This window comes from Pteronotus mesoamericanus, unplaced genomic scaffold (genome assembly GCF_021234165.1).
Source record: "Pteronotus mesoamericanus isolate MK-2021 breed Mesoamerican mustached bat unplaced genomic scaffold, CSHL_Meso_final scaffold_36, whole genome shotgun sequence".
Classification (NCBI taxonomy): Eukaryota; Metazoa; Chordata; class Mammalia; order Chiroptera; family Mormoopidae; genus Pteronotus; species Pteronotus mesoamericanus.
This window is the reverse complement of record NW_026555313.1, coordinates 552,954-618,578: the sequence shown is the minus strand read 5'-3', so window position 1 is coordinate 618,578 and position 65,625 is coordinate 552,954. Positions and strand designations below refer to the sequence as shown.

Sequence of the window (65,625 nt, the reverse complement as noted above, 5' to 3'; positions counted from 1 at the left end):
ACTGCTGGAAGGTAGAATAGGGTAATGGAGGGATAAATGGTGATGAAATGAACCTTGACTCGGGGTGGTAAACACACAATGCAATATACAGATGATGTGCTGTGGAACAGTACACCTTAAGCCAATCTAATTTTATTAACCAATGTCATCCAAATAAAATCAACAACAAACACATGTAAAACGTAAATAGAAAAACAAAAGATAAGTGTTGGTGAGGATGTGATGAAATTGGATCCCTTGCACACTCTTTATAGGAGTTCAAAATGATGCACTGCTATGAAAAACATTATGGAGGTTCCTCAAAAAATTAAAAATAGAGTGATCATATGATCCAACAGTCCCACTTTGTGGATACTTATCCAAAAGAGTTGACATCAGGATCTTGAAGAGATATCTGCGCTCCCGCGATCATCACAGCCCAATTCACGGTAACCAAGATATGGAAACAATCTAAATAGTCAACAAGCGGTGAATAGATAAAGAAAATGTGATATAACATACAATGGAATACTATTCAGTCTTTTTTTTAAAGGAAATTCTGTAATATGAGACATCATGGAAGAACCTTGAGGAAATTATGCTAATTAAAATAAGCCAGTCAAGGCATAAGAACAGACACGTAAATCAATGAAAGACAGTAGAGAGCCCAGAAATAAATCCATGTCTCTATGGTCAATTAATATTCAACAAAGGGGGCAGAAGCATAAAATGGAATAAAAATAGCCTTTTCAACAAATGGTGTTGGCAGAGCTGGACAGCTACATGCAAAAAATTGAAATTCGACTGCCAGCTTACACCATACACAGAAATACACTCAAGATGGATAAAAGACTTAAATATAAGGTGTGATACCATAAAAGTCCCAGAGGGAACATAGGCAGGAAACTCTCAGATTTCCCACACAGCAATATTTTCACCAATATGTCCCCTAGAGCAAGGGACATAAAGGAAAGAATAAACAAATGGGACTTCATCAAAATAGGAAGCTTCTACACGGCTAAAGAAAACATCAGCAAAATGAAAAGGGAACCAATCATATGGGAAAATATATTTGCCAATGATACCTTGGACAGGGGTTGTATCTCCAAAATATATGAAGACCTCACATGACTCCACTCCAGGAAGACACAAAATCCAATTAAAAAATGGGCAAAGGACCTGAATAAACACTTCTCCAAGGAGGACATAAACAGGGCCCATAGACATATGAAAAGATGCTCAGCATCACTAGCCATCAGAGAAATGCAAATTAAAACCACACTGAGATACCACTTCACACCTATCAGACTGGCCATCATAAACAAATCAACAAACAACAAATGCTGGTGAGGCTGTGGAGAAAAGGGAACCCTACTACACTGTTGGTGGGAATGCAGACTGGTGCAGCCACTGTAGAAAACAGTTGGGAATTTTCTCAAAAAGCTAAAAATGGAAATGCCTTTTGACCCAGCAATTTCACTGTTGGGATTATACCCTAAGAATCCCAGAACACCAATTCAAAAGAACCTATGCACCCCAATGTTCATAGCAGCACAATTTACAATTGCCAGTGCTAGAAGCAACCTAAGTGCCCATCAGTAAATGAGTGGATCAAGAAACTATGGTACATTTACATAATGGAATACTATGCAGCAGAAAAAAAGAAAGAGCTATTGCCCTTCGTGGTGGCATGGATGGAACTGGAGAGCATTATGCTAAGTGAAGTAATCCAGGGGGCGAAAGACAAATACCATATGATCTCACCTGTAAGTGGAACCTAATCAACAAAACAAAAAAGCAAGGAAAATATAATGAGCAACATTGGAAAAAAAAAGAAACTGATAGTAACAAGAGGGAAGGGGAGGAGGTAACAGGGAAAAGAAAGGGAAAGGTCAAATCAAGGAACATCTATAAAGGACCCATGGACAAAGCCAAAGTGGGGAAGGATAGAGGGTGGGGGGTGGGGAAAGTGGTGGCAGGGAAATGGAGACAAACGTATTTGAACAATAAAAATTTTTTTTTAAATAATAAGCCAGTCACAAACAAACACTGCATGATACCATTAACATGAGTTATCTATAATTGCCATATTTATAGAATCGAAGAGTGGAGTGGTGGTTGCTGGGACCAGTGAGGAGAGGGGAAGTGGTGAGTTACTAATCAATAGGCATAAAGTTTCAATTAAGCAAAATAAATAAGCTCTAGAGATTTGTTGTACAATATGGAACCTGTAGTCAAAATAATATATTGTACACTTAAAATTTTGTTGAGGGTAGATCTCATGTTAAATGTTCTTACTGAAATGCAATGCAATGCAGTGAAATGAAATGAAAATTTCTGCTTCATATTGAAATGGCAGATCCTTTGGGGCGATGTCCTGCTGGCAGGCAGTAAAGCTCTTGAGAGCAGCGATGGTCGGGACAACAGGACAACTCTGCACCTCCAATATCTGGCTCAGTGGTTGAAAGAGCAGATGCTCAGTCATGTTTATTAAACAAAACCAAACAGGGAGAGTAAACTGCTGGCTCGTGGCAGTATCTCTGCTATGTGTCAAGTTGATGACAGTGTAAGGGCGAGTGTTCCAGGCTATCTATAAAGGAGGGCAGGACTCCCGTGTGGCACGCCTGGGGAGGGCTGTGTGTGAGACACAAATCCTATAAAATGCAAACATGAAGGTCCTTATTTTTACCTAATGTCTAGTTCCTCGAAGCATCCCAGGTCCTTAGGACGGTTTTCATACTTTTTGGCCTCTCTCTCATATTCTTACATCTCTAATATTTCTTTTCTTTTGCTGTATTTTTTTTTGGTTTGTTTTCCTATACTTTTTTATTATACTGTATAATTTTTATTGGGTGTAGTTTTTAAAATACAAAAATTGCCGAGAAATAGCAAATACCTTAAACCCTTGTATCATAAGGGTCCTGGCAGGAAATATATGGCAAAGGAAAGAGCCCGGTGTGGAAAATCACCAGAGATAGTGCTGTGCCCCAAGGGTTCTGGGAACCTGAGCATCTTAAAGGAGCAAGGTCTGAAGCTGTTACCAGAACCTGACAGGAGAGGGCTTCCTGAAAGGAGCCTGCATTTCCACAGAGAGGGAGGAAACTCGAGAAATAAATACTCAGAGACCCTCCCTTCCCTCCTTCCCATCTAGGCCCTGTTTCCAGTCGGCTGAACCCAGTGCAGCCAGAGGGCTGCTCAGCTGGGCAGAGCGGCCCGCTGGCCTCCGGGGGCACCGCCAGGTGGACAAGGGCGGACGAAGGTGAATAGCAGGTCTGAAGGGCGACAAAGAATGAGCTGCATAACCATCCATCTGGAATTAACAAATGGTAACATCTTGATATTTTGGTTTCTCACTTAAAAATAAGTAAATAGAACTCTTTGCAGAGAGAAGTCGCCTTTGTTCACCACCACTCCATTCCCCTCCCTCATCAGAGATCATTCATTTCATGTATTTGGGGTATGTCCTTTGTGTCCATGTTTTGGTTTGGTTTTGACTCTTATTCCATATGTATAAATAAACACTGGGTAGCATTATTTTGGCTTTTTAAGATTTTTATATAAGTGTTTTCATGCTGTGGCTTGCTTTTTTCATTCAATGGTGTGTCTTGGAGATATTTGCATGTTAGTATTTATCAATATATTTCATTCATTTTAACTGCTGAATAGTATTTCACTCTATTTATATACTCTCTTGCTGATGTATATTTACACTGTTTCCAATATTCACTATTCAATGAGCAACCTTGCACACTAGCTCATAGGTTCTGACATCGTCAACTTTACTAGAAATTGCCAAATTACTCTCCAAAATGGTTGTACTAACTTATATTCTTACCAGTAACGTATCAGAGTTCCTCACTCTCGGTATTTCAGATTTTAATTCTTGCCAACATAAGGGCGTGAAATGGTATCCTGTAGCAGGAATTTTCCTGATCCCTAGTGAAGGTTACCATCTTTTGCAGACATTTGTTGCCCGTTTACATTTCCTTTTCTGTGAATTGTCTATCTATATCCTCTGCCTATATTTTATTGAATAGTTTCTCTTTTCCTTGATGATTTGTAAGTCTTTATGTTAAATTTTTGCATAAAATGTGATTTGTAATCTAATACTCTTCTAAATAGTTCAGGATGAAGTTTTATAAATATCTGAATCAATAACCTAACAAGTATAATTATCTTAAAAAAAAAGTCAGCCATCCCTGACCAGCATGGCTCACTTCATTGAGTAGTGTCCTGCAAAGCAAAGGGTCACGGGTTCAATTCCTGGTCAGGGCACTTCTTTAGGTTGCTGGTTTGGTCACTGGTTGGGGCATGTTTGAGGGCCAACGTTTCTCTCACACATTGATGTTCCTTTCCTTCTCTCTTCCCCGTCTCTAAAAATAAATAAGTAAAATCTTTTTAAAAAAATTTTTTAAAAAAGGCCAACCAAGGGCAAGGTGGTATTTGCTCCCATAAGGAATTTTTTCCCAAAGTACTGGAGCCAACAGTACTGGAGTACTATTCCCAAAGTAATAGGTAAATCTATAAAATACAAAGTCAACCTCTACATTAAATTAGGACTTGACTTGACCACAGGGTTGCTGTTGCCTTACCTCCTGTCTCCAGGTACATTGCCTCATAAGATGAAATTTTTGCTGTGTTTCCAGGAACAGTTTTTTCGTTTGTTTGTTTATTTATTCTATTATTAGTTGTCCCAATTTCTTTTCCCTTTGCCTCTATTCAGCCCACCCCTCACTCCATCAGTCAATCCCCACTCCGTTGTCCAAGTCCATGGGTCATTCATGCATGTTCTTTGACTAATCCCTTCCTTTTTGTTCTACCATCCCCCCCACCCTCCGCCCCTCTGGAAGCTGTCAGTCTGTTCCATGTTTCTATGTCTCTGGTCCTATTTTTCTGTTAGTTTATTTTGTTCATTAGATTCCAGTTATAAGTGAAATTATATTGTGTTTGTATTTCACCAATGGGCTTATTTCACTTAGCATAATGCTCTCCAGTTCCATCCTTGCTGTCATGGAGGGTAGCAGTTCCTTTTTTCTACTGCATAGTATTCCATTGTATAAATGTACCACAGTTTTTTGATCCACTCAGCCACTGATAGGCACTTAGGTTGTTTCCAGCAGTTGGCTATTGTAAATAGTGCTGTTATGAACATAGAGGTTCATAGGCTCTTTTGAATTAGTGATTCAGGATTCTTAGGGTATATTCCCAGCAGTGGAATCACTGGTTCATAAGGAAGTTCCATTTTTAATTTTTTGAGGAAACTCCATACTGTTTTCCACCAATATGCAGTGGCTGTACCAGTCTACATTCCCACCAACAGTGTAGAAGGGTTCCCTTTTCTCCACATCCTTGCCAGCACTTGTTTGTTGATTTATTGATGATAGCCATTCTGACAGGTGTGAGGTGATATCTCATTGTGGTTTTAATTTACACCTCTCTCTGTTGGCTAATGGTGTTGAGGATTTTTTCGTATGTCTATGGGCCCTGTTTATGTCCTCCTTGGTGAAGTGTGTATTCAGGTTCTTTGCCCATTTTTTAATTGGACTGTTTGTTTTCCTGATGTTGAGGCATATGAGTTCTTTATGTATTTTGGAGATCAAACCCTTGTCTGATGTGTTATTGGGAAATGTTCTCTTATACTGTCGGTTCCCTTTTCATTTTTTGTGATATTTTCTTTAGCCGTGCAGAAACTTTTAAATTTGATGTAGTCCTATTTGTTTATTTTTTCCTTTATTTCCCTTGCTCTAGGAGATACATTGGCAAAAATATTGCTACAGGAGATATCTGAAATTTTACTGCTTATGTTTTCTACTAGGACTTATGGTATCATGACTTCTATGTCTTTTATCCATTTTGGGTCTATTCTGGTGTATGGTATAAGTTGGTGGTCTAGTTTCATTTTTTTGCATGTACCAGTTCTCCCAACACCATTTACTAAAGAGGTTCTTTTTACCCAACTGTATGCTCTTGCCACATTTGTCAAATTTATTGACCATAGAGAGATGGGTTTATTTCTGGGCTCTGTATTCTGTTCCATTGGTCTATGTATCTGTTCTTATGCCAGTACTGGGCTGATTTGATTACAGTGGCCTTAGAGTATAGTTTCATATCAGGTATTGTGATATGAAACTTTGCACTTCTTTCTCAGGATTGCTGAGGATTACTTCTTATATCTATGTGGGATGGAGTGGGCTCATGACACAGATTACCTTACTAGTGCTTGACCAGAAATTTTCATAATGGTTGATTAAAATTATGTTTCTGGGAGAGGTTGTAACTACACTTAGATCAAGTATTAAATCTAGGTTTGGTATCATGGGATTTTAACATGGTGATGCCATTATGGGCCTGTAGTTTTTTTCCTTTAACAAGGGCAGTAACTGCAATATCTTCATCTCTGAGTTCATGGGGCCCAGGACATGCCTGGCACTGTGAACCAAACAGAATTTTGCTTGAAGGGATGAAGAAAGGCCTTGTATTAATGAAGTTATCTGATTTGGATTTTGAATGATAAAGAGAAATTATCTATGTCAAACTCTCCTATGGAATTTTTCATGGTGATGGAAAATGTTCTATACATGTACTTTCCTACACAGTAGCCATTACCACATGCGGCCTTTGAGTACTTGAAAATGTCTGACCAAGGAACCAAATTTTTTTATTTCATTTAGTTTTAATTAATTTAAATTTAAATTTCAAAGGACACCTGTGGCTAGAGGCTGCCATATTGGATAGCACAACCCTAAACATTTAATGATCTGCCCCACTGTAAACACTACGCACCCAATGCAAGGTAAGATTTTAATAGTTTCCTAGATACTCAGAAACATATTTATGCTTCCAGTTTCTCTGACCTTTATCCAAGCTAACACAATGTAATATGGAATAAAATGAATGCTACCATGCTTCTCTCTATGTGCTACATGCTGTTGTGTTGGTTCCAACTCCTGGCTTTTCTATGAATATAGAGAGTGAGGTCCACAATATCCTGTCATTAACAATACTGATCAGATTCTATAGACCCATGCCTATGGCTTCACTCTACAGAGGAGATAAACAGTCTGGTCCCACTCATTGTAAAGCAACCGGGGATAGAAGGGCTTAAAGATAATGCTGGTGGACCTCTCAGTATCACCCAATTTATTTAAGAGAAGCCCATCCATCTAACTATCCTTCCATGTATGGATCCAAATCATACATATTGAGAGCCTACCATGTGCTCTCACTGAGATGATAAAAATATTCAGAACAGCCAGAGATATAAATGTTTAAGTGAGCAGTGAGGACACAGAGAGGGGAGATCCTAAATGCCTGAGATGGGTAGAGAAATCTTGATGACAGAACTGAGGCTGAGTCTTAAAATTTAAAAGAGAATGAGTTGAGTCAGTTTCCTAATCTAATCTGAACCACCACCACACCAAAAATAAAAACAAACAAATTTAAAAAAACCCTGAAGCTTTGTTAAATAATAAATTCTCAGGCTTCTTCCCTAGAAATTTCTAGTATAGAGCTTAGAGTTTTGCACTTTTATTTAGCAAACACCCCAGGCAAATCTAGGAAACAGACAGGTGTTAGGAGGTTGGGGCCAGTAATTCCCATATGTGATAGTAACAAAATCAGGACTTGATGATGTTCCTGATATCTGACATGTATCAATATATCACATCTGCCATAGAATGGATGGCAGGAGTTTGAAAAATATACACTTTTTTTGACATCAAAACTAATTAGAGAGTGAGAAAATAAAGAAAAATAAAAGAATGAAAGAGAAAATGAAAATGAAACCCACCCATAGTTCCACCATCCAGACCTAATCATTGTCTGATTTTTAAAGATTTTTAAATTTTTTTATTTTAGAGAGAGGAAGAGACAGCAACACACACACACACACACACACACACACACACACACACACATACAGACATCGATTTGTTGTTCCACTTATTTATGCCTTCATTGGTTGCTTCTTGTGTGTGTCCTGCCTGAGGATTTAACTGGCAACCTTGGCATAACAGGATGATGCTCTAACCAACTGAGCTACCTGGCCAGGGGACTCATTGTCTGACATTTTTGATATTTTGCTATCTTTTTCTTTGTACACACACACAAACACACACTTGGAATAATACTGTATACCTATTCTGCTTTTTAAATACAGCTTTTAAATTTTAGAATAATTTTAGGTTTAAAGAAAACTTGGGTCCAGCCAGTGTGGCTCAGTTGGTTGGGCATCAGTCTGCAAAATGAAAACTTGCTGGTTTGATTCCTGGTCAGGGCACATACGTAGGTTGCAGTTTGGTCCCCAGTTGAGGTGCATACGGAAGGCAACCAACTGATGTTTCTCACATCATGCTTCACTGCCTCTCTTTCTCTCTCCCATCCCCTCTCTCTAAGATCAAAAATAAAAATTAAAAATTAAAAAAAATTTTTTTAAGTTGGGAAGATGGTACAAAGAGTTACCATATACCCCACTCTAAGTTTCCCCTAATACTAATATCTTACATTAGTTTGGCACATATGTCACAATTAATGTACCAATACGGATATGGTATTGTTAACAAAAATCCATACTTTATCTATATTTCCTTAGTTATTTTTTAATATATATTTTATTGATTATGCTATTACAGTTGTCTCAATTTTTCCCCTTTGCCCCCCTCTTCTTGGTACGCCCCATTTCCTCCAGCAATTGCCCCCTTAGTTCATGTTGATGGGTCATGCATATAAGTTCTTTGTCCATTACCTATACTGTTCACAACATCCCCCTCTCTATTTTGTACCTTAACAATTTGTAATTAATCCCTGCACCTTTTTCTCCATTCTCCCTCTTCCTCCTCCCAAATGATAATCCTCCAAATGATCTCTGTATCTATGATTCTGTTTCTGTTCTGCTTTTTTGCTTAGTCTGTTTTTAGATTCAATTGATAGTTGTGAATTTATTGCCATTTTAATGTTCATAGTTTTGATTTTCTTCTTTTTCTTATATAATTTCCTTTAGCATTTCATATAATAATGGCTTGGTGATAATGAACTCCTTTAGCTTTGCCTTGTCTGGGAAGCACTTAGTCTGCCCTTCAATTCTAAATGATAGCTTTGCTGGATAGAGTAATCTAGGTTATAGGTCCTTGCTTTTCCTTGCTTTGAATACTTCTTGCCAGTCCCTTCTAGCCTGCAAAGTTTCTTTTGAGAAATCAGCTGACAGTCTTATGGGAACTCTCTGCTTTTGTTTTACTGCTATTAAGATTCTTTATTTTTAACCTTGGCATTTTGATTTTGATGTGTCTTAATGTGACCCTTTTTGGGTACATCTTGTTTGGGAGTCTCTGTGCTTCTTGGACATGTGTGTCTCTTCCCTTCACCAAATTAGAGAAGTTTTCTTTTATCATTTTTTCAAATAAGTTTTCAATTTCATGCTCTTTCTTTTCTCCTTTTGGCACCCTTATGATTTAAATGTTGGTACATTTGAAATTGTCTCAGAGGCTCCTTAGCTTATCCTCATTTTTTTTGGATTATTTTTTTTCCTGCTGTTCTGACTGAATGTTTTTTCTTCCTTATGCTCCAAATCATTCATTTGATTCTCAGCTTCATCCACTCTACTGTTGGTTCCCTATAAATTTTTCTTTTTTTCACTTAGTGCAACCTTCATTTCTGCCTGGGTATTTTTTATGCTGTTGAAGTACCCAATGACTTCCTTGAGAATCCTAATAACTTGTGTTTTGAACTCTGCATCTGATAGGTTGCTTATCTCTAGTTCACTTAGTTCTTTTTCTGGGGTTTTGTTCTGTTCTTTCCTTTGAGCCATATTTCTTTGTATCCTCACTTTGGCAACCTCTCTGTGTTTACTTCTGTGTATTAGGCAGAGCTGCTTTCATGGTCTTCGTAGCATGGCCTATTGTAGAAAAGTGCACTGGTAAGTTGGATGGGGCAGAACCTTAGGTAATTACCAAGGTAGGGCAACCCGTTCGCCACTCTGTGGTTCTGTGGGGGGAGAGCTCAAGGAGGGACAATGCCGCTGCCTGGCCTCTGGAGTTTTGTCTGGGAGGAAGCTGTTGCCCAGCACTCACCCCGATGCCAGACACTTTATTTCTCTCCATATGCCACTGGCGTCCTTCCAGCTATTGCTGTGGTGCTGAAGCCCAGAAGGAGTGAGTCTGTATAAGTCCTAAGTCTATTGCAGGCCCTTGAAGAGGAAACTCCTGAGAATCCCGCAGTTTTGTCTGCTGCCCCAACCCCCACTGGTTTTTCCAGCCTGAAGTCATGGAGACTTATCTTCCTCGTGCTGCAACCCTGGGCTGGGTAGTCTGGTGTGGGGCTGAGATCCCTCACTCACGAGGGATCCCTCCCAATTTTTATCTACAACATGTGGGTGTGGCACTGCCCATCCCACATCTCTGTATCTCCACACCTCTCTGCGTCTCTGCCCCTCCTACCCGTCTGGGTGAATGTGGCTTCTTTAATTCCTTGGTTGTCAGACTTCCATACAGCTCAATTTTCTGAAAATTCTGGGTGATATTTGTTTTATAGTCTAGTTGTAATTTTTGCCGTGGTTGTGCAAGAAGGTGAGCCATGTTTACCTACACCTCCATCTTGACCGGAAGTCTTCTCCCTAGTTATTCCTTAATGTTCTTCTGTTCCAGGATCAGATCCATACTGCATTTAGCTATCATGTTTCCTTGGGCTTTTCTTGGCTGTGACAGTTTTTCAACTTCTCTTGTTTTTGATGACTTTGATGGTTTTGAAGAGTGTGGTCTGATATTTTGTAGAATGATCTTCAGTTGGTATTTATCTGATGTTTTTCTCATTTTTAGGCTGAACTTTAAACATGCACATATCCTCAATCCAGAATTAATAGTTGTTATAATTTGCATAATATTTAATTTATTTTAAAAAATGAATAGAATTGAAATTAGAATCCCTTTGTTCAACATCCCTATGTACAGTCTCACAACACTCCCTGCCTCATAGATGCAATTGTCCTATTTATGTAATATTTCATTTCTGTTTTCTTCCTTTTATATGTGTGTGCATGCATGTCTATGCAACCAGGAAAATATATGATATTGTGTATATTTTAAAATTTTCCATGAATGGGATTACACACACATCATTTGGTAACTTGATTTCTTCCATTCAACATTGTTTTTGAGAACCATTCACAGAGATCTACACAGACCTAGCTAACTCATTTAACTGCTATATTCTACAGTACGCCTATAAGTATTCTGTAGTATTGTTACCAAATGTGGACCTGTTGTAGGGGGAGCCACAGATGCTGCTACCGGAACAATGCCCCCTCTACCCTGGGGTCGCTGTGGTCTAGGTTTTTTGCCCGCTGCTCTTCAAAATTACGACTCTCAATGGTGGAGTTTGGTGAAAAGGAAAGGAACTATTCAAAAGTTACACAGGTTTTGAATAATGGCTAAATGTTGCCATTAAATCTCAAAATACCTTTAAAACACCCACCAGCACACACCATCCTGCCTACCCCCTTTTGCCCAGTCAGGCCAGTCAGGGGTGCCGTCCTTCAGAAGAAAAAGAAGAAAAGCCTGGAGCTCAGCTAGACAGGCCTCTCGCTGTTCCCAGAACCATCCTCTGTGTTGCCTCAATCTCCAGTCCTTAATTCAGAACCACGTGGCACCTTCTCATGGCCCACTAGCAAGAGTCCTTTCTCCCCTTTCCTTCCTGCATGGTCTTCACATTGTTCCCTTGCAGCGAGAAGCAAACCATCTCTAGACTCTCACACATGCCCATAACCACTATAACTGTGGGAGCTGCTGCCTAGTTACATCCTGGGTTTAAGTAATACAAACCCTCCTGGTTAGCCTTGTTGATATGAAAAATTACCATTTTTGCATATGAGGTTTGAAGCTAACCTGCTCTTACCGACTTGCAAAATGATTCTCAAAAGCCTTGCTCCAGGTATCCCATCCCCCATGGCGGCCCACCTTGGTGTGTGTGGGAGAGAATATCCTATATTTTTCTTGAACACCCCAAGCTCTGGACCCCATTATAGATCCCCCTTTTGGGGGAGCCCTGGCTGTGCCCTGTTATAGCATGACTATAGTATATTTTATCCATTCCCTTATTGTACACACATACAAGAGACTCTCTAAAGTATATATGTCAAGGTAGACTTGCTGGGTTGTGGGTCTGGGCCTTCTACTATGGCTGCACTAGTTCACACTTCAGCATTATTTCCTCACATTCTCAGTCTTAGGAGACTTTTTAATTTTTTCTGAACTTATGAAAGTGAAATTAAATCTCATTGGTATTTTATTTTGAATTTCACTGATTACCGGTGAACTTGATCATCATCTCATGTACTCATTAGTCATTTGGTTCTCCCTACTGTGAATTGATTGTTCATTTTTTGGCCCACTTCTCTGCTGGGTAATTTAGATTTTTTCTTTTTCTTTTATTAAAATCAGTAGAGATTTTTTTTTTCTTTGCACTTGTCATGCCGTGCATTCAAAGGGAGTGCTTTCCGGCAGCTCGGGCTCCTTTCCTTTGGTTCTCACACTGTGCATCTCTGGGGGGAGCAGGCTGGCGCCTCAGCTGAACCCAAGCCTCTTTTTCTTTGGCTTCCTTCTTTTTCTGACCATTCTTCTTCACACATTTCAGGAAGCTATCTCAGCTCTTAGAGCGCTTAATATGCTCGATACGTACATTATTTTCTTGGAGAGAATCTTGCCCTTAACTTGTTTGTCACAACAGTGCCCACCACATGCTGGGTAACACTGGGGTCTCTTCCAGTTTTGCCCTGGGAACATTTGTGGGGCATTTCCTTTTGAACAGTGCCCATTCCCTTAATGTTTACATTATCACCTTTCACATAGATTCTCGTGTGTGGCTATATATGTAACATTTATATGTTACAAATATATTGTTCTAATCTGCTGTTTGTTATGTAGCATTATTATCTAATTTGTCACTCAGAAGCTTATGTTTTGTCACAGTTATCAGTCTTTTCCTGTATAATTTATGCTTTTTTGTGTATTGCTTAAGAAGGTTTTCCTTATCTGAATATCATGAACATATTCCCTGTATTTCTTTTTGGTTATTACAATTTTTGTTCTTAATAATGATGAAATTTTTGTGTTTTTCACTTGTTCTGTGGGAAGCCCAACTGTTACCAAACAATGGACCCGTTGTGAGGGGAGCCCCAGACACTATTACCAGAACAACGGCCCCCCCTCCCCGGGGTCCCTCTGTTCTAGGTTTGTTTGCCCGCCACCCTTGAAATCATGGCTCTCAATGGCAGAGCCTGTTGAAAAGGAAAGGAACTACTTATTCAGAAGATTTACAGGTTTTGATTAATGGCTAAATGTCACCCTTAAATTTCAAAGTCCCTTTAAAACTCCCACGAACACACACACAGTCCTGCCTTCCCCACTTTGCCCAGTCAGGCCAGTCAGGGGGTCCATCCTTCAGAAGAAAAAGAACAGAAGTCCGGAGCTCAGCTAGGCAGGCCTCTCGTTGTCCCCAGAACCATCTGCTGTGTTGCCGGGATCTCCAGTTCTCAATTCAGAACCACATGGCACCTTCTCATGGCCCACTAACAAGAGTCCTTTCTCCCCTCTCCTTCCCACACAGTCTTCTCATTGCCCCCTTGCGGCATGGTGCAAGCCATCTCCAATCTCTCATGCATGCGTGCTGTAACGGGGTGGGCCTGGGGGACCGGACCGCCTCCATGCCTGCTACATCTTGCTTTCCTGCTTCCTCAGACTGCGTGGTCAAAAGCCTCTAGCATGGGGGCAGCACCTAGGTCCCAACCCAGGCGGGAATCCTCCCCAGCAGCCCCGCATCCGACTCCTCCCGCAGGCCCTGCAACCACGGGAGCTGCTCTTCCAGTTACACCCTGGGTTAGACTTCTACAAACTTTCCTGGTTAGCCTTGCTGATATCCAAAATAACCATGTTTGCATATGATGAATGAAGCTATTCGGTTGTTATTGACATGCAAAGTAATTCTCAATGGCCCTGCTCCTCGTCTTCCATCCCTCGTGGCCACTGCCCTGGGGGGTGGCGTGGGGATGATAATATCCTGTTTTTCTTAGACACCCCAATTTCTGGTCCCATTACAAATCCCCTTAGGGGGACCTAGCCGTACCCTATTATACAATTACCTAATACCTTTTATTGAGTAGTTAATTCTTTCCTCTCTGATCAACAAAGCCAGCTCCATCAAATGTGTCCATATAGGCAGTGACCTATTTTTGGAATTTCTATCTGTTCAACTGATCTTTTCTCAATGGCTTGATCTATGTATCTCTATTGCTTTATTGGCTAGAAGTTTTAATACAATATTGATAATAGCCATATTATTATTCTATTATATGTAGCATTTTATAATACAAAGTATAGATTACATAGACACAATATATTGATATTGTTATATATTACATATTATACTATTATAAATAGTATTAATAATGTAGTGGAAATCTTTGTCTTTTCCTTGACTTTAATGGGAAAACTAAGCTTTTATGATATATGATAAATTTATTATGACATAGATTTTTGTTAGATGCCTTTTATCAAGTCGAGGATGTTTAAGTTTCCTTCTACTTATACTTTGGTACCAATTGTCTCTTTAAATCACAAATGAGTGTTATGTTTTCTTGAATGTTTGGCCTGCACTTATTGCAGTGATCATGTGGGCTGTGCCTTTAAATCTGCTAATGTGCTGACTGATGTTGATAGATTTTTCTTAAGGTAAAATTCCTGTGCATTCCTGGGATAAACATGCTTGGTCTTCTTTTTAAAACGTATTTTTCTATCCTGCTAAACTGGATTTGTTAATATTGTACTTGGATTTTTTACATCTATGTTTATAAGACAGGTTGGCATATAGTTTCCTTTTTATACTGACTGGGTTTGGCATCAAATTATATTGTCTCATAAAATAAATTGAATGTCTTTGTCTGTTTGTCTACTCTTTGGAACAGTTTGTATAAGATAGGAATTGTCTGTTCCTTGACTATGGAAAAATTCAGTTGTAAATCTTTCTGGCTCTGCTTCCTTCTTAGGGAGGGCACTTTGACTACTGAGCAATCTCTTATTTTGTTATGACCATATTAGAATGAGGTGACACTTACACAGTGCAGGCCCCTGTTGCAGTCTAAGCATTTCACCAACTAATACTCATCTAATCAACACAACAACAGTCTTATGACCAGGGTGTAATTATTATTTCCATTTCACATATGAGGAAACTGAGGCAAAGAAGGGTTATGTGGCTTGCTCAAGTTCACACAGTAGTGGCAGAGCCAAAACCAAACCCAAGCAGTCTGGCTGCAGAATCTCTGTTCTTAACCACTACACTAGAAGGAAATTTTTCTATTCCTTTTGGAGTAAATTGTGTTATTTTATACATTCCTAGAAAGTTGTACCTTTCCTTCAAATTTTCAAAGTTATTGCCGTAGAGTGTTAAAATATTCACTTGGTATTTTGAAACCTCTACTCTTTTTTTAATTCCTAACGTGCATTGTTTTAGTTCCATTTTCTCTTTTTTCTTCATGAAAGTATTGCTAAAACTTTGTCCTACTAGTTTTTCCTCCCAAAGAACCCGATTTTAATTAAGAGATGTCTAGATTTGCTTAAAATAATACAGTAGGGAGTGAGGATAAGAGTGGCTGGGAGTGTGCACGGCACCAGATAGGCCGCACCTCGGGGGCCGGTGAAGCCTGGGGCGCGAGGGCTTGTGGCGCTCTTCTCTACTGCTAGCCGTGTTTGGAAATTTTCATACTAAAAAGTAAACAAAGATAAATAAAATAATCAGATTCTTTTTCATAATGTTTCTTTAGTTAAAAAAAATCCATGCTACTTTTTAACTAATACATGCTTTTACCTTTAATTTCTAATTCTTTTGGGGGGTTTTCTCTGTTCTTCAGTTTCTTTCAGTGAAGTGCTTCCTTAACTAATTTCCAGTCTTGTTTTCTACTATGCACATTTAAGCTGCAAATTTCCCTATAAACGTTCATTTAATTTTATCCTACGTCTTTTATTATGTAGTGCTTTTTTCTAATTTAAAAAATTTTCCAATATGATTTTCTTTAAGCCACAAACTTAGAACTGTGTTCATAAATGTATCAATATAGCAATTACCTGGAATTTGTACAGACTTCCATTGTGCCTATTATTAAATCATATTTGCTATTTTTTCAAATAATGTATATAATTTCTAATCATTTTGTCTTTTTGATTAGTTTTTGAGAGACACATGTTAAAGTCACCTCATTTAGTTGTGGGTTAAAGAAATATTCTATAATTCTTTCTGTTTTATTCTTGTATTTCAAAGTTATCCTGATCCATCCTACTCATTTATGATTATTATATCTTCTTGGACTTTTTATTTTGCTTCTTTTATAAATATGTAATAACCCTATTTTCAGCTCTAAATTCTGTTTTGATATCGATATTGTTATTCCAGCTTTATGTTTGATATCAATTCAAAGTATATCTTTTCCTACTTTTTTACTTTAAAACTTTTTATGTTGCTCATTTCAGATGTGCCTTTTATGCAGTCTCACAGTATTCAGTAATAAGTGAAATATTTTTTTCTCTAGCTATATTTTTGAGTGTATATGTTCCATCTTATCTGGTTTTTTCAGTTACCATGTTCTCTTTTCTTTATCTTCTCTTGTCTTTTCTTTTCCTTTATTAAATTGATGGTATACTTTATCCTCTTTTCTTTCTTTCCACTAAGCCAGAGTGATGGATGGAATTTTTATTTTTTTAGAAAATACCCAGATGTGCTTTAACCTTACCTCTTAGTGAAATGTCAAGTTGATATCTCTAACCTCCTTCCTAATGAGAATAGGACTTGAGCACACCCTTGCCCTCATTAAATGCTCTCTCTCATGCTCCCTCCTGCTGTGTTACTGTTTACACCAAGAAGCTCTCAGCACCTCAGGGAGAGCTGATTGGTGCATAGTCTTTAAGAGTCTCCATTCCACCTCCCAGATAAAAGCAAAACCAAAACCTCCTCCATAAAACAACAAGCAGTAGATTACTTATATCTAGAAAAAACAGACACATCACAAAGTCAGGAAATCAAGACAGATCAACTTAAAAAGCAGAAACAAAAAAGAAGGGTCTCACAAATAATGGGAAGACGAAGAAGTACCCCCGACTCGAAGGGAAAGGAGGAATCCCCAGAAAGAGAATTAAATGAAATAGAGGCATGTAAACTATCAGATACTGAGTTCCAAACAACAGTTCTAAGGAAGCTCAATAAGCTCAGTGAGCTCAGAGAGAATTACAAAAAACTACAGGGAAACTACAAGGAACTTACTGCAGACTATATCAGCATGAAAAAGGACATAGAAACTATCAATAAGAGACAAGAGGAAATGAATACAGTTTCCGAATTGAAGAACACAGTAGAAGGAATCAAAAGCACGCTAGATGAAGCCAAGGGTTGAATCAGTGAGATGGAGGACAAGGTAGAAAAAAGCTCCCAGAAAGAGCAAGAAAATGATAAAGGACTCAAAATGAGTGAAGAGGCATTTAAGGAAATGCAGGACAATCTGAAACATAATAATATCTGTATAGTAAGGATACTAGAAGGAGAATAGGATGAGAGGAAGGGATAGAGAACCTGTTTGAAAAAGTAATGATGGAAAACTTCCTTAACTGGAGGAGAGAAAAAGTCACACAAGTCAGGAAGCACAGAGGGTCTCACTCAAGAGGAATCCAAAGAGGCCCACTCCAAGACATATCATAATTAGAATGGTAAATATCAAAGACAAACAGAGAATCCTAAAGGCAGCAAAGGAGAAAGAGGTAGTAATTTATAAGGGAGCCCCAATATGGCTAGCAGCTGACTTCTCAGCAGAAACACTGCAAGCCAGAAGGGAATGGCAAGAAATATTCCAAGTCATAAAAAGCAAAGGCCTGCAATGAAGACTGGTCTACACAGCAAGGCTCTCAATTAAAGTGCAAGGTGAAATAAGGAGGTTCCCTGACAAAAGAAGGGTAAAAGAATACACCTCCATCGAACCAGCATGCAAAGGGACTGCTTTAAGATGAAGAAAAGGAGTCTGTGAAGACCCAATTCCTTTCACAGTTGCCAATACTTGATATTACCAATATTTTTAATACTTCTTAATCTGATTGTGACAATGATGTGTTAATTGTTCCTTTATTATTTGTTGAAACTAAACCTGTTTTTGTATATTTCTTGCCTATTTCTTTTATTTTTTAAAAAAGCTTTAAATGACTTTTTGGTATTCTTTACCCATTTTTTGATTAAATGTTTGTAGAATTCTTTCCCTAAAAAAAACCCCCCAAAAACCCCTCAACCCTTTTTTAGATGTGTTGCAAATACTTTCCTATTCTATTACTTGTCCTTTAACTTTTTCAATATGTATATTACTGTGCAGTCTTAAATGTTTAATACAGTCATATTGTCAATATTTTACTTTATAGCTTCTGGGTTTGAATATTTTACTTCAGGGTAAGAAAAATATTAGTCTGTATTTTCTCCTAAAACTCCTTAGATTCTACATACTGATTTTTAACTCATCTGAATATTTCTTGTATAATGTGTGAAATAGGTCTCTATATTTGTTTTATTTCAAGTAATAGTGGTCCATGCACCTTATTTGTTGAATAAGCCTTATTTTACCCATTGATTTGAAATATCAACTTAATCATATATTACATTGTTAAATATATACATTTGTCTCTAGAATGTTCATTGTATTTCATTGATCTACTTGATTATTTCTGTGCTGGTGTCATGTTGGTTTAATTGCTGAGACTTCATAATTTTAATTTTTTAATATTTTATAATTAACTTTGACATTTAAAAAAATTAATAAAGTCAATCTGCACTTAAGAAAGAAAAAGAGAAAGAAGGAAAGAAAAAAAGAAAGAGATAGATAGATAGATAGATAGATAGATAGATAGATAGATAGAACTCCTACCTTTTGCGACAACATGGATGGAACTGGAGAATATTAAGCTAAATGAAATAAGCCAGTAGAAGAAAGACAAATAGCATATGATCTCACCTACAAGTGGATTCTATTCAACAAAATAAAGTAACAAACAAAATAAACCACAGGCATGGAAACATGGAGCAGACAGAAATTGACCAGAGGGGATGGAGAGAGGACAATGGTGGAAAGAAGGGGAAGGGACTAGACAAAGAACATGTATGAATGACCCATGGACATGGACAACTGAGTGGGAATTCACTGTGGGAGCGAGGGTTGGAGGAGGGATGAGTGGAGGGGGTAAAGGGGGAAAAGTTGAGACAACTGTAACAGAATAAACGTGATTTACAGATTTTTTTAAAAAATTAAGCTTTCCCTTAAGCAGGATTGTGGAAGAATTCAGAACCTAGCACAGTGCCTAGCACATTACATGCACCCATGAATATTTGTTGACTAAATTATGGCATTTGATTCTTTTCCTTTTGTGAGGTGTAATAATACGTCACTCTTTATTAAAGCCAGATACTTTAGACTTGGTATTTCTAATCCTACAACAACCCTACCATGTGGACATAGTTAGGTGTCTTTATAGGTGAATTGGCTCAGAGAAGTTAAGTAACTTGCCCAAGGTCATGCATAGCTAGGTAGTAAGTGGTTTTTCTGGGATTCAAACCCAGTCCTCCTGTAGACCAGAAGTTCTCAACTCAGGCTAACCATCAGAACCACCTAGCTTCATCTTAGAACTGAATCACTAATCCTGGACCCAGCATCTGGTTTTTTTGTTTGGTTTTTTTTAAGCTTTTAAATGTCTCCTCCAACCCCTTCTCATACTACAGATTGGGTAACTGCGTCTGAGAGAGAGAATCCCACAGCTGAACCAGGGCTCAAATGAAGAGTTTCCTAATCAAGTAATGCCCTCTGGGAGTTTACTTGACTTGGACTCTTCTTCCACTTTCTGTGGCACGACACCCGCAAAGGGGAAGGGCTCTGCTCACAGGCAGTCCTTGTCTGCCCCCTAGTGGGCTAAAGTGAAAAGGAGTACTACTTTGGGCAAAACTTAATAGTTACAGGGTAAAACACTCTCTAGGCTCACTACTGTATTGATCAATCCAAATGCTTCATGTAAATTTATTTAAGCAGGGTCTTAAGTGGTGGTGCTTCGCAGCATCCTCACACTTGGAAGAAGAAAACAATATCATAAAAACAGAAACAGCACCTCTCTGAATTGGTGCAGTGCCTGGCCTCCACTTGCCGTGAGGTCCTCCCTCGCCTAAGAACTCAGGGAGAAAATTCGAAAATCTTACTGTACCTTTTATTAACGCAAGAGAGTCTTGTGGTTCATCTCACAGGTTTTAGAGTCAAACACACCCAAGTACAAATTCTAACTCCACACTTTACGAATCTTAAGAACTTTGATGAGCCACATGGCATCTTTAATCCTCAGTTTCATCTGTAAATTGTCATTCTAGTGCCTTACTCATACACTTGTGAAGATTAAATATGAATGTAAAGGGCTTGGCACTGTGCCTGATGTGTATTAACTCCCCTCCACCTCATGCCCACAAATGATTATCATTATTACTAAAATGGACCACGTTACGAGGCCTGGAAAAAACTCTTAAATGAGAAATGAATGTTTTCACTGCCATCTTATATTATCTCTGCACTGGGGTCTGCTTCTCCTCACCCCTGAGAGAGAACCGCTGGCTCTCCACACTCCCTTTCACTATAGCCTTCCATGTAATCTCTCCCTGTGAAGTGAATCTAGAACTCTGATTTCCTTCATCAAAATAGATTTGCATGTCACCATATTCTCATTCTTGGAGAATCTCATGTGAAAAGGATAAGGAAATGAGAAGAAGCCAGCAAAGGAGACTGAGGATGTGCGACTTATGCAGCGGGAAAGAAACCAGGAGAGCGTGTTATCCTAAAGGCCACAGAGTATCTCAAGTTGAAGGAAACAGTCACTTGGGCCAAATGCTGTAAGAGGCTGGGCAAGACAAGGTCCTAGAAGTGACAATCAAATTCCATAAAGTGGAAGTTCACTGGTGACCTTGACAAAATCAATCTTGATGTGGTGGCTGTGAAACTCTGAGTGAAGCAAGGCATTTGATACATCAAGCACAGACTGCTCTTCAGAGAAAGTCTATAAAGAGAAGTGAAGACCTGGGGGAAAAAATAGTTTCTTTATTAAATGGAAGAAATAAGAACATATTTAGCATGCTGATGGGAATGATCCAGTGTGAGGGGGAGGATGATGATCTGCAAGGGAGAGGGAAGAGGTGCTGGACCAGGATCCTTCAGGGGCGGGGGACCGGGAGGGAGCCTTTAGGATAACACATGTGGAGAACCTTCCACAGAGCAGCGGCAGGGCTTACTTATGAGAACGAGGAGGGGGCAGAGTCTAGGCTCATAGATGCCCTCCGGTGGGTGGATGGAGCGGGAGCCCCCACACAAGTCCTCCCTGGATGGAGTGTCTTCTCAGTGCAGTGGGCAGCCAGGTCATCAATGAGAGTAGTTGTATGAAGTAAAATAAAGTACCATCAAGTGAGCAAGTTTTAGGAATATAACCCAAAGAGGGATGACGATGATGTCTAGTGGGTAAGAATCTTTGCTCAAAACACTTACAATGAGGTTCACATGTAACTTCAGCTGAAACTCAAATAAAAATAAACACAATATGTGATGCTCTAATTTTTTTTTATTTTTTAATAACTATTTAAACCACTCTACAAAATGCTCTATAACACTACTTAAGAAAACTTTTGAAACATTTAGGATGGAAATTAGACCCCATTTTCCTACCCATCAAAACAGCATGCAAATACTTCTTTTCTTAGAAGGTACTTAGCATTGTGGAATTACTAACAGGTGATGGTACATTTTAATTCCATATACCACAGTGATATTTACCACAAGCATGTAACTTTAAAATACAACACACATTTCTTTTGAACCATTTCAGATTAAAGTGTTTTGGTTTGTTTTTTTTTCTCCCAGAAGTTAAAACTAAGCACAATCTCCTCTCCCCAAAGTCTCGAGCTCACAGAGGATTTGTACACCGACCACTCCTGGGCTTCCTCATCCAGTGACGCCGATGGTTCGTGTCATCACAGGTAGAAGAGGGAATTGGCTAACTCCAAACTTGGTTCTTTGTGAATGCTTTGTGCGACGAGGAAGGTCAGCTTGTGCGCATACTGACACGGCGCTGGGATACTGATTAAGCCCTGAGAGGAAAACGTACGGGTGGTAATTAAGAGGATAACTTGTTCTTCAACGTGATTTTTTTCTCCTAAGATTCTTTCCTCCACTAGTTACATATACAATGCAATGTTTGTGAAGAAACAATAACTAGACTCAAACAACAAAGGGCACCCTGCTCACTGGAAACTTATGCTCACTGGGCAGAACAGGGTGGAGCCCAGCCTGGCTTCATGGTGCTGGGCGCTGGGAGCTGTCACACTTAGGACTGATCTATGATTCCTTTGATAGAGCGTTCCAAGGGGCTCAGAACAAATCTTGGACTTGGACTCTGAGAGCAGCTCTTGGCCTCAAACACAGGCACACAGAACAGGGCCAGGCCCACTACCTTCCCACCACACGTCTGAGCTGGCCTCAACTTCCTCATACGCAACATGGGGATAACAATACCCTCATTTCCTCCCAGGTTTGCATAAGATAATGAATGTGTACAACAAAGCCCTCTGGAAATTATAAATACTAATGTATCAATACTGATTGCTATTTCATTTCTAGGACAGACTGGGTTTCTCCCACCGTGGACTCAGGAATCATTCATTCATGCATTCTTCCTCTGTGAAATTCAGGTGTTGTGCCAGCGTCGGGATACAAAGGTAAAAGGATACCAATTTCTGGGTGGGAAGCTTGAGAATCAGTACTCAAGGATCAGTAACAGCTGTCACTCACCGGCCAGTTGTAGTACAAGTGGCACAGTTTGAAGGTAAGTCTCTGCATGTGGTCAGGCTTCAAGCCATTGTCATCGTAGACGACATTATAATAAGTAGGATTCACAGTTCCCCGAGAGGCAGCCTGGCTGACCAAGTAAAAGTCGTACCTTAGGGAAAGATGAAATGAAAGCGAGAAAGAAGGCAAACAAAATAAGGCCAAATCCGAACAACACACAGCAAATGTTTTGTTAAAGACAGGCTTTCTAAGAGCACTTGCCATTCAGGACGCGTGGCTTCTGAATCCACCACAGTGCCAAGTGGTGGGTTCTGTACGGCATGGTTCATTTCCACAAAGAATCGCGGCATGCACTTCTTCCTGACCACAATGACCGACAGTCTGGAGCTTGGAACCAGAAAGACGAAACAATAAGACAGAGAAAACTAAAACCAAACCATGCAGCCTTCTGTCTCTCTGATTTGGTCATTTTGAGGGAATAAGTGAATTAATAAATTCATTAGGAAAACTTTGCAAAAACAAAGAAAATAAAAGTAACGCCCAATTTCTCCTTTCCCAGAATCATATATTATACAATTTTTTAGTTAGGGATTGTCCTCATTTGCTGCAAAAGTGTGGCAGTCATTGGCTCGTTTGTATCATTTAAAGAGGACAGGGAGGAATGGTTGATAGGGCAATGAACTTCAATTAGCAGTTCTAAAAAAGATTTTCCAGAATTACCTGTAGAGATAAGACTTTTTTTCCCATTAGCAATAGTCCCCCTATTTTCACCTTTAGTCTTCCTCTCAATTTCTGAATAGCAAAGGGAGAACCACACGTCCCTCTTACTCCTCAAATCACCACTCCTGCATATGCTCCTAAAAAGATGGATGGATGGATGGATGGGCCAAACATACATTTGGGCCAAATGCTGAATAACCAAGTGTTAAAGTCAGCATTTGATAAAGCCAAGGCCAAATCCAAATATTGGTCCTCATGGAAGAAACCTGTGGGATGCAAAGGTCACTGTGAAATTTCACGTTAAGCATTTTAATTATTTAAAATATATCTCATTTGTTTCCAATATTGAGATTTACAAGTTGATGTCACAGTGCAAGAAAACAAACTCTTTGGCACTGTCGGCCTGCCCTAAATTTCATCTTGTGATTCTGAATAGATACATTCACCTGAGGTCAGTGAGGAGTGAGAGATTTTGGTTCTGACAGTTTGGATGCAGTTGAAAGTGATATTGTCCCCAAGCTAGTATGTTCTCCTTCCTCAGAGTCACTGATGAGGGCCAGACTCAGGTCCTTTGTGGCTCTTGGCTGCCACACTTGGTCAATGGTGGCGATGGTGGCGATGGCAGTGTAACCCTACAGGTGGAGTGCTGCACACTACTTGGAAGCGGATGCTTTCTAAATATTTTAGGATTATCATCCTACCCCATGTTCCAGGTCTAATAATTTTCTTGCATTTGTCACTTGACATAATCAATGTTGTACTGAAAATGTTGTACTGAAACAGGAAGTCTAGAAATGTGACAATGGAGCAAGGTGCCTGGTGTTTAGGATGCACTGATTTCCAGAAGCAGCTCAGGGCTCACAGCGCTCACTCCTCTCAGCACCTGCCGTAGGCCTTAGCTGCACAGCAGTGCCTGTACTTCGGAGGCTCAGCTCTGCGTGTGGATCTGGGTCTTGAATTTGAAGCCATAGCTTGTTTTTTCCCCATGGCACATTAATATGTATGAAGTGTCATCAGCGGCCAGCAGCACTGCAGGCCTGCTGGATCTGTGTCAGCTGCTCTGCCTGGAGGACGTCACCGGCCTCCCTCCAAGTGCCACCACCCCAGGGCCCCGAAGCTCACACCACCTAGGCTATTTCCGTCAGACCATCCCGAGTACCCTCCAATCTAGGGGAAATCAATTTGTCAGATGTGGAAACAGAGAAAAACTTAACTGCAAAAAAAAAAAAAAAAAAAAAAAGATATGCTGCCATAAAGTAATTCTAATAGAGAACGATGAATGTGCTATAATTGTGGATGTGGAGAAAAAACAACAGTTCCATACCTGGTACTTGAACTCCCTTCTGTCACACTGCTCAGCAGCTGTGGAACTTCATATTCAATAAGTGTTTTTAGCTGACCATTCCCTACACCATCACGGTACACAATAATCCGGGCTGGCAAATCATGATTGTACTTGTACCATTTATTGAGTGCTCCTGCAGGATTTGGTGTAAGAAAAGAATGACTTCTCTGATACCAACAAAGAATAAAGTCCCCGTTAAATATCAATGTTTAAATAAGTCTGCTCTTTCAGACCACGGTGAAATAGGGTAGTATCTACCTTGTATTTGTAATAACATAAAAACAGGTAACTTTAAGGAACATTCCTGCATCTTTGCTATTTGCGGAATCATAATGGTTTCTATGTCATAATAGATTCTTAAACTTAGCATATCACTTTAGTATAATTTTAACATTAAGGCAATAAATTAAAATTTAATTCATGCAATAGACATAAAAATTCCCCAAACCAAATACTAATGTAATTTATTCGTGTCTAAATCCTCTCAATAAAAAGAGACTGAGTAATTTTAGGTCATTTTCTTCTCAAATGAGCACAAACATGAACACATAAGAAAGACCTTGACTGTCCGTCTGAAAGCATCTCTTCACATGGACTCACCCAAGTAGATTCCACATATCACTGACAATACAACTTTAAAAACATTTCTACCCACTCTACTAAAAATTACCTAAAAAGCAGAGACCAGACAGTAACTCTTTCCCAAAAGAAACTTTTCATAACCACTAAAAAAGAAAATATATATACATATGCATATATATGTATGTATATGTGTGTGTGTGTGTGTGTGTGTGTATTTATCGCCAGGTTTTGAAGTGAGGAGAAAGTAATAAAATAATATAATAAAGATTTAATGATTCTTTTTGTGTATATGTTATATATTCAATTGTATTAGTTTATGGTCCAGGAAATTCATTTTAGTTTGATAGAAGAAGATCATATATGTAACTCTATTACCAACACATATCACCAAATTCACTTTTTTAGGAAAAAAAAATCTTTATGACCCCATACTTCCCCCCAACCCCCTCACACAAAGGTTTAAAATTGGGAAAACGCAGCTCAGGGGCAGGGGTGGGATTCACAAGCACGCTGCTAAGGAGTGACAGAGCCAGATCTGGGCCAGGTCCCTCTTTCCACCACATGACACTGTGAGGAGAGCGCCCTTCGTCACCTGCTGCTTCCCCATCTTCTGCTCTGCCACACTTTACCGCTGACATCCCTCCTATTTCTACACCTAACACTGCTCTGTCATAATGCTTGTTCCTCTGGGGTAGGTTTCTTTTGGCCTTCCAATGCTCTGCCAGAGCTACTGGCATTTACACACTCTCCCTCCTCCTGGCTTTGTGTTTATCACACACAGGCGACAATAGAAATTCTACAGTCTGACTGTTGGCCTGAGTCAGCACACAGCTTTGGGGACCTCCAAATAGCTGCCGGTTGACTCAGGCAGGCTTGGGGAGTTTGCTTCCTCCGATCTGGTCTCCTACAGACATGTGGACTTTGGATCGGAAGGCAAAGTCCCTAGAGCCCCCACCTTCTGCTATGTTTTTATTACCGGTCATGAACACTTTTAAGCAGTCTGCAACATCAGTGGTTGTCCTCTGAAGGATACAGCGGGAAAACCACCTAAAGTAAGCAAAGAACATAAGTAAAGTTCAACTTCAAAATTTCCACTGTAAACATGCATTAGGGTTAAATTAAGAAATAGACATTCTGAGTAAAAGTCAATGTTGTTCATAATTTTGTATATGCTATGTGTTCATAATTATATTAAAAACTCACCCTCCTCCACAGTGAAATTAATCAAAGAGAGAAACTAAGGCATCGTGCTGACATCAGACACATTGGGGTTCAAATCCTGGCTGGTATACTCATCAGCTACCTGCCTTTGCTATGTAAACCTAAGCTTTGGTTTCCTACCTGTAACAAGGAAATTTATAAGATGGTATGATAGTCACTACCTCGTGCTGTTATTATAAAAATTAAATTAGATAATATATGTAAAGTGCTTAGCATGGTGCTTGACACAATATAAGTAATAGAGGCCTTTATGCTATTATTATAAAGTAATTTATTAGTTTAGCAGATCTTATACTTTCAAAATAATCAAAAATTTTTCCAGCATAAACGTCCACTTCTACTGAAGAGCCTTTTAGACTTACGGTCTTAACATAATTATCTTATTTAGATTTCAGAAGTAAGTTTTCTTGCTAAAATCATTAATTTAAAACTTAGAAAATGAAGATCATGACAGTAGTAAGTATGCTATCAGTATTATTATAGTTCTCTAAATATACGCAAGAACAATGATGCAATTAGCATGCTGCTAACCAGCTGGATGTCCTTTATCTGCTTAATTAAGGAAGTAACACACATAACAGGGATCTCTTTCAACCTGGAATGAAGTCGGAGGCAGGATGCTATTTTTCCTACTTCCCACATTCCCAAATACGTACCCAACCACAACTTTAATGGAACAAATTAAACAGCTTAAGTCTAGGGAGAAGAAATTTTGCCAACAGCTCCTATAGCCTCAAAACATTGTATAGTGACAAATATTGAAACAATTCTAAGAACTACAATTTAATAGGAACTAGGAATTCATATTTAATGTGTTATCCCTAATTCTGCCTATGTTTCTAATAGCTGTGTGAACAACCACCATATTAAGTATCTGTGAGCATTAAGAATGATAAAATAATTGCAAGCACGTATTGAGCATTTACAGGGAGTAAGTGGCAGATTAGGATACAAATCCAGGCAATCTGATTCTCAACTGCTTGACAGAATGTATGTAAAGTTCCTAGTACAATGCCTAATTGAGTGCAGATGTTCAGAAAATAAATGTACAAGAATTTCTACATGGCCATCATTTTAGGAATATGACTGGCACATAAGCAATTGTTTGTCCTAATGTATGTATAAAAATAGTTTTTTAATGAGGCTATGTATTACCCCAACATTATCAATCACATTTATATATGTAAGTATAATTTACGACCAGAAGTATTCATTAGTACTCATTATTTTAAAAATGAATAAAGAATACAAACTATTCCTTGCTGTATAGTCTTTAATTAAACTACAACTAATAGTACAGATAGTGGAAGAACAGGTCAGGGTAATTTTAAAAGTACCTGGTGATTCTGGGGTTAATATTGGCCACGAATCCAACCACCACCATTCCCTTGTTGAAAGCATCTTTACAGACATCAATGCCAACTACCATCAGGGACTTTAACTGTAAAATTAAATTTTTCATGATTTAATGGGATGAGGCATTATTTCCCCAATGACTTAATACAAAATTTTTATAAAATTATCCCTAGTTATTTAATTATTCAAGTTAAGCTATGTGCCAGGGGGTCAAGGGGGTCAAGGTAAGGCAGATTATTAAACCAGAAGCCGAAGAGACTGACAGATGAAGGGAAGGATACGGGTCACACTTTGCCTCAGAGACTCACTATAGTCCAAAACAGCAACCCTCCTGTGTGGAGGAGGCTAAGGGCCATCGAGTGGTTCAAAAGATTCTGAGAAAGTGGTTAGTCCATTTTTCCCCTGCCTCTGAGATCAAGGAATCTGAAAAGGAATTCCATTCCTCTTTCTTCAGATCTCTAAGGAATCCTCACCTGGCTCTCCACCTCCAGGGGGCAGCTGGGGGTCACCCCACGGACCCTGCTCCTGGAAACCTAAGGGAATGGGCAGCGGTCCCTTATTTCTCATCTCCTCACTTCCTCCCACAGTTGCCATGATTCAGGAAAGAGAAGAGTATTTCCTTAGTTTCCAGCACATTTGGGAGGCTGAGCTCACAGGCTCTGCCAGTTCCTCAAGGTCTGGGAGGCCCATCCAGGGAGCAAGACTACTCTGAGAGTCAGAGCCTTGTGAGATCAGGTAAAGGCAGAGGCCATGGAACAGATTTCAAATAGCCACCAGGAGCCTCCACACCAAGCCCCTCCAAGTCTATGCCAAACTAGATTCTCTTTCATGAAGTACTCTGTTACCAGCTTAGCCGGAGCTCCCTGAGGGCAGGGCCGTGCTCCACCTTTGCACACCTTCCTGGTGCCAAAACAAAGCAAAGAGGCTCAACAAGCCAAACAAATGCTTCTGGGATCATGCAAAAATATCTCCTGCTTTGAGTTAACTTTGACAATGAATTAACTGATGGATTACTAAAAGGAAAAGAGTGACAGGCTCCTCACAGGAATCTCGACAGCCCACAGCTCGCCTCCGAGTTTACAGGCCATCTGCATGGCGATCTTGGTGGCAATGCTCATCACCATTCCCTGCTTGCTCAGGGTGCGGACAAGCACACACTGGCTCGGGACGGGGCGGTCGGAGCTCAAGTATTTTTTAATGGACTCATAATAGCTCTGCTGATTGGAAGGCAGAATACACATTACCTAAAAACAAAACAAACAACACAAAAGTCAATTTACTTCTGCTTAGAAGTAGCTTTTTAAAGAGAAATGAATATATGGATTCTCCAAACATCTTTTGTCCTTAAGTTGTCACGAAGCAAATTTGAGCAGGCCTACAGGTCTTTACACTTCAACAATTCATCAAGGCCTTCTCATCAGCCACCCACTCCTCCAAGCCCTGCTCCAGTCTTACCTGTCACTTACCCTTGGCTTTCCCTTCCCGTTCATCTCTCTACGGATTTGATTCTGTTAGCAGCCTCGAGTTCCCTCCCAGCCTGGCTCTGCCTCCAGCTACCTCCCCATTTTGGCGATGGCCCTCTCCTATGGCTCTCCAGCTCTCATCCCCTCCTCCTTCCAGCTTTACCCACAGAGAAGAATCGGCTTACACCGTGGTCTTTTTCCCATTAGGCCCTGAACGACCAAAATAGAAGAAACAAAAACAACAACCAATTTTTTGGTTTCTGGTACTTGAAAGGAAGGATGTGGGAGGCAAGAAAATAAGAAGAAATAAACTTCAGGCTCCCTGGTATTTTTTAATTCGTCCCATCTCTGTCACTGCCCCTACTTCTTGTCAGGAATCTCCCTCACAGAAGGCTCTCCCCTGGACTACCTCCATCTCCTTCCTATCTTCTATTCTCTATCTTCAAAAACCCCTCAATTATAGAAAAGAAAGACACTGTCGTGATTAGCAAAAGAAAACAAATGACGTGATTTTTTTTTCACCTACAGATCTGTTCAAAATCATAATGTCAAGGGCTAAAATTATTTACACTTATATTATATAAAGTAGGAAAAAGTATTTTTAAATTGTCAGCACAATTCTCTTAGGAGCCTTCCTTCTTTCCTTCCTTCCACCCTGTGAGTCTGGGGCCAAGCAAGCTAAGTGGTAGAACAAGGCAGTAGCCCAAGGGGCCCAGGGCCAAAAGGAGGTGGAAGCCAAGTGAGACTGATCACACATCAGGGCTGGAGAAGTAAGCAGATATTTGGCAAATAATAGCAGCCACGTTTCTCAGTTTGAGAGAGGGAGAGGTACAAATTTGGAAAGAGAGAATGTTTTCCTGTGGTATTGAATTGGAACTGGAAGTGTGGACATGTTTTTAATATATACAGAAGTACATATAGTAATAAAATAGGTGTAGTTGTGCATAATATATATGTAGGTACATACACGTAGACACAAACATACATATATTTGCCCTTGCTTCGCCCACTGAGAAAGCCTGGGACAGCGACACTCCAGGAGCAAATGAGCACATCCAATGCTCAGACCCTGGTTTCCAAATACTGTTCTTTACCCAGAGGAATTAGGGCTCATTAGAGAACCTTCTGATTCCAGAGCTGGGCAGCAAAACTTCAGGATTAACCTGAAATATCTTATTGTGCCAGACAGTAAGGATGTGTTCCAAGAAAAATGGGGAAATGTCAAGAACGCCCAGACGCCAACCTGGATGGGGCTCTTACTGGAAAACTCAGGGACAATTTGAGCATCAAAATAAACAACAGTAGCAATGGACTATAAGTTAGTGAATTCAATAGGAACTCATACTGATATAAATAGATGAATGAAGAAATGGAGAGAAAAGAAAGTTTTTCTTTATAATGTAATGCCACCTAATAAAGGTAGAAGGAAGTATGGAATTAGAAAGCCACCATGGGGCAACCATCAGCATAGTAACAGATTCAGACAAGAATCAGCAAGGGAGCGCTTGCTTCGGCAGCACATTTCCTGAAACTGGACGATACAGAGAAGATCACTACCGCCCCTGCACAAGGACAACACAGAAATCTGTGAAATGTTTCACATGTTTAAACATATGTATTTATAACACACACAAAAAAGAATTACCAGTGGATTCTAAAACTAGTGCATAGAAGTTTGATGAGGAACAGATATTTACAAATTACAAAGTACCTCCCTACTTAAAAAAATATTAATTACAAAAAGAGTGACTTGACAGTGGAAAAACTTGACCAATACCGTCTTAATCAGTGGGGAACCCTGGCAGGATGCAGTAGAAACAAAGAATCATACTCCTGCCAAAAGTGCATAACCTGAATTTAATCAAAAGGAAACATCAGACAAATCCAAACTGAGGAACATTATATACATAACTGATCTATACTCTTCAAAATTAGGTCATCAAAGGTGAAGAAAAGCTATGGAACTGTTCCAGATTGTACATAAGACTAAAGAGAGGGAACAACTAAGTGCAACACATTAGATCCTTTTACCAGAGAGGACATTTTTGAGATAAATGGAGAAATGTTCATAGAGTCTGTGGATTAGCCAGGCATATTGTTTCTTGATTTTGATGGCTGTCCTATGATTCTGCAACAGAATGACCTTGTTTGTAGGGAATATGCACTAATGTATCCAAGGGTAATGGACCATCATGTCTGTAACTTAATCTCAAATGGTTTTGGGAAAAAAATAGATATAGGTATATAGGACAGTTGATGATTGATAAAGAAAAATAAATAGAAAATGATAAATCAAGTATGATAAACTGTCAACAATTGGGGAATCTGGGTGAAGAGTATATGGGAGTTTTTTGTACTAGCGACTTTTCTGTACGTTTGATTTTTTAAATAACAACATAAATGCTCTTAGTGTGAGAATGCCCTTTGTTTGATACCACATCCTCATGGACCATTTCTGTGTGTGTTTGGCGAAAAGAGCTACACCGCTCTGCATGAGATATGAGTAGGAATGTTGGGAGCTGGGATGAATGAGCTAGGGAGGTAAGACCAGGAAACGGGGCAGGGAAAGCGCTGTGATACAGTGCAAGGCTGAGACCTCGGGGAAGGGCACATCCTTCCAAGAAATAGGAATGGTTGAGATATTTTTAAGAACAGGGATGTCCATTTTAACTTGTCTGTAATGTTAAAATGTGAGGTCATTATCCCTTGGTGCCAACCCCTCTGCAAAGTCAGCCCCACACCACACACACAACTACTTTGGAAAATGAGTCCATTGTGGAAATCCCACAGCGTGACACAACGCAGGAGGAAATGGCACTCACAAAAGATGCAACACACCCAGGAGGGCAAGAATTCAGAGGAAGCAGCAACACGGGGTCATAGGTGATGTGGAAAAACCTAGGTGACATGGAATACAGAGGCTCCAACATTTATGGGAAAAGATGGGAGTTAATTTATCTTAAATATTAAGTGAAAGATGACTCCCCCATAAGTGGAAAATTATGTAGACATCCCAGAGGCTGATAGAGGGTAACAACAAGAATTTTTAAGTTAACATTATAAATATGAAAGAGAAATAAAATATTGATAAAATACTAAGATTAATACTTTCTTGGGTGCTTGGGGAAATGCACAGGAATTTGTAAACATATGGGAGATTATGTTCACATTTTTTCAAGACTGTTAGATATAACAAAAAATAAAAATTATACATCAAAACACAAAAATGATCCTATACTTACCAACTGAACATCAGGATCAACATATCTCCGTATAGCGCTAAGAAATGCAGCCGGATTTTCTTGTACTCTTATGCTACATAAAAAGATTAATATTGAAGACATAAAAATTCCTCTCTTAGTAGCACATAATCATATGGAGTTAAAATAATACAAATACAAAATACAGACTAGCAATTGGAGAAAAAAATTATTAGAGAAAAGTTACAACCTTTTGAGTCTAAAATTGTTTGTTTCTTCCACTACAAGATATGCCAGAAATATTTAATAATCATTTATATTAGCTTATCAATAGTTTGGTGGAAAATAAAATTTTCAGAATTGTATGGAATCCCTACAATTAATAACTCTGCTGCTCAAAATGAGGTTGAAAATAAACTTTTGAATATCGTGTCTGAAACAGGATTCAAATTAAATTGGGATTAAGATTTCTCAAATACTGAACCTCCATAAGAACTTTAAAGTGAGTGTTTCAAAAATCATCACATTAATGAGAACACGATATTTAGCTAATCTTGAATCTGTATGATTTGGACTAAAAGGTTTTCTTTTCCTCCATGACAGTTTGTTTGGAGCCTGGAATATTTAGCCTTCGTCAATCAGTCAGCAAGTACTTATCAATGATCAGTTCTGTGCTTACAGTAAGTTATGGGACAGGCTACAGAAATGATTCCCACACAGAGGAACTTATAGATCACTTTATGTAGGATCAGCCTCTCTCCCTGTGTATGATTGGACTGTCCCAATGCCCAGTGACCTTTTAGAACTTGCCCACTAGGGGGCAGGACGACTGTCTCCTACTTGCTGATTACAACTGAGCTGTGGGAATGAATGGCTTAACAGGTCTTAAAACAACTCAATACTTCTGATTTTTCCAGTTCAATCTCTTGAATCAGACTTAACCACCATCTTACTGTCCATTCCTTCTAAAGTCACCTGGCAAACGCTTCAGACGCATATAAACCTAACGGGTAAATGGATACTTCATGAGGGGAAAAAGGATGGGATAAAAATACGGACTTTCAAATGAAACAGGCTAGCAAGAGAACACAAACGCGAGACTGCTCATGGAATTGGTATGCAAAAGTTGCCAGCCAAGGGTCTGCTGGCTCTGGTTTCTTACATTAATCCTTTCCTGCTTTATTAATTAGCTCATGGTTTAAAAGAAATTAGAGCAGGTGAAACTCAAACCAGGTAATCTGTTAAAAAATTTGATAAAAGGAGAATTTTAAACTACAGTATAAAATGAGACTGGGGGATATCTGTGGTTTTCAACAATGCATGCCCTGATGATATAACTAATTAGCAACCATGTGTTTAAAGAATAATTTCCCACCCTGCCAGTGAGGACATCTGCATCTCTACCATAACAAAGAAAAAGAGGTGTCTATTGCTCCTTACTAAGCATATCAAGCGCAATAAAATGAGACATGACCAACTTTATCACTTTTCTAAAGCAAACCATATTCAGTTTGGAGTGTGCTTGTGTGTGTATATGGATCCCTTACTAAACTGAAAGTAACTTACTTATCTTTCTCATCACTCCAAACAGGCATAGTATCTAACATATAGCAGATACTCAATAAGTGTTCAAAAACTAAATGAATAGCCTTGGTTTTATCAGAAAACTATCGAAATAACTAATTTTATTTATTTTAATTTTAAAGATTTAATTTATTTTTAGAGAGAGGGGAAGGGAGGGAGACAGAGAAGGAGCGAAACATCAATGTGTGGTTGCTTCTCACACGCCCCCCTACTGGGGTCCTGGCCTGCAAGCCAGGCATGTGCTCTGCCTGGGAATTGAACTAGCAACCCTTTGGTTTGCAGGTTAGTGCTCAGTCCACTGAGCCATGCCAGCCATGGCTAAAGGACTAATTTTATTCTATAGTAACAGAATCAGAAAAGCTTATTTCAGATCTGTTTTTACATTTCATATTAATGCCTAAAATTTATTAAGTGAGTCAGGAAGTGCAACTTTATTTTTTTAATGTCCTATTTGCTGTTAAGTTTTATAAAAAACTAATATGAAAGAGTTAAAGAAAAAAGTTGAGAAGGTAATATATGGATTTATACCTGAACTAGTACTGAAAAAACTTCAAGGTAATGAGACTATTGCCTAAAAAACTGGAGAAAAAGAGTTTTACAAAGACTAACATAAAATATATTTTAACTGTATAAAAATTTTATCATTGCGAAAGTGTATTTACTTATAACTATTTTCTTGGCACTGTGTATTCGGAAACTTTACTGAGATAGGAAAGCTTTTATAGCTACATCAGCCCTTATTTCCTAGTTTCTAAACAAACCAAATTAATAAATTTAAAGGTTGGGATGATTTTCAGTGTATTCTCACATTTTGGGGTAGTCCACATTAAATCCCATAGAACTTCCAACTCTTCTTAAGCAGCTCAGAAAGGTCTCAGTCACATTTTCAGCTCTGTTGCTGCATACGATCAACCATTTATTCAGAGAAATTGCACTTAGAATCTTGCAAGTTCGAATGTCCTTGGACCAATCAGCAGCAGACACTGGTTGACACTGAGAAAAATGATGATCATGACAGGGCTGAACACATTTATCCAGGAAGAATTAAATAAAGACAGTGCAAAGAGGGTCCACATTTGTCATAAGAGAACTACATAGAACTCCTTGCTACTCAAAGCACCGATACAGGCACTGCACATTTGAGCAGAACGTATGCGCTTCCCAGGAGTGCAGGCATCTGAGCATCCTCCCAGGAGGGCCACTCCATGGCTGCAGAGCCTTAGATGAGTCACTTCACTTCACAGGCCTCCACTAGGTGCAAAAGAAAAAAAAAAAAGGGTCTGCTTCAAAGACCTCTAGGTTCCCTTTCAGCTCTAGGAATCTCTGGCCTTTACTGTGAATGGCTCAGGCAAGTGCACTGTCCAGGTTGGTGTCTTTAATCCAGGCTAGATCTAGATAGCTCAGATAGAAAATGCGGATTACTGATACTCCAGGTCCTCATACTAAAACTAACAAACCCTACAGGGCAGTTAAGAATATATTTATGCAAGGAACAACCACACCAGGAGCAAAGGTGAGGATGGGATGCAAGCTCCTTGCCCACTCTTGGAAGGTTCCCCAGGTGACCAGGAAGAACAAGCTCCTTGCACTGAAGAAGGGAGACTTTAGACTGGTCACACTGGTCACTAGCCTTCGGCTTATATCCATGGACTGGAAGTGAATAGAAACGTCCTTGGTATGGAGCTGGGAAGAGTCACTGCTAGAATTTAAAAGAAACATACTATAATCTAATCCCTTGCTACTCAAAGTGTTATCTGAGAGCAGCACGGCTCTCTCCTGAGAGCTTGTCAGAAATTCAGAGTCCAGGGTCCCATCCCAGACCCACTGAATCAGAACCTGCATATTAATAAGGTGATTCATCTGCACATGAATGTTTAAGAAGCTTCGTAATCCCCTTGTTTTACAGACCCCAAAGCTGTGGCTGAGAGAGGTAATGGAGCCAGCTGGTGGCAGTGACAGGTTTCGAAAGCTGGTCTCTTGACATTGCAACCAGAGCACTTTCCACCAAGCACTCTGACTTCCAACCACCTGTCATCCTCATGAAGCCTTTCCATTAGGGGGCTGGGTGCGGACTCCGCTCCAGGAAGAGACCTTAGCCTGAGAATGGAGGGGAAGGGTTAGCCCCTCCACAGACGGTTCTGTCTGGAGCCAAGACTTATTATTCCTTTCCTTTACAGCCAGTATGAGGAGAGACACCCTCTCACCTACACTCCTCCCTGTTACGGGCTGGCATAAGACCCAGGACAAATGCCCATAGCCCACTCTGAGGTCCGTGAACCTTTAGTTTACTCATTTCCTAGAACCTGATCTCAGAAAAGCAGAACGGGTCAAGAAGCTGATGACCCAGACACCTCTAGCCATCTACCGCCCCTTCTAGGAAGCAGGTTCTTCCATTTTATGTTCCTTCTATGGCGACTTGTTTCCATGCCAAAAAATGCAAAAGAAAAAAAATAGCTGACAAATAGGACTCACGGAGATGATGAGACAGGTCATTTTAAATATTTAAATCCCGCTTTATATGTGGAATTAAAATTGAGTTTTCTTTACTAGTTCCTGACCAACATCCTAATGGAGGCCTACATTTTAGTACTTTACAAAACTGTTTGGTTTGGTTTGGTTTCTTAAAGTAGTTTTTTTCAGCTTCTCTAATAAGGTTTTGGTAATTCAGAATAGATTATCAAAAAGAAATGATGGAAAAAAAATCCCCCATCTGCCAACACAAACCATTTGTTGTTCAGTTACATTAGTTTATATATGTCAGTTTATTATAACAAATAGGGCAAGAAGAGAGCCTTTAAAATGAAATAAAGTATAACTGATTTTAAAGTGGAAAAAAATGGGAAAAGTAGAAAGGTAATGCACAATTTTGCATAAAGCAGATTCATTTCTTCAACTGAAGCCCTAGGGAAGCAATGATTGGTCTCTTCAAGTTTCAGAACATTGCTCTCCCTAAATGCAAAGGCTGGAGACGAGATCCGTGCACATTTCTTCATGTTTATGCCAAATGAGCAGCATTTTACTTTGGGATAAACAACTATGGTATCAATAAACATAATTTATTAAAATTAAGCTTCACCAACTAGCAGAATTTTCCCAGGTACTATTAATTTTTTGTGTGTGCATGACATACAAGTACTACAATACTCAATAACAGGTGGGCATGTTTCAATTACAATGGCTTGAAACACCATTTTTTAATTTGTCTTTAAATATGATACCACATCACCCTGACTGACCTAAATCATGTGGTCGGGGTGCCACTAAGCCCATGCAAAGACACTGAAATTACAAAGGAAAAGAGAGAGGACCTCAAGGTTTAGGACAAAGGGAGCACATGAACATGCTCACAGAAAAACCAAATGAATATTACAAGCCCATTTAGTCACTCTGGCTTATGACCGAACTTACGCACAGTCAAGCAATTACTGTTAAATAAAAATAAAATCACAACACTTACTATGTGGTCTTGCATTAATATTTTTTCTGAAGGCACAACCCGACCAGTCAGTGTCATCTGGCATCCAAAATGCAGCCCCCAGGTCTCCAGCTCAAAACGAGCATCCTTGTTTCTGTTGATAGAGTTGAGTTTTAAGTTATTGAACTGCACCCTTTCTAAAGAATTTAATCATTAGAAACAATTATAACTTACTGAATTATTCAGAGACTGACTTTTTTTTTTTTTTTTTTTTAGGATTCCTGACTCCTATTTCTACTTATTCAATTTTTTTCTCCTACTCAAAAGAATTATGGGATGGTGGTGCCCATCTGGGACATGCAGGGATGGAAAAGGCTTGCGGGTGGCACTCTGGTTAGCGAAATGGGCCTTTGAGCCGGACAGACCAGGGTGTAACTCCTAGTGCTGACATTTATTAATATGCGACCTTGGTCACCGTCTTAAAACTTTGAGCCGGACAGATGAGGGTGTAACTCCTAGTGCTGACATTTATTAATATGCGACCTTGGTCAAAGTCTTAAAACTTTTTGATCTGTGGTTTTCTTACTGGCAAAATGTATGCACAATAAAACTAACTACTTCATAAGGCTGATATGAAGATTAAATACGGCAATACATGGCAAGGGCTATGACAGTGCCTGGCAGATGCTATGGGCTCAATAAATGTAACATATTATTCCTGATAATAAACTTAATAAAGAGATATTGTGGAGTCTCTGGATGTGGAGATGTCTTCTGGGAATAACTGAATTTCTGGACTGAGAGTAGACAGAGGATGATATAGGAAGTGAACATAGAACCTTATGCTTCAGAAGATTCGTAGGATAGACAGGACAGTGGGAAACCTAAGAGAATACTAGTATCAGTAATAATAACCACTTCATATTTGCATCATACTTTGGTTTATAACTTAATAAGCTTTAACCATAGTTTATGTATTACCTCTTTGGATTATGATATATATGGTCATCTCTATCAGCTGTAAGCTCCCCGAGGAGAGCAATCATACTGATTTTGGGCCCTGGCATGCATTGTACAATAGCTGGTACATAGTAAGCCAGACACTTACAAAAAAGACTGATGTGATTCACGCTTTTATTTACCTATAAAAGCTTCCCCTCTCCCTTTAGGGAAGCTCAAACCTCTCTGCCACTGACTCTCCATAATGACTCATTATTTCCATCTATTCATGTTATGTCTAGTCTAGTCATAATGAATACTTTAAATTGATTATTTCATTATTTGGCCTCAGGTACTATCTGTCCAAGATGAGATGGATGGGGTGGTCACTGGTCAGGACGCTGGGCTGAAATAAACGGGATTACTGGGAGGTGGCAGGGAGATATGTCAGGAAGATTAATCCATAAAGGAAAAGAACCAGGAATAAGTAGGAATACGTTATTCTCAAGTAGGAATAGTCTGGGGGATGTCCAGGAAAAATGACATATAGAGTAACCATAAAACAGAAAAGTATGAAACCACGAGCATTATAATACAGATGCACCTTTATCCTATAGAAACGGTAAAAAGAAAGCAAGTTACAAAACATGATGCAGAGGCCCTGGCCAGTAACTCAGTTGGTTAGAGCGTCATCCCTGATACACCAGGGTTGCAGGTTTGATCCCAGGTCAGGGCACATAAAAAAAGCAGTAAATGAGTGCATAAATAAGCGGAACAACGAATCTCAATACCTCTCTCTCTCCTCCACCCCACCCCGTGCACCCCCCCACTTTACCCTCTTCCTCCCTGTCTCCCTCTCTAAAATCAATAAAAGTTATTTTTAAAAAACATGATGTACAATGCTATGTAATTTTCCTAAAAACAACATGATTATATGCATTTGAAAATATATGAAAGAATATACATCATTCATTCAATTATGATTCATTCATTTATTAAACAAATTTTACAGGTTACACACATGCACACATATCTCTTTATTTTGTTTATGTATGCAAATTTCTAATTCCTCCTTCAAATTTTTTCATCTTTAAAGAAAAAAAGATTATTCTACAACAACACTGCCCAGTAGAAATATAAAGCAAGCCACACACTTAATTTTAAATTTTCTAGTAACTGCATTAAAAAAGCAAAATTAACAAGTAAAATTATTTTTTAGATATATATTATCTAACCCAATGTATCCAAAATGCAACCATTCCAAGATGTGGCATTAACCACATTTTAAGTGCACAAGAGTTAACATGAGGCTACAGTGCTGGAGAGTGAAGTTTTAGGAGGTCAGAAGAGAAACCAGGAAGAGGCTCAAAATTTCCCATCACGGAATACAGCTAATTGTCATAAAAGAGGGCAGGAACGCCATCTGAGAATCAGGTGGGCTGAATCGCAGGGCGCAAAGGTATTCCTAAGTTTAAACAATACATAGTGGGGTCTTCCTAATGATCAGTGTGCTGAGACCGCTCTACTGAAAATCTGAATACTCTTTACCCAGACTACTGGGGGCCTGGAGTGGTTTTAGAGCATTTTGTTTTTTCAGTTATAGTCCTTTTCTTTCAAACTTTTATCCAGAACCTTAACATATTAAATGGATGAAAACAGAGCCACCTAGCGGAAGCGGGGTGGTAGTTCTGCTGGAGCAGCCTTCACCCACCTCCCCTCAACCCGTAGTCCTGAGGTATCCTGGGTGACCCCCTGGCTCTGGACCACGCAATTCAAAAGTGCCTTGCTCTGAATCAATAGGAATGAGATATTTTCATCAGGGAATGCGACATTTTATAAATCATCCAATTCTAAAAACTAGGCCTTAGGCAGGGTACACTCTGGTCCCAGTGAGACACCTGGTACCTCTGGATGTCGTCAGCAAGCCTGGCCAGGCGCTGCTGCCTTCCTGTTGGACTGAGACGTGTTTCTTCAGCCACAGCCTTCATCAGTTGGAAGTCAGAGGTTGCCTGGCTCGTCAATCCTATTAGGTGTAAACAAAAACGAAGTGAAAAAAAGAACAATATACAATGTAACCCCAGCCCTTCTCAGGTTCAGTATAAGTTTTTCACTGACGCTGAATCAGATAGCACTCTCCAATAAAAACGCAAACCATGTATGTATGACACTTTACTTTTCTAGTGGCCATGTTTGGAAGAAAAAGAAAGAAACCGATGAGCCCTGGCCAGGGTGGCTCAGTTGGTCGGGCGTCATCAGCAAACCGAAAGGGTGCCAGTTCGATTCTGGGTCAGGGCACATGCCAGGGCTGCAGGTTTGGTCCCCAGGCAGGGCACGTATGAGAGGCAGCCAACTGATGTTTCTCTCTCACATCGATGTTTCTCTCCCTCTCTTTCCCCCTCCCTTCCCTGCTCTCTAAACCAAAAATAAAAAATGAAATTATAATAAAAGAAACAGGTGAAATTATTTTAAACAGTATCATTTAACTCAATATATCCAAAATATTATAATTTCAACACGTAATCAATAAACTTGAGTTATTTTCCCTTTTTTCATACTGTCTTAGAAATCTAGTCTGAATTTTACAGTCACAGTACCTCTCCATTTCCTCAATTGCACTAGTCACATTTCAAGTGCTCAGAAAACACATGTGGCTACCGACTACCATACGAGGCTGTGCAGATCTAGAATATCAAACACCACTAATGATGAGCATCCCTCCCTTCAAGGAATACATCCTTGTGAGTGTTTCTAATTGCAAGACAAACATACGCACACCATACTAATTCAAGCAATACAAAAACATAACAGTAGAAAGTCCTCCCTTCTTAGTTCCACCCTGTTAATAAGATAAACATGATTAAAAGTACTCGAGACAGTTATTCAATATATAGTGAAGATTACCTTCTAGAAGCACATGCAAAAAGAAAATAAGGATCATTGTCTCACAAACAGTATACCGGAAGAAAAGTCATATCAAACATATCACTTCCTAAACTAGTGAAGTTCACAAACTGGGGAAGAGCAAGAGCTTGGTTTTAGGGAAATATCTGGGGCCTATTTTACATCGAAATAACAAATGGAATACACGAGGTAAACACACAATTTCCAAACAGCACTCTATCCTCCCACTTTTTCTACTATCAAGTAAATTACTTAAGGGCCCATCTTCCATGGGTTGAATCAATGCTCTGGCACGCAGCTAACTGAAGGAGGTTCAGCCCACTGCCAAGTGTCAGAGCATGTCATCAAGAACCTGCTAGAGTATAAAACATAAACATTACCTGTTAGAAAGCAGAGCTCAGGGATCAGGTGGACCATCCGAGCCTCAGCGTTATTTCTCTTGCATTTCAACAGACTAATAAGCATTGGCTGATGTAGGTCAGATAAAGTAATATCATATTGCTATGGAATGCAAGAATAATGAGGGAAAAGTTAATATGGAAACATTGTAAAATGAGCATCTTTACTTATAACCTAGGGTAATTGCAAAATGAATAAATAAGCAAATTTTTTCAATGAAGAAAAAAATCCCATGGTTACCTACTCATTTCTGCTTCCTTCCTCTCAAATTCTGTCTTTTGTAGTTGAGGGCCAGTTTTTAATTATCTTTCATAGGGTGCCGTCACTTTGTTGGGTTTGTAATCATTTCCCTGGTCTCTCCTGGGTTCCTTCCAGAGTCAGAATAGCCTCCACTTGCTCCGTACGTAGTGCGATGGCCCTACTGGAGCCGAGCCAATGCCAGCATTTCCACTACTGATGACTGGGGCAGGCTGCCCCAGGCGGAACTGGCGGCTCTAAGCACCTATATTCATTTTGAAAATATCTATACACAAGTTGGAGGAGAAGGGTTATATTAAGTCAACTTCAAATTTCCCCAAAGAGCATGACTGTCCTTAACTTCCAGGATTTCAAGATCTTACAGGGAAGCAGCTGTGAAGTCTGACAAACGTGGATCTGATCTTCAAACCTTCTACTTAATTGTACTGGGACACTGGGGCAGGTACCTGCCTTTCCTCATCTATAAAATGAGGAAAACAGTAGCTCAGAAGTATCCCATGTAAATCACTAGCATTGGGTCTGGTTTTTAATGAACTCCTACCTAAACCCCCTTTCCTCTCCTAGGCTTGAATTTCAACATGTCACCTTGCCTAAAGTTCATTTCTCTTCCAAAGGCAAGCGTTCCAATTAACATTCATCTCCAGTATAATTTACTCAGCACTAATGACAGAACTGGAATTATAAATTACAAAATGCCTGGGCACCATGTGATGCTGACATCGATAATTATAATTAAGCAAGAAGTGAGAGTTTCTCCATTTCAATAAGGATTTTCAGTCATTAAAATAAAAAATAATTCGGAAAATTGCAACTTAAAGTGGTGACTGCAACGCAAGTTATAGCTAAAACGCTTAGAAAAGCCTTTGTAGAAGGAAGAGTTTTTATACACGACTTCATTAATTCAGTACACATCTTGTGCCTGTTATGTTCCTGGAGCTGCAGTGGATAATTATCTATAAAGCAAGGTAGATGAGAGGCACAGACGACAGTATGCTAAATGCTTATATTTTTCCTCCTTTAACCTTAACAAACCTATGGGACAGATATTCACACTGTTCCCTTCATAGATGAGGAAACACCATCAGAAACTAAACAACTTTCCCAAGGCCCCATCACTGAACATTAGCACAGCCAGGACTTGTCCTTTAAGACTTGGGAACCCCTGCTTGTTACATCAGTACTGGGTCCTGGGACAGTGGGGTGGGGGCGGGATGGGAGAAATGGTGATGGTAGTAAAAACAGTTTATGGCTCCTAAATCAGGGAACGCTTTGTGAAGGAGGTAGAGTCCAAAGAGCACCTTGAAGGAAATGTGGGGGTATAAGGACTCCAGGGTAACAATTCAAACAAAGCACGTCCCAGGAAGAGAGTATTCTATTTACCTGGAGCACGGCCAGGAATTCATCCCCCTGAGCTATGTCATAAGGTAAATTTTACCTTCTCCCTTGCCCAGATTTTCTTAGCATTTGAAAATATGTTTCATGACAAGATAAAGTAGAGAAATATAAAGGTCAATATCAACATGTCTTCAACTCTGAAAGGGGGCTACATAATAATTTAGTGTTCCTTTTCTGGACAGAAAGACATGCTAGACAAAGGCAATTTTGTTTCTTTTTCTCAATTATAACATAAATGTAGTGAACATAACTCACTTCAAAAAAAATGAGTGGGATTTTACAATCATTCCCTTTGCAAGATGTCACAGGTCCTAAAATCCATCTGCTCAAAGTAAAACGAATTCAACCACCCAGAAAAGAAACTCAAATATTGAACAAACTTTGTGTTTATAAACAAACACTATAGAGCACATTTCATAAACAAGATGCATTACGAGGCACCAGACATCAAGGGTTAGCCAAATGTCGTCCCTGTCCTAGAAGGAAGATGTGCTCTGGAAGCAGTGTGACAAGAGCTTAGAGCACAGCTGGGCTCTACTGTGACTGTGACAGGAAGCAGAGTCAGAGAGGACTTCACAAAAGGAGGTGACATTTGACTGTGAAGCTAGGACTTTACCTGGTGGTGAAGGAGGAGGGTACAGGGTGGCTTTATGCAGATGTCTAGTGAACGTGAGCAAAGCAAAGGAGCATTTAGTGACAGACAGCAAGTGGACTGGGTGACGGCAGCGTGGGGTGCATGGTGGGAATGCCGTGTGAGATGAGGCTACAGCTGAGATGGGGCCAAACTGCGACGCTAGAGATGGTGAGGGGAGCCTGAGAAAAAGGGGGCAGGGTCTCCACCGTTCACCCAGTGCTCACAATGCGCCAGTGCCGGGCTAAATGCCCTGTGTGTGCATTATCTTGCTCACTGTCTTCTCGGTACCATGAAGGCTAGCAAATGACTCCCTGTCACAGATGGCACTTCACGTTCAGCGATTTGCCCAAGGTTGCACAGCTCGTACCAGGACCACCTTATCCCAGAGCTTGTGCTCTGAACCACATTTCTGGGCAGTGTTTCAGAGAGCTCTCCTTGGTGGCAGTGAGATGACAGACCACAGCGAGCAGAGGGCTGGGGCCGGAAGACCATACAGGGGTGACCAAAATGTCCCAGGGGGGAACCCATGAGAGGTTCTGTTTTGAGGTGCTGAGTAAGGTGGGGAGGAGCACAGGCTCCAGGGAGAATTCAAGGTTAAAAAAGGCAGCATTCCTCTTGGTGACAATGGAAGTAGGAGACAAGGGTGACGCAGAGCAAGGAAGCAAATCCCAAGGAGAAACAAGTGAGAAAGGGAACGAATTCAGGATGAGTTATGTTAGTCTGAGATGCCTGCGGGATAGTCGTGCCAAGATGGTCTGTTAATAGAGAGAGTATGTCTTATAGAAAAGAGGGCAAGGCAAAGATACTACATTTGAAAGGTCTCAGAATACAAAGAAAAGATTCTACATGAGGGAACCATGGTTAATAATAGCATTTAAGGTTTGGGGGAAATTAGGAGACGGAGGATGTCAAAAAAGTAAAAAAAGAAGGCTGAGAAAAAACAATCTGAAACCTCGCAGAGAACCACCAGGGACGTACCCCAAGTATCAAGCTGAAAGTGACCACTGGTGACATACGCCATCAAAAGCCCATTATGATAAGAGGAGTAAGTGAATTTGACCTTTAAAGATCTATTTCCATAGCAGCCAAACCAAACACCGGACTTCAGGAGGAACTGAAGCGGTGCTTGGAGCTAACATATGTGATGACCTTCTAAAGAAATTAGCTAAGGAGAAAAAAGAGACAGCTTTTCTTTAAGGTATAGAAAGGTGTGGAAGGGCATTTGCTTTGTGTTTCTTGTTTTTTAAAAACAGCTATGAGAGTTTTTTCAGACTCTCCAGAATACAGCTGCATGTTAAAAAAAAGGAGCCCCTGAAGGTGGAGGTGGGGGCAGGGGTAACTGTGATAATTGTGAGTCAAACTTCAGAGACAGCAGGAGAGTCCATCAATAAATGTTTGAGTATCTACTATGTACACGACACTGTCCTAGCCCTGGATAAAGTCCGGAAGGGGAGTCAGACCATTCACATCCTGCCCATAATAATTTGATGCAGGGAAGGGGACCCTGGGAAGAATATCATGGGGCTCCCCTAAGAGTTGACAACTGAGCCAAGTATTGAGGGTGTTTAGTGACTGGCTGCGCAGGGGTGTCCAGGAAAAGAAAGCAACATGTGTGACAATGCAGAGGGAAGTAACCGCAGAACATACAAAGGAAACAGGGGTGGTAAAGGAAGAGACTCAAGAGGCGGAAGGGGGTCACGTTATAAACGGCCTTGGAAACTGCCCAGGAGCTTACTTAGATCTGGCTCCTGGAAATAAGGAACCATGGAAATAATTAAAACAGGGAAGTGACATTATCAGATATGCTTTTAAGGGAGATTACTCAGCCTACAGGAAGAAGGACAACAGGAGATAGATGAGAATCTGAGCCAAGCCAAGGATGGTAGGGATGGAGAAGGGACAGATCAGAGAATTAGGGTGGAGGCACACGCCGCCTGACAATTTAAGGAACCTGTGGGACTGTGGAGAGAAACAGGGGGACTTCTCTGAGCTAAGAGGACGGGAGATGAGGAAGAAGGGAACAAAGTCCTACCTGCTTGTAGTAATCCACGTACGTGATCTCCGTGCCATCCCGCTTCTGAAAGAAGTCCGTGGGTTTCACTGACCAGGCGATGTCATCAATGCGATAGGTTTTGTTATTGTATCTGGTGTGTGCAAGAAACTTTTAATTTTTTTTCAAATCATACAGGATATGCAGCAATTTTACTATAATATTAATTCAAAGTATCACACTCCAGAATTTCAGAAATTATGAGAGTAACACAGAACAGTCATTTAAAAAAAAAGTTCAGTTCTTATCTAAGAGTAATAATAAACTCTTCAGTCTACACTGGCAAGGGTCCAAACTTTTGGTGTCTCTAGGCCACATTGGAAGAAGAAGAGTTGTCTTGGGTCACACATGAAATAAACAAACACTAATGAAAACTGATGAGCAAAAAAAAGGTTTTACGTAAATTTACAGTTTTGTGTTGGGCCGCATTCATAGCCATCCTGGGTGCATGCGGCCCGCTAGCAATGGGTGGGACACCCCACAGGAAGACTTCTATGTTCCATTAAAACTGATAGAAAAGTTGCTAGACCACAAACTGTTCTTCTCACTGACAGACACTCTGACTTCAGAGAACTCATTCTGCAGTGTTGGAAAGCCAAACCGCTATTCAAAACATTCCCATCAGCTTCTGGTGTCACACAGATTTTTTTTTTTTTTTGAGCCCCTAGATAGCTTTTCTGATAAAAAGCACAAAAAGAGGGACGATTCTGGTGTGCTGCTCTATCTCCCATCTAGGGCTGGCCCTCAGCAAAATGCAAAGCAGGTCAGCTAAGACCACTCTAAACTCTTTGTCCCCTTCAGAGCTGTGTAGCCAGAATGTCTCCTATGCCAGAGCATCAGGACAGAAGCTCCCTTGTCAAGTTTCTTCCTCCAGGCCTCTTGGAAGCTTGTGAGGTGACTTTACAGCGGTGGAATAAACCAATCATGAAGCTCAAGATAGGGTAAGAAGGCAGCTTTCTTGCCCCAGGTAGTGTGGAATTTAAACAGTCTCACCTCTGTGCTATATAAACCAGAAAAGCAATTTTCTGTGGAGATTCTGAAGCAGACTAGAAGGCCAGCAGCTCCTCTAAGCTAAGTGTTGTGAACTAGTAACAGTATATGGTAAATTTTTCAGTACTCAGGAAACCACCTCATCTGTCCATGTGTAATTCAATTCAATGTGCATGAGGGGCAAATTATATATAAACATACCTAGAGGCTTGAAAGGTCTCAGCCTTAAAGACCTTGTACTCATAAAGAAGATGAGACATGGGCCTAATGGTCTATCCTATACTGTCATTAAATGAAATAAAACAGCTATGAAGTGGTAGCTATCGGCAACATGCTATGGGAGCGACACAGGGGAGGAAACTGAGTGATTCCAACCAAGTGGACAGGTGGAGGCTTTAGAAAAGCAGTAATGTTTGAGCGGGGCTTTGTGGAAGTAGAAATCCAAAAGGCAGAATTAAGGGTAGGGAATCTGTTAGGTAGGATAGATAGCAAACCAAAGGCAGGGAAGAGAAGGGATACACGTCCTGCTCACTGACTCAGTGGTCCTTGAAATTCTATGTATCTTTTCCATTATCTGGGAAGGAAGGGCTTTGTAACTATACTTTCATCCCAAGGTCTAAACGTCTGGAAAGAGCCCACGGTGCCTAAAGGAAGAAGCCCATTAATACATTTGGGTATTCACTCCCCGTCCTGGAAAGCTAGCACCAGCTTTACCTGCAAATTAATATGTAACTTCTTCACCCTCCCCCATCCCACCAACTACATGTCCTCAGGACAAAGGACTCTGGGGCTTGGTGCTCTTCGCCCTGTGGCCACCCGCCTCAGGCCACCTGACCTCAGGCCGCACTCGTGGTTGCCAGCCTGGTCCTCACCACCCCTGCACTTGCCTCCCGCGCCTTCGGCCACCCTTACCTTCAACGCCCTTACCCTGCTTCACCCTGAACCTACGCCTTTAAGCCCCCCAGCCCCACCTTAGCTAGGCCCGTTCTCTTCCGTGAGAATGTATCCCCCATAAGCCCTGCTTGCACACTAATAGACTCCCTGGTCTTTAATTCTTTGCTGCGTTGGCGAGAACTGAGTTTCTGGGAGTTTCTCCTGTTAACAAATCCAAGCAGAGGTACTGAAGCAGCGAAGTACAAACTACTGGGGGTGGTGGTGGCATAGAGCAAGAGATAAGGCAGGACCAGGTCAGATCGTGGATAGCCCAGAATGCCATTCAAGAAAGTCTGAACTCTAGACAACTGAGAATGGCCAGGTCCTCTAAACAGGACAGTGACCTGATCAGATCTGTGGCCAGGCCAATGCCTTTGAGACAGGCCAGCAGGCCAGAACAAGTGGAATAGAGAAACTGAGACAGTTGAAAGGCCAAGCAGTTTACAGCCAGCCATGTAGTCAATCGCAACATTCTATCTTCTCTAACCAAGGACACTTAAGAGTAAATGATTTATACTTTTCCTCCCCAACCAGAGAGTAAATAGCTTAAACCAGCCTACTCAGGGACATAGCAGAAATCCAAATAGTGCTATTTTTGCCAAGCACTCCCAAGGACAGATGAAGTTAAGAGAATAAATCTTACTTTGGCATATCAGCATAAAGTTGATGAATATTCTACTGAGATCATCCACTAAGACCTTCCCTAAGCTCCTAGCCTTTAAAAACCCTCGAAACAAAGGACCCAGGGTGCCCTCTCCCTTCTGGGAGCACACTAGCCTCTTTCCTTCCTGCCTCCCCGACCTTCTTCACTCACAGGCATGCATCGCCTGAACCCACAGGCCCCCGGGGGAGCAATGGGCAGCAGCAGCCCCTCCCTGGCTAACCCCCTGAGCCTGTCTCCAAGGCCCCTTTCCTCTGACTTCCCAGTGAGTCAAAGCAGCCTCTCCTGGGCTCACTTCTTTCCTATAACATTTTTAGGAAGCGAGAGCAGCCCCACTTGGGCTCTCCTGTTGCTGCTTCTGTGCTAAGCCCTTCCTTGTCTCACTGTCCGCAGCGTTCGTACTGTCAATCACCTGGCTCATGGTGTGAAATCTTTCCTACATGAAGTCAAGAACCCACACACTACCGACCGGCTGGCGGGTCTCTGTCCCATAACACCCCGATGCTACTCCTGTTCCCAAATACCATAAATAATTCATTCTCTAGGAAAAAGTGTATTTAAAAGCAGGCTTTTACCTTGTAAGGACAATGAGCCCAAGCAGCTGTTTTTCACACATCTGGGTAAAGCCAGCCGTGCCAGTTTGGTAGCAGAGACCAGTCATGAATTCCAGAACAGTCTCATTCCGGAGGATTTTATAACTCACATCTGCACTAAACAGGAGCTTGTTTTCAAACTGTGACACAGAAATGGCAAACCCAGGCCAAAGGGACAACCTTAAAAAATATAAATAAAAATTTAAAAATTAAGTTACATCAGAAAAACAATAAACATTTTTATTTTTTAAAATTTTTATTGTATTTTTTCCATTACCAATATCCCCCTATAACCTTTTCTGCTTCCACCTACTCCCCTACGCCTGCAGCCACCACACTGAACATTTTTAAATGGTCACTTCTCTAGATTTTTATGAAATAATTTTTTCCTCCATCTAATTTCTTCCAGGTGCTAACTAAAAACTTTAGCTATTTCCAGCTGGAATGTCTTTAAACATATATTAAAGATAAAATCTATTCCTGCAGAGCAGGTTTCTCAATCCTGATACTACTAACATTTTGGACTGGATGATTTTTTTTAATTAATTAATTTATTTTTTCAAATACATTTGCCTCTGCCTACCCCCCACCGCTTGCCCTTGCCCCCTCCCTCCCTCCTTCCCTCCCTCAGCTCGTCCCCTTTGGTTTTCTCCATGAGTCCTTGCTATATGTTCCTTGACTTGCCCCTTCCCTTCCTTTTCCCCGCTGCCCCCTTCCCTCTTGTCTCTGCTGGTTTCTTTTCCCTTCAGTGTTGCTGGTCTTATTTTCCTTGCATCTTTGTATTGTTGGTTAGGTTCCGCTTCTAGGTGAGATCCTATGGATGATTTTTTGGTTAGGGGGTGTTCCGCACGTTGCAGGATGTTCAGCGTATCCTGGACTCTACCTGCTGGATGCCACTCGCAGCCCCGAGCTGTAACAACCCAAAATGTCTATAGACATTGCCAGATGCCCCCTGGAGGAGAAAACTCCCCAGCTGAGAACCACCGCTGAAGGGCAGATACATTTACGGAGAGCCACAGCATGAAGACATCCGTGTGCAGGAAAGCACACTGACTCCGTGGCGAAGACAGTGGAGAGACTTAGCAATGAGACAAAGAAATAACTGAAATGGTATCATGTACAGACATACAAAAGAAACTGTAGCAGAGGCTACAGCTCCTTTTCACATTTACAAATATTAAAGACTGGAGCCTTAAACAAGAAAAAGTGACCAAAGTGGCACGAAAGAATAGACAATTTTTTAAAAATCATTTCAGTTTATATTTTGTGTACTCTGTTCACTGTGATACTAAGCCAGCCTTCATCCACTCCAGCTCAGGACCTGTGAGGATTTCTAATCCATATGGAAAGATAAGTGATGAATAGCATGCTTTACATAGATCACTCTGACAGACTGAACTAACACATGGAAAGCCCCAATTTTTCTTCCACCTGCGGAAGTCCGAATACCCTGCCCTCATCATTAATTGATATGGAGAGATCTGATTAAAATAACTCAGATCACTGGGGAGAAGTAGGGAGGGGCCGTAGGAGGAGTTTGCCAAGCCAATTGTGGGCAGTCTAGGATGGGACTGGCTGAGAAGCTGAATGTCTCCAGAGCCAATGGAAATAAAAAGAAGAGCGCACTCTCTCTTCTGAGCTGTCTCTGGCTCGGGTTCTCAGGCCTTTATTCCTCGAGGATGCCTGGGTGATCAGGATGCCTGGGTGACTGTGCTGCAGCTGCGTGCATTTCCCAAAGGACAGTATTTTGCATGGGAAGGAACTCTGGGCACAGCCTAGGACCAGGCTGGCCTGGCAGGGGGTGGCAGTTTTATTCTTTGGGTGTTCTAGAAGGGATGAGCTCTGAGGCAGAAGCCTGCCATCCTTCCAAAATTGTATATTATGTTGTTCTTAGTTTGTAAACTAACCCTATAGAAACAAGATAACTAATAACAGGGGAAAAGGTAGAACTCAGGTGTTGAGAGGTTAGCTTTAATTGATAGGCTTAAGTAGCTGCTTTTGAGTAAAGACTCCTTTTCTTTATCACCAAACTTTTGCCTCCGGGATTTTTGCCTAAAAGACTTTGGCAGGCAGCAGAATCCAGCTGCTGTTCAGTAACACTATCTTTATGCATTTCTCCCTTTCCTTATACATCTGCCTCTGGGCTGCTGGTAGCTTCTGTCTTTAGCTTGGCCATATACTTGGAGAGCTGAGTTACAACTAGTTGAAGACTTAGCCCAGCACTTTCTCTGCAGCATCTGCTTCCCAGTTTAGGGTAAAAATTCTGCATGTGTTCCTAACAGCTCTCCCTAGGAGTAAACTCCTAAACTTCCCTAGGAGTTTATAGTTGGCTTGTTTGTCTGACCTCTGCTTACCCACTAATTTCATGTCAACCAACTGGGCTGTGCTAACTTCCTGTCAACAAGAAAACAGAGCACCAGCCCTGGCTACTGTGGCCCAGTGGATTGAGCCCCAGCCTGCAAACCAAAGGGTCGCTGGTTCGATTCCCAGTCAGGGCACATGCCTGGGCTGTGGGTCAGGTCCCCAGTAGGGGGCACGCGAGAGGCAACCACACATTGATGTTTCTCTCCCTTTCTTCCTCTCCTCCCCTCTGTCTAAAAATAAGTTTAAAGAAGTTTATTAAAAAAATAGAAAACAGCACCAACTATGTAGTATAACATAATATAGCTTATTCTGCGTTCATTATTATCAGACATGGAAAATTCAGTTTCTGAATTCCTTCTAGGATTTATGATAATGATCTACCACACTAATATAAGAAAACTGGCTGCTAGCTTCACTTCAACACTGTTCTATAAAAATCTTGAAAATTAAAAACAAATCCATTTATTTTTCCTGCCATGTACCCTCATAGGAGGCCCAATAGTATAATATTGCATCATAACTTATGATACTCACATTATTACTATTTCAGAGTAACAGAAAATATAAATAAACCTACTTGTGCTGGGGAATTTCCATGGGCTCAGAAGGCTTATAGAAGTTCCGTCCAATTTGGTACATGGACAACTTCTTTAAGATCCTGCAAGTATATATATGTATTTTTTACTCTTTGGTAAACATCAGTGAATAACAGTGTAATTCTAAGTTTGTACCCACCCTAAACATAATGATAAAAATATGTAGAAAGTACAGAACTCTCACTCTTATAGCACAGGAAAGTTCAGATACTAAATACACATCTGAGTGTAATAACAGAACGATCGTTTCTTCATATTTGAGAATGACACCACTGAAATTTTTATCTTCCTGGGTTTAACTGCAATGATAAGTACGCAGTCACTTAACCGATTACAGCTGTGGTTTTAACATTCTGGTTAGCATCAACGGAGGCAAGCCATGTCTGAAGGCACTTCTGGCCTCTTCCCTGTTTTGAAATGAGGAGCGATGTTTCCAAGGGAGCTGCTCAAGCTGTCTGGGTGCTACCAAAAAGCATGGGTGCCTCTTAAGCAACTAATCCTGGTCAGCTTTGGAATGGGGCACTCACTGACCTGAGGCTTCCCAGTGCCTGCAGGAGTTTCGAGACAAAAAACAGGGGCCCCAACTGTGTGACTTTTGGCTCCGAATGTCACTGAGCCTCAGCCCCCTCATTTGGAAATGTGAATTGTAATAGCATCTGCTTCAGGGCACTCAAGTGAGGTTCAAATAAGATGAAATACAAGTGAAAGAGCTTTCTAATAGAAATGCACCTTCACAACGTTAGCTGACTTAAAACGGCCCCCTCTCAGGACGGCACATGTAAGACTGGCTTCTGAAGAGCGTGACACAGCACTGAACCGAAGCCCGGGCAAGACCTAAAGTTAATGCCAAGAAGTCTGACCAGAATGACAAAAACGTGTAGGGGAAGTTCCTTCATACACACTACTCAGCAAAACCCAAAACTCTCATCCATATCTGTCCAGAGGTCAGTGTTGACCAAAGAACTTGAATCTTAGGTGAACAGCTCATCTTATTGGACCGTACCAGTAGCATAGAAAACAGTGGTTTGCATGCTCTGTGTACCCACGTGTCCCCTGGTAAGCTTGCGAAAAACATGGATTTTCAGACCCCACTCGGGAAATTCTGTTCACTGGGTCCACTGCGGGGTAGGGAATCTGCATTTTACCAAGCCCCACTCAACCCCTAAGATGACTTTGAAGTAAATGATCCACATCAGTTTGAAGAACACTGAAAAGTTTAGTCACCACCTTCCTTCTGTCCCTCTGCCCCATCCCCAAGTAAGAGCAGACTGCAGATGGCAATGGCCTTTTTTACACTAAAATAAATCAACTGGGAGAAAAACAAATGTTTCAATACTAACCCAGACACACCCAACTTTTAAGAGAAGGGGTTCAGGATACAGAAAAGAAGAGAAGGAAAAAGGCACCCTCCCTGCTACCCCGGAGACAGCACAACCTTGAGTTCTTTGTCTCAATGCAGATAGTAAGGGCAATATGATTAAGGCCGTTTAGAGGCTGCGATGCGTTGTGCTGCACATCCTTGCACAAGTACATGGAAAATCGCCCTATGGATGACATCGTTGCTGGCATATTGCCTACAAAATGGTTGATTATCTTACTACCCAGGCTCTGTGCTGAAAGGCATCATTATCCTAAATTAAATTCACATTTAAGGCGCCTCACTTTTTGAAGATGATGCTGAAGACCTGGATGCACACAGGGGAACTTGCCGGCAGCTCTTGCGTCAGAGTGATAGTCATCTTTACAGCCTCACCTCTTCGAGTTTCACTTGACAATTCTGTGACCTGGGAAAAGAAGTGCTTAATGTGCACTTTACAGATTATCCCCAAATGTGCAAAATGCAGATGTGATGAAGCCATCACAATCTAATACACATTAACATAAACAGAACTGCAGGTGTTACTGTGTGAATAATACTGTAATCAACGCATTACATTTGGAAGCGTTACTGTCTCTGTATCTTGCCAATTCTAGAAAAGCAGCACATGCTTTTACTCTGCAACTCCTTGGTGGAGAATCAAAACCAGACTCAGCATTCAAAGACTTAGTCCAAAGAGAATTCCAGAGCAGTGGTTCTTGACGTTTTTAGGGGGTGAGGATGGGGAGTGGTGAGAGAGGTCACAAATTATTTTGAGTATGATAAAAGTTACATTCTTCCAAGAAAATGCCCCATATGTATATATCACAATGATGTACATAATGTGTCCACTTTCAGGGGCTTCATGGATGCCCAGAAGCCTATCCTGATCATCCTGGGTTCATGGATATCAGAGTACAGCCTCTCAAAAGTTTATTCATAAAAGAGAAGAGCAGAAAAGAGAGGAAGAAAGCAAAGGAGAAGGGACAGACAAGAGGGGGAGTAAATGTGGGGAAAGAGAAGTAAGTGGTGGAATTTTAAACACATAGGAAATTTAATTTTACTGACTTTTGAGGTCTAGAGAAATCCCTAGGGTTCTTATGATCTAGAACAATAGTCTAACAATGAAATGAATGCATGAATAGGCTTCTACACCAGCTGTCCAACTAAATTTAAAGCTCCTTCCACCAGACAGACCTTCAAACAGATTTTAAGAATAAAAGAATAAACAAATCAGTCAATTAAACTCAATAATCAAGGATTTTTCAGAAGGGTGAGGAATTAGAAGAGATCAGTTCATTAGCAAACCTTTATGTATTTTACCCTTATTTTCTATAAAGTGTAGTTTTAACCACTTTTAGGTTGAACGAAGAATGTAGGGTAGGGCCCTGGCTGGTGTGGCTCAGTTGGTGGGAACATCATCCCATAAACCACAGGGTCATGGGTTCAATTCCTGGTCAGGGCACATGCCTGGGTTTCGGGTTTGGTCTCAGTAGGGGCACATGCAAGAAGTGACCAACGGATGATGGACTGATGTTTCTCTCTCTCTCACACATCAATGTTTCTCTCCCTCTTCCCTTCCCTTTCTCCCCCTCTTCCCTACGTGAGGATTTAAAAAAAAAAAAAGGATGTAGGGTAGGAATGGCTCATTGGCTCACTGCATGGAAACAAAAACAGGCACTTTCCCAGGAGCTGACATATTTCATTGAGACGATCTCTTGCTTCAGAAAAAATTGTAGAGAAATCAGAGGTGGAGAGCTGCAGAAAGGGCTCATCGACATCTGGGAGAAGCCTGGCAGCCAGGAGAAATGAGGGGCTCTCACACTGCCACAGAGATTTCAGGGCAAAGAATTAAAACAAAGAAGGATGTTGTGGTGAATGGTTGGGGTGGAGGGCAGCTGATGGTCCCCACTAAGACCTCTATCCAGGAACTGTATTTCTAACAGCCATCTAAGAGCAAACTCATCTCACTGGCACTCCCTGCACCTCCCCCACCAAAAACACCAACTCCTCCTTGCTTGCTTCCTGGGTCTGTTGGACCCTGCACCATCCAGCGACTGGGCTGTCAGCCTCGAGTGAGCTTTCACTTCCCATCCACCATCCACTATCTAATCAGTTGGCAAGTCTTAGCACTTCTACGCTAGCAATGCCTCCAATCTATTTCAGCTGTTCCATTACCATTCATTTACCACAGGGCTTAAGTTCAGTTTGGAACTGACAGACCCTGCTCCTCTGCCCCTTGTAGCCCATGTGATACGGAGCAAGTTACATCAACTCTTTAAGACTTTCTCCCATCTTTAAAGTGGGAGTGAGTCCAGGGCTGTGAAAGTTAAGTGAGGTAATTCACAGATCTTATCCTTACCTGTAGCAGTGCTTTGTACCTTTCTTCAAGCCTTTTGGACATTCTTCCCCGATAATTCCAGTGACACTTTATTAATAATTTTCCCACTTTCTCATGTTAAGCATTCAAAAGGATGTGGTCAGAGGAACTGTTATTTAACTTAGCTCCCATGGACACTCCTCTCGATGGCTTCAGTGGCCCACGGAGCAAAGTCCCTGTTGCTCAACAGGACACTTAAAGTTCTCCCTGCCTTCTGAGTCATAACTTCCATTCCTTCCTGGCCAACCCTGAGCTTTGAGAATTTTCTAAAACATGCCCCTCACTTCCCAAAATTGTGTCCTTCCTCCTCCTTCTGGCCCTTCCATCTAGGAATACAGCACCACCACCACAACCCTCCTTCACCGATCCAAATCCTACCCTCAAAACAAATTATCACTCCCTCTCAAGTGTCCTGCTGGAATGATCTTTCCTCTCCTCAAGCTCTGTATGTAGACCTTAGGCAAGATACTTAACCTCTCTAAGGCTCCAGGGGTGATGAGAGGATTAAATGAGATCATGCACCTAAACAGCCTGGCAGAATAAGTGCTCAACAAATGTAGCCTGGTGGGTGCAACACAAAGTTTAGATCTGCTCAGCCCAAGAGGGATGTGCTGGGGCAAACCTCGACAGCAACCAAGCATAGTGCCTAACACCTAGTAAGAGCTCAGTAAGTGTTAGCATAATAAAACTACTAGTTATTACGCCATTTATTTCATTCTACCTTGCACTGCATTTATCTGTAAATAGCTTCAGTACTAAATGGAATATTTTTTGACAAGAAGAGTCTTTTGTTATCAATCCTTGTTTCCTCCATAGTGAAACACTACATGAAGCATTACAGGCACACAGTAGGCTCTAAGCATAGAATGAACGCACGGGAGTGGCATATAGAAGTGATTAGTGATAGGAACCTACACTGTGACCACAGATGCACAGATGGGATCCAAAAGACAGTGGAAGACCTGTAGGCAACAGAAAAGGACTTCTGGAATGGCACTACTTGGGAGCTCAATGAATGAATTAGGGGAGGAGCTCTTTCAACTAATATAAGTACCCAACGAGGTGGTTCATAGTGCATGAATGAGAGTGCAGGGGTTAGCCTCAGTCAATATTAAGACCAGAATAAGGTGAGGTAGTAACATCTTCATTAGAACACTTTCTTTTTACTATTTCTTTCCCACTGTCGCTGGGTGGCAGGCCATGTATGGATAAGGAATAAGACAACACACTTTTGTCTAAACCCAGTATCACCTGTGTCTCAGAAATGAAATCAACAGGCCTGATATGTTAGACCATGTTTTTACCATCTATTTACTCACCTGCCTCTTCATTAAATTCCATCTCCAACAATAAGGTGTGTGGCACTTACTACATGCTTATTTTGAATGAGAAATGAATAATATTAATGAATATTAAATGAATAATATTGAATAATATTATTCCTAACATCTGTAAAAGTTCTCCACTTAGGTATATTAAGTAAACTAGATCATTCAGGATGAGGGGGTATATAATAATTTTAATATATCTAAATTTCCAAGTTGTTATTACAAATGTATCTATAAGCAAGATGATTTTAAATGATTACAGTGCATTTGAGATATCATTTAAGCATGAAAGGCCATATTAGCATGCTATCAACATCTGGTCATATGACAAAATACTGAATGATCAATAAGAACCTAAGATAAATAAAAATGTTTCTAAACTTACAAGTCCATATTTTTCAAGCCATTAAATTTAATTATTTGGTATAATGTTAAAGTTTCATATTCAGATGAAATAAACACTCAAGTAGCTCCCATAAATTTCAGGATCTCATAAAATTATAAAGGTCCCAAGGCTGTTGTTCAGAAATGCATTTCTTGAGGAAATTCACAAAGATTTACATGGAGCTAGAAATGTATGCTATTGATCCCACTCTGCTCAAAACACTGAACTAAAGAATTAAGTTTTCCAAGGCAAAAAAGTATAAAATTTTAATCCAATGCTCTGTTTTAATTTTTCACACAGAAATAGGCTCTTTTTCCTTGTAATTTTAATATTGCTTTAGAACAAAGCAAATGATAAAAACTTCAATACCAATATCTTTGTTTCAGGACTAAAAATGGATAAAGGAATATGAATCATGCAATGGTCACATGATTAAATGTATCTTTAAGATTAATATCAATAACTCATATTTCATATGATGAGACAAAACATGAAATAAATGACAGGTTTAGAACCAGAGATTAATGTAGAGCTATTAGAACACATGGGCACAACTGTGCAGGAGCAAAAAAACCCCAATAAATTTAAAGTCCTGAAGCTGTAAGCTGAACGGTGTTTCTTAAAGTCTTATCTATTTTGGGAAAAGTTGAAAAAAGATGTCTATTTCAAGGACATTTTACAAAAAAAAAATGGTTGAAAAAACAGTGTTTGTATTACAGCTCTAATTTTTAAAATGCCAGACCATCAGTTCCCTAATTAAGAAATCAATCACTGATAGGGCTTAATTAGGAAGTTATTTTGCTCTCCGACATGAGAATAGGAAAGAGGAAAGGAGTGAGTGAACACTCATTGCAACTGTCATGAAAATCAGCTAACCTCTTAAATATACTCAGATGAGCCTAAATATATGCACATGTGTGTATGTAGGTATTAAAAAGTAACTATGCTATACCTTTTCTTCTAGCTTTTGTGAGAGAAAAAGGATGGTACCATCAAATGCTTTTGCTCTGTTGGAAAGTTCCCTATGGCTATAAAGCAAAGCAATTCTCACGCTTCTAGATTCCAAATCTGGCATATATGTCACATGATACTGGTATAGCTGCCAGTCCTGAGGCAAATCTAAACTAAAGAGATTTGTGACCAGTTTCACAGGTATTCCACTGGAACCTGAGGAAAAACAAATAAAGAACATTTTTTAACAACCACAAAAAAGTCACACCACATTAGTATCAACCACATCATTTAAAAATGTATTTGCATGTGCATAGTTGTTGGTGTAAAGCTAGCATTCCTGTTCAGTGACACAAGACAAGCTCTAATAACCTGTAGCCTGATAACCTCTTGGAGTCCCATTAACATAGGTTTGGGAATTACAAAGGGATTACGCACGCCTCATGAGAACATGAGAGCAGACACTGACATTCTGGTCCCTGGGAGAAAGGAAGCATCGGAATTCAGCTACCCTCGGACTCCTCCCAAAGCTAGGATTATGTGAGATTCAAATTAGGTGGACTAACATTTTAGGATGCTGCCCTCATGTTATTTAGACATGGCCCATTCTTACCATGAATACAACGCCAGCCTCTTGGAAATCCAGATCATCAAGTTAACTATACTTCTGAAAATCCTAAACAGTTCAATCGGAGGCTACACCGCTCTCCCAATCCCAGAGAAGGTCCTCAGAGATTGAGGGGAGGGTGGGGAGGAGAGGCAGAATTAACACATCTCTCCTGTGTGAACACAGGGCTTCTAGTCTTCTATTATTCCACAGGCACCTGACAGTGAGGGGGCCCTTATGTGCTTCCAGGAATTCCATCCCTTAGGAAATGCTTTATTCACCTCCTCAAAGTCTACAGCACAAATTCAGAGATGGCCACGATATAGCTGGTCAGTGCTCAAGGTGGTCTAAATTCCCACCAAGACAGAATCCAGAAGGGCACTAATGAGGAACTTCTCCCCTCTCATTGAAGGGAGTCATCCAGTGTTTGTCTTACAGAAAAGAATTGTATCAAATAGGCACTATTTTGTTTTTCTCATGGAGGAAGTGGAAACATAAGCCCCCAAGTTGGTAAGAAAGAAAAAGTACAATATCATATGTGCCTTGGTATTCCCTCAGTTTCCACCTGTGGTATAAATCTGTTAGGAGCAAGGAATTACTGTGCTATTTTAATTAAACAAAAGTTTCTTTTGTTCTTTCAGATCCAGAGGCAATGGCAACATATTTTAGCTGCTCCTATGAATGGACAAAGAGAAGTCATCTAGAATGTCAGGGCTGGCAAGATCCTTCGAGATCATCTACACCAGTATTTACAAACTGTGGTTTGCATAATCATGACCCATTAGCCCTGCAGTTATGAAAGTACTTGGGGCAAACCACTATGTCTCATGAGAGGACTAGACCACAACAGAAGTGGATCAGAGCCCCTTGCACGCAGTTAGGGCAAGCGCTGTTATGTGAAAACTTGTTTCAGTTTTGTGTAGGTACTTGTATACGGCTGGATAATACTCACATATCTATTTCTTATTTTGCTGCATGGTTTTTAAAAGTTTGAAAAAGACTGATCTGCATTAGGGAGCCTTAACGTCTGGGAGGGAGTCACAAGCCTTTGGAGAGTCCAGTGAAAACAAGAAACCTACTTCCCTGAAAATGCATATGCCCACAATTCTGGGTGTAATTTCTGGGCTGAGCCTGGAATCTGGGCTAAGAATTCCAGAAATAAGCAATATCTTTATTTTTCAGCTGACGTAAAGCAACATTATTATTCTTATATAGGAAAAGGGTTGGGAAAGAGTCAAAACATCTTTTTTAAGCTCTTTCCAAAGGTAAGGATAAAATCTTTTCAACAAATGAAATGTTGTTTGGGGGAAAATATTACTATTTCTATTAATAAAAGAGAGAATGGAGGCTAAAACAACTAGTATCTAGAAAATACCTTGAATAGAGAAGATGGTCAATAAATATCTTTTAAGTCAATATATGAACACATTTATTGTATATCTAGGAATTAAAATTCCTTAAGCAAGATTTGGTGACATTAGAAAAGTTACATAAAGCCTAGTTACCTGTTTTGCGATCTCTCACATGGGCCAGTTTCTCTCTGATACAGACACTCAAATCCATGAAATCCTGTCTAATTTTCCCACCTCTTTCCATGAGGGTACATTCAGCATTACCCGAAGATAGTCCACTTTTATCTAAAATATGAAGAGAATGCCATAATAGCTCATATTTTATTCTAGTGATATTCTTTACAACTACTACATCCAAAATGCATCTGAAACCAAAACTCAGACTTTTGTGGTTTTTAATAACACTGGCCCACGTTGCTGAAAACAATCATGACCATACAGAAGTCTTCAGTGTAAAAGTTAAAAATTGTGGAGAATACGTGTTTTGTTAGGAATAACAGACCTTGAGTTAGTCCTCTCATAATATTTTGGTCTGGTCTGATTCTCCTCTTGGCCAAGAGGAAGCTCTGTCTCCTATGTCCCACTCCATAGACACTTATGGAGAGTAGCTCTCCCTCCTTCAGCTCCTGTGTAACACCCAGAAGACCAAGAGTGTCCACACCAATCACAAGCAGGGAAACGCCCCGAACAATGTCATCAGTTTTTACACTAGATCATTCCCTTGAGAATGAAAGTCAACATCACCTGGGGGCATAGCCCTCACAGTTAGGTTCTAAAAAATATTAAATTAAAATCCAATGACTATTTTCTATTAAAAGGAGTACAAAGAGATGTTGAGTTTTATTTTTTATTGTATTTTTCATTACCATTTAGTCCCCTTACCCCCCTCCCCCCACGGTCACCACCCTGTTAACGCACGTCCATGAGTCCTTTTTCCTCTTTGTTCATTCCCTCCACCCTCTACCCTCAGCCCACCTTAGCTGTCAGCCTGTTCTCTATCTATGAGTCTGAGAGATGTTGATTTTTAGATACAACTTTGGCTCTCTGAAGACAACATGCAAATATAAAATACAGAACACTACAGCAAAGTGATACGGCTCATAGTATGACAAATTGCTAGAACTCTGATTTGACCACTGACCTTTGATAGAGTCACTGAATGCAATTACCTCAAATGGCACCATTACTTTTGCTCAAAACTGCTGTCCATGCCCTTCTCAGTGAAGTCTGCATCTCCCAGGAAAAATCACAAAATTTACTTAATTTTAAAAAATTATTCTCACTAGATTATCCCTGTCATCACCACTCATGGTTTCAAAAGATGTTGGATGGTTTCTAAAAATTCAATCATCCATAGAATATTAGTTGCCAGGGGGTGACAGGAAGGGGAATGGGGAGCTACTGTTTAGTGAGGACAGAGTGTCAATTTCGAAGGATGAAAAAAGTCTAGAGATGGATGGCGGTGATGGTTGCCACTGGACTACATTATTAAAAATGGTTAAAATGGTAAATTTTGTGTTATGTATATTTTACCAAAATTTTTAAAAATAAATAAAAATTCAATCTACCCTCAACAGATGAAGGGTTTCCATCATTTGCTAGTGACAAGAATGTGTAACAGACATGGAAATAAAGTCCCAAGGAGAAGTTGGGATAAGGTTTGAATGGTGGCAGTAGCATTGCCTGAGAGCAGGTCTTCTGTGAGTTCAGATCACAAGGGGTACTTGAGCAGGGCTAGAAAAACCCCAGCAGAGCACAAGAGAGCGAGGCATAAGATGAGTGGAAGGCCTGATGATCCTAAGAGTCTAGAAGAACCCAAACACTTGGAGATTCCATGGTTATTAGCAATTAATCACTTGAAGGTAACTTCATGGTCAGAGCAAGGGACATGATTAATAGATTTCAGCAGTAGTTGTGGGCTGAAATGCACATCCTCAAAATTCCTATGTCGAAGTCCTAACCCCTAATATCTCAGAATGCAACTGTACTTGGAGACACAGTCTTTAAAGAGGTAGTTAAATTAAAAGGACATCATCGGGATGGGCCCTAATCCATTATGACTAGTGTCCTTACAAGAAGAGATTAGGGTACAGGCAAGTACAGAGAGGAGATGATGTGAAAACACAGGAGGAAGACAGCCAGTCATCTAGGCCAAGGAGAGAGGCCTCAGAAGAAATCAACCCTGAAGAAACCTTGATCTTGGACTTCCAGCATTATGGACCTTCAGAATTATTAGGCAGTACATTTCTATTGTTTAACCCTTCCAGTTTGTGGCGCTTTGTCACGGTAACCCTAGCAAATTAGTGCTTTGAGCATGCCCATTCACACAGTGTGATAGTGACGACTTGGAGTAGCATGTTGACAAGTATCCTGAGGGTAAATCTGGGTTTGCATGGAAGAGAGCTACCATCAAATGGTGATGTCTACCATGAGTGGGGAAGGAAGAGGAGAGCAGTGGCAACAGTCACTCCAAGTTTCTACTATCCCTATTCAAACTGATGGCACTGACATTTACATATCAAAGAATTCTTAAATATTTTTTCAAAATTATTCAGTGGAGAGAAAGAATCTGAAAATTAGCTTCCTATTATCTGTGGATTCCCAAATGCCAAGCGCTGTCAGCAAATTCAGCAGCAGACTCTATGTTTGGGAGTCCCAAAGAAACACAACAAACACAGGGGATCCTACAAGAAAAGGTAAATGTGATGCTCTAGAAGGGACCCTGCTGTTGTAAGGCACAGTGGACTCCTATTCCTATTCCGTCCCAGCGGAACAGAACTGAATGCAACAGACTACTGCACTTACATTGCTGTGAAGTCCTGCTTGTTCCCATGAAGTTATTGCTGGACGATGCTTCATTGTCACTAAGAGCAGCAGATATAGGCTAAAATGGGCAAAAAAAAATTTTTTTTGGTCCAATTTGAATGTTAATACATAAACCAAAAGGTTATTGCAAAATAAAAACCATATCATGCCCTAAGTCATTAGGCTGCCATGAGCTAATGTTAACAGGTCATACTGAGAGCTGATAAGAAATTGCCCATCCTAGAAAAAAGGATAAGGATGAGCTATAGCACTGTCCATTCATAAAACTTTGATTTTAGTATCAACTGGGAGCCAGATACAGCCGTTAGAGCCTGGAGGTGTAAAGAGGCAGCGATGAGACCCTTGAGTCAGCCAGGTCACCAGAAGGAATGTGGTCCAGAGGAGCACAACCTCATGCTTCTATGGCCCACAGAACATGGGCCTCCAATGTGAACACGCTGGTAGCAAGAAAATAAACTGAGCCCAGAGCATCTGGGTCACCAGTCAGATGACTTTCCTAAATAAAGTTTTCCAAATGAGTTCATAAAATAGGTGAAGGGAACCATTAATATTCTCTTTTTTTTCTTTTTTAGTGGATTGATTGGGGTGACATTGGTGAATGATATTATATAGGTTTCAGGTGTACAACTCCATAATGCATCATCTGTACACTGCACCACGTGCCTTCATCACCATCTATCCCCCTCATACCCAATTCCGCCTCCCCACCCCTACTCCCAACCGTTAGTATTTTCTATTTTTAAAAATATTTTCTTGTTGATCATAACTACGCTCTTTGTTCAAGAAGAAATATATCTTGGCCTGCTAAAAAAATGTGTGAAGGCAAGAGAAGTCCTTTTCATGATAGTAAAAGCATAATGACCAGACTACTCACTTGAATACAATTCAAAAGATTACTCCAAATACTAAGGGTATGTAGTAGTATCACTCAAAGGTCACTGATTTGCTGGTCAGTTCGTTCTAGTTGCTTAAGTCTAGCAAGGAGCCACACTCACAGTAGTTGATCAAGAAACAGTGGTTGAATCAAAACCACATCTGTGTCTGAGATTACTTACTTTTATATATGAATTAACAAGAGGAATCATATTAGATTATATGCCATATAACGCTACTGCTGATGGCACGATTTTTACCAAGAGACTTAAACATAAATCAAGTAATTAAAATTCAGTAAGTAGAAAAGGACAGCATGCTTGCCTCTAATTTTTAGTTCTCATCGCTTACCAAAATGTCCACATTAACGCCTTTCTCAGATAAGAGCCCAACTGAAAAAAAATATGAGAAGCCCTGGGAAGACTCAAATTTGAGAGAGAAGATAACCAACCCCACTGCTTCCTAGGAGAGAGGAAATGAGGGCAAGTCCAGGAAGGCGACATATGAGAGAGCAAGAGAATGCCAGCTAAGCACTGCACGCACCGTGGGGCAGGCCTGGGGGCTTCCCACCTCCGTGGGCTTGGGGCTGCGGTTGATGCCTCGAGCCCTAACGCGGGCGCGTCCACTCATGTTTCCGATGAGCCCAGAGCGACTTCCAAGGCAGCAAAGTCTCAATTAGGGTATCTTCTCATTGGCATCCAAATGGCGCAGCTGTAACCACAGGCAGTGGAGGGTCTGTGGCTCCCGCTCTGGAAGCGCCTCGAGCACTCTGCGTGGGTGGAGGAAGCACGCACCGCCCGCGGGGTTACGACGTGGAGGGCAGGGAGGAGCGCACCGTGGGGTGGGGCAGCGTGGGCGGGAAAGCGCGTGGAGGGGAAAAGCAGTGCAGAGTCCCAGTGCAGCGTGGGCGGGAGTCCCAGGCCTCCCCTTCCTGCCATCCCTTTCTTTCCCTTTTCTTTGCCCACTCCCAATTTGGCCTTATCCAACTTGCTAGTTTTCGCCCTCCTTATGTGTAAGGTTGCACACACTGTTACTTTTTCCAGTTTGGATTTTCTGCTTGCTAGTGTGGGTAAACACCTTTTTTTCATGTATGGGATAGCTAGAGCTTTCCATTCTGTGAA

The 65,625-nt window shown here is 40.5% G+C and overlaps 1 protein-coding gene and 1 non-coding gene across 2 annotated transcripts; one reads left to right on the top strand and one right to left on the bottom strand.

Moving 5' to 3' along the window:
- Positions 1–22,032: 22,032 nt before the first annotated feature.
- PIWIL4 (piwi like RNA-mediated gene silencing 4) lies at positions 22,033–65,140 on the bottom strand. The gene is made up of 20 exons (XM_054592628.1): positions 65,048–65,140; positions 63,611–63,689; positions 60,959–61,090; positions 58,848–59,062; positions 54,108–54,229; positions 52,427–52,507; positions 49,468–49,665; positions 46,291–46,402; positions 41,953–42,073; positions 40,577–40,694; positions 37,775–37,886; positions 35,126–35,310; positions 32,776–32,848; positions 29,114–29,314; positions 28,052–28,155; positions 26,470–26,540; positions 24,891–25,044; positions 23,108–23,233; positions 22,850–22,997; positions 22,033–22,149 (listed from the first exon to the last, which is right to left on the bottom strand). Exons 1-20 carry the CDS (start codon positions 65,132–65,134, stop codon positions 22,033–22,035), a joined length of 2,556 nt encoding a protein of 851 aa, XP_054448603.1. The 5' UTR covers positions 65,135–65,140.
- Positions 31,035–31,140, top strand: LOC129086182 (U6 spliceosomal RNA). Its single transcript, XR_008530786.1, has one exon. It is a non-coding gene; the product is annotated as a U6 spliceosomal RNA (small nuclear RNA).
- Positions 65,141–65,625: the final 485 nt, after the last annotated feature.

What these genes read in the sequence shown, in the direction of transcription:
- PIWIL4 (XM_054592628.1), bottom strand. Translation starts at nt 65,134, where the DNA reads ATGAGTGGACGCGCCCGCGTTAGGGCTCGAGGCATCAACCGCAGCCCC. An exon ending in GCCCCCAGGCCTGCCCCACG is followed by an intron (nt 63,690 to 65,047) that starts GTGCGTGCAGTG and finishes TGCCCATTTTAG; the next exon opens with CCTATATCTGCTGCTCTTAG. An exon ending in ACTTGTACTACAACTGGCCG is followed by an intron (nt 22,150 to 22,849) that starts GTGAGTGACAGC and finishes TTTTCCTCTCAG; the next exon opens with GGCTTAATCAGTATCCCAGC.